General features: G+C 62.9%; 13 non-coding genes and 4 pseudogenes across 13 annotated transcripts; all 17 read right to left on the bottom strand.

The window, feature by feature from the left end:
• Nucleotides 1-1,633: 1,633 nt before the first annotated feature.
• LOC142868967 (5S ribosomal RNA) lies at nt 1,634-1,752 on the bottom strand. The gene has a single exon (XR_012917822.1). It is a non-coding gene; the product is annotated as a 5S ribosomal RNA (ribosomal RNA).
• A 3,787-nt stretch (nt 1,753-5,539) lies between these two features.
• On the bottom strand, nt 5,540-5,658 carry LOC142868968 (5S ribosomal RNA). Its single transcript, XR_012917823.1, has one exon. It is a non-coding gene; the product is annotated as a 5S ribosomal RNA (ribosomal RNA).
• Nucleotides 5,659-9,445: 3,787 nt separating this feature from the next.
• LOC142868942 (5S ribosomal RNA) lies at nt 9,446-9,564 on the bottom strand. The gene has a single exon (XR_012917801.1). It is a non-coding gene; the product is annotated as a 5S ribosomal RNA (ribosomal RNA).
• Nucleotides 9,565-13,351: 3,787 nt separating this feature from the next.
• Nucleotides 13,352-13,470, bottom strand: LOC142868943 (5S ribosomal RNA). The gene has a single exon (XR_012917802.1). It is a non-coding gene; the product is annotated as a 5S ribosomal RNA (ribosomal RNA).
• A 3,798-nt stretch (nt 13,471-17,268) lies between these two features.
• Nucleotides 17,269-17,387, bottom strand: LOC142868962 (uncharacterized; annotated as a pseudogene).
• A 3,764-nt stretch (nt 17,388-21,151) lies between these two features.
• Nucleotides 21,152-21,270, bottom strand: LOC142868944 (5S ribosomal RNA). The gene has a single exon (XR_012917803.1). It is a non-coding gene; the product is annotated as a 5S ribosomal RNA (ribosomal RNA).
• Nucleotides 21,271-25,060: 3,790 nt separating this feature from the next.
• On the bottom strand, nt 25,061-25,179 carry LOC142868945 (5S ribosomal RNA). Its single transcript, XR_012917804.1, has one exon. It is a non-coding gene; the product is annotated as a 5S ribosomal RNA (ribosomal RNA).
• A 3,784-nt stretch (nt 25,180-28,963) lies between these two features.
• Nucleotides 28,964-29,082, bottom strand: LOC142868946 (5S ribosomal RNA). The gene has a single exon (XR_012917805.1). It is a non-coding gene; the product is annotated as a 5S ribosomal RNA (ribosomal RNA).
• Nucleotides 29,083-32,877: 3,795 nt separating this feature from the next.
• On the bottom strand, nt 32,878-32,996 carry LOC142868964 (uncharacterized; annotated as a pseudogene).
• Nucleotides 32,997-36,752: 3,756 nt separating this feature from the next.
• LOC142868947 (5S ribosomal RNA) lies at nt 36,753-36,871 on the bottom strand. Its single transcript, XR_012917806.1, has one exon. It is a non-coding gene; the product is annotated as a 5S ribosomal RNA (ribosomal RNA).
• A 3,795-nt stretch (nt 36,872-40,666) lies between these two features.
• LOC142868965 (uncharacterized) lies at nt 40,667-40,785 on the bottom strand (annotated as a pseudogene).
• A 3,765-nt stretch (nt 40,786-44,550) lies between these two features.
• Nucleotides 44,551-44,669, bottom strand: LOC142868966 (uncharacterized; annotated as a pseudogene).
• Nucleotides 44,670-48,425: 3,756 nt separating this feature from the next.
• Nucleotides 48,426-48,544, bottom strand: LOC142868948 (5S ribosomal RNA). The gene has a single exon (XR_012917807.1). It is a non-coding gene; the product is annotated as a 5S ribosomal RNA (ribosomal RNA).
• A 3,787-nt stretch (nt 48,545-52,331) lies between these two features.
• Nucleotides 52,332-52,450, bottom strand: LOC142868949 (5S ribosomal RNA). Its single transcript, XR_012917808.1, has one exon. It is a non-coding gene; the product is annotated as a 5S ribosomal RNA (ribosomal RNA).
• A 3,786-nt stretch (nt 52,451-56,236) lies between these two features.
• On the bottom strand, nt 56,237-56,355 carry LOC142868950 (5S ribosomal RNA). The gene has a single exon (XR_012917809.1). It is a non-coding gene; the product is annotated as a 5S ribosomal RNA (ribosomal RNA).
• A 3,787-nt stretch (nt 56,356-60,142) lies between these two features.
• On the bottom strand, nt 60,143-60,261 carry LOC142868951 (5S ribosomal RNA). The gene has a single exon (XR_012917810.1). It is a non-coding gene; the product is annotated as a 5S ribosomal RNA (ribosomal RNA).
• Nucleotides 60,262-64,048: 3,787 nt separating this feature from the next.
• Nucleotides 64,049-64,167, bottom strand: LOC142868953 (5S ribosomal RNA). The gene has a single exon (XR_012917812.1). It is a non-coding gene; the product is annotated as a 5S ribosomal RNA (ribosomal RNA).
• Nucleotides 64,168-67,204: the final 3,037 nt, after the last annotated feature.

A 67,204-nucleotide genomic window follows, 5' to 3' on the forward strand; every position in this document is an offset into this window, starting at 1 on the left:
CTTGGAAGGCCCAGGCGACGGAGGAGCCGGTCAGGCAGGGGCCGAGGACGGTGAGAGGCCGGGCGGGCGGGAAGGAGCATGTCAGGCAGGGGCAGAGGACGGTGACCGGCCGGGCGGGGAGGAGCCGGTCAGGCGGGGGCCCAGGACAGTGACGGGCCTGGCCGGGGAGGAGTGCGTCAGGCAGGGGCAGAGGAGACGGGCTGGGTAAGGGTTAGGGTTACAGTTAGGGCACAATTCACAATCGCAAAGACGTGGAAGCGACCCGAGTGCCCATCCATCCAGGAGTGCATCAATAAAATGTGGCGCGTGGACACCACGGAGTGCCATTCGGCTGTGAGGAGCAGCGGTGAGAGGGCGCCTCTCGTGTTCTCCTGGCCAGAGCTGGAACCCGTTCCAGTAAGCCAAGTATCCCAAGAATGGACACACGAGCACCACGTGAGCGCGCTCACCAGCAAATTGGTACGAACGGATGGACACCTAAGTGGACGGAGAGGAATCACCTTCATCGGGTGGGTGTCGGGCGGGTGGGGGGAGGGGAGGGGCATACACATCCATTAGGCATGGGGTGGGTGCGCACCGACTGGGGGATGGGCGCACTTGAAGCTCTGACCCGAGGGGGGAGGCTTGGAGAGGGCAAGGCACCCGACCTTAACATTGGTATCCCCACAATACGCTGGAACAACATGAGAGGTATATGAATAAGAACACAGGGGGGGGCCGGGCGCGGTGGCTCACGCCTGTAATCCTAGCTCTCTGGGAGGCCGAGGCGGGCGGATTGCTCCAGGTCAGGAGTTCGAAACCAGCCTGAGCAAGAGCGAGACCCCGTCTCTACTAAAAATAGAAAGAAATTAATTGGCCAACTAATATATATAGAAAAACACAGCCGGGCGTGGTGGTGCATGCCTGTAGTCCCAACTACTCGGGAGGCTGAGGCAGCAGGATTGCTTGAGCCCGGAGATTGAGGTTGCTGTGAGCTAGGCTGACGCCATGGCACTCACTCTAGCCTGGGCAGCAAAACGAGACTCTGTCTCAAAAAAAAAAAAAAAAAAAAAAGAACACAGGGGGGAGGGGGGCACGGGCAACACATGTCACCTGAATACTTGTACTCCCATCATCTGCTTGAAAAGAGAGAGAAAAGAAAATGCAATCTTAGAGGTAAGAGACACTTTTTAAACATAATGAATCCGAAGAGAAAAGTAAAAGGAGGCCTGTGGAGCAGGTCTGGGTGTGACTCCGGATCCCCCAACATCAGGTGCCACCACCAAAGATTCCTGCGTGTAGCCCATAGAACCCCAAAAGCAACGGGACGAGTTCTGGTCACGTACTCCCTCAAAATGACATCCTGGCCTTCTTCTGGAACTCCCTCCCCTCTCAGACTCTCAAGGTTTCCTCCAGCGTGTCGGTTCCCACAGAGCAGACCTTTGGTCTGAGACCTGACAGTCCAGATGCCACGCATGCTGCCGCGTGGCGGCGGTGTCGCGGCTTGGGACAAGAGGAGGCCCCACGGTGCGGGCTGGGGCGCCAGGCACCGCGCGGGCGCTGAGGGTGGGGGTGACCCCCACCCCGGGCCGCCGCCGCGCTCCCAGAAAGGGGACAGAACAAGAGGCAAAAAAAAAAAAAAAAAAAAAGCAGCAGCCTGTGGCACCCGGTATTCCCAGGCGGTCTCCCATCCAAGTACTAACCAGGCCCGACCCTGCTTAGCTTCCGAGACCAGACGAGATCGGGGGCGTTCAGGGTGGTGTGGCCCTAGACGGCGGCGGAGGGCGCCCCTGCCCCGCTCAAGAAGCCGAGCCTCTCTGGGCTTCCCCGCCGCCGCCTCCCGCCCCAGGCCCCGCGCCGGGCCGGGCCGGTTGAGTTCTCCGGCCGGCCGGGTCCCGCGGGCTCCCAGGGACGGGGGTGATGGGCGGGGCGGGGCGGGGGGCTGTCTCTCTATACACACACACACACACTCACACTCACTCACACTCACACAAGATGCGCCTCCACGGCTGGACTCGCCAAGGTGGAGCCCTCCCAGCCCCCCTCGTCTCCTCGCCCGGCCTCCTTCACCTACCCGCTGCCCACCCCCAGCGCGTCGCTGCCTGCCGCTGACTGCGCACGCGCGGGACGCTCGCCCTTTGACCCCAGCCAGGGGCCGCCCTCCCCCACAACCCCTTTCAGCTGCGCCCCCCCCCCTCGCCCTGTGGGTGGGCTGCCGCCTATTCCCCCGGGCCAGGGCTGGGGCACAGCCAGTGTATGGGGCGTCTCTCTCTGGGGATGTGTCCCATGGGTGGGGTGGGGTGGCGTGGTTTGGGGGGCGCTGAAGAAATCAGTCCCCTCCATCTCCTACCTCTGGAAAACGCCCAAGCCCGTGGAGAACTGCCGGCACCGCTTCGTGGGGGCCGGGACCCTCCTCCGTGTCCTCCGGTGGCCCAGTCCAAGGGGCCTGGGCCTGGCCGGGGCTGCATTGGACCCCGACCACCCTGGCGTGTGGACTCGCTAAAAATCGGCCATTAGATATTGGATTCCAGCTTCCTGGAGGTCATTTCACTAATGAGTGCACCGGAAAGAGTTTCCTAATCCATCTGTGAGGGTGGCAACTGAAAGAGAATTTTAAAGCTGACAGAATAGGCGAGGGAAGGCATAGGAGATTTCCACACCCAGCAAGGAAGCCTTTCCCGAAATGGAAGAAAGAAACGAGCAAACAGAGACACCGGTAGCCCGCCCGGAAAAGAGTCTGCCCCTTAGAGAAAGCACCCTGACCAGGTTCACCCGTGGGTGGGTGGCGAGCTAGCGGCATTCAGAAGAGCGAGGCCCGCAGTCTGTGCGGAAGACACCTGCGCTCGGGTGTGTGTGGCGGCGCGATTCACAAGCAGCTCTAGATGTTAAACCAAGGAGAAGCCAGGGAGTTCCCAACGCCCCAGGTGTCCTCAGCCCACGACTGGCTGCTGTGGGAATGCGAAGCCCGGCTCCTTGTCTCAGAGCGGGGTTCCCAGGAGGATCAGGCTGAAGCTGGGACTTGGCCTCAAAGTGTCCCCTCGCATGGCCACCCCCTTCCCCTTCCTGCTCCTCTACTCCTGGTGCCCCTCCATCCAGGGGCCAGACCTTAAAGAGTCACCGCAAGAGAATCCTGGTCCCAAAGGAGCCTTCTGGGGGACCGGTGCTGAGAGAGGTTGTGGGCATGGCCCGCTGGGGCTCTGCCCGACCCAGGGCTGAGAGATGCCACCTCCCAGCTCTGGGTCCCTGCAGGAAGTGTTGGCAAGCACAGGGCCGGTCCTCCAAAGGCCCAGGTGCAGGGAGCCCAGGCCAAGCAGCCTGTGGAAGAAGCCACTTGCCGTGCCACCCCGGGAACAGGACTGCAGGCCCCGGCCCTTCCCACCTCCTCCTCCTCCTCCTCCTCCTCCTCCCCCCCGCCCCCCCCCCACAGGGCACAGGGCTCAGAGACACCTCAGACTCTTGCTACCCAAAGTGCAAAGGGCATCAGTTGCTCCTCCAACCCCCCTCCCCCCGCCCAGCAGACCACGTTGTCCAGCCAGCCCCCGGGCCTCCCTGGGGTGCCCAGCACAAAAGTGCAGACACCCACCGGACCCTCAATCTCAGTTTTCGGATGTTTTTGCCACTCTAAGGACCCGCAGGCCAGCTGGGCCTTCGGGCAGGACAGAGAGCCCCGGAATCCGACGTGGAGAGCTGCGTGTACGTCCCCATCAGGAGGCGGTCCCCACCTCCGCGGCTCTCCCCTTGCGGGGAGCGGCAGCCCAGCCGGCAGCCCCAGGGCCTCAGGGAAGACACCAGGCTGGGCCCCCCCGCGGCACAGCGGGGGCACGTCCCCCGCACTCACGCGACTTAGGGACGGCTGCTGGAGACTGCTGCGGCCACCCTGCTGCCGGGTTTCTGGAGGGCTTCCTGGAAGCAGCGTCCACACCAAGCCCTTGGAAGGCCCAGGCGACGGAGGAGCCGGTCAGGCAGGGGCCGAGGACGGTGAGAGGCCGGGCGGGCGGGAAGGAGCATGTCAGGCAGGGGCAGAGGACGGTGACCGGCCGGGCGGGGAGGAGCCGGTCAGGCGGGGGCCCAGGACAGTGACGGGCCTGGCCGGGGAGGAGTGCGTCAGGCAGGGGCAGAGGAGACGGGCTGGGTAAGGGTTAGGGTTACAGTTAGGGCACAATTCACAATCGCAAAGACGTGGAAGCGACCCGAGTGCCCATCCATCCAGGAGTGCATCAATAAAATGTGGCGCGTGGACACCACGGAGTGCCATTCGGCTGTGAGGAGCAGCGGTGAGAGGGCGCCTCTCGTGTTCTCCTGGCCAGAGCTGGAACCCGTTCCAGTAAGCCAAGTATCCCAAGAATGGACACACGAGCACCACGTGAGCGCGCTCACCAGCAAATTGGTACGAACGGATGGACACCTAAGTGGACGGAGAGGAATCACCTTCATCGGGTGGGTGTCGGGCGGGTGGGGGGAGGGGAGGGGCATACACATCCATTAGGCATGGGGTGGGTGCGCACCGACTGGGGGATGGGCGCACTTGAAGCTCTGACCCGAGGGGGGAGGCTTGGAGAGGGCAAGGCACCCGACCTTAACATTGGTATCCCCACAATACGCTGGAACAACATGAGAGGTATATGAATAAGAACACGGGGGGGGCCGGGCGCGGTGGCTCACGCCTGTAATCCTAGCTCTCTGGGAGGCCGAGGCGGGCGGATTGCTCCAGGTCAGGAGTTCGAAACCAGCCTGAGCAAGAGCGAGACCCCGTCTCTACTAAAAATAGAAAGAAATTAATTGGCCAACTAATATATATAGAAAAACACAGCCGGGCGTGGTGGTGCATGCCTGTAGTCCCAACTACTCGGGAGGCTGAGGCAGCAGGATTGCTTGAGCCCGGAGATTGAGGTTGCTGTGAGCTAGGCTGACGCCATGGCACTCACTCTAGCCTGGGCAGCAAAACGAGACTCTGTCTCAAAAAAAAAAAAAAAAAAAAAAGAACACAGGGGGGAGGGGGGCACGGGCAACACATGTCACCTGAATACTTGTACTCCCATCATCTGCTTGAAAAGAGAGAGAAAAGAAAATGCAATCTTAGAGGTAAGAGACACTTTTTAAACATAATGAATCCGAAGAGAAAAGTAAAAGGAGGCCTGTGGAGCAGGTCTGGGTGTGACTCCGGATCCCCCAACATCAGGTGCCACCACCAAAGATTCCTGCGTGTAGCCCATAGAACCCCAAAAGCAACGGGACGAGTTCTGGTCACGTACTCCCTCAAAATGACATCCTGGCCTTCTTCTGGAACTCCCTCCCCTCTCAGACTCTCAAGGTTTCCTCCAGCGTGTCGGTTCCCACAGAGCAGACCTTTGGTCTGAGACCTGACAGTCCAGATGCCACGCATGCTGCCGCGTGGCGGCGGTGTCGCGGCTTGGGACAAGAGGAGGCCCCACGGTGCGGGCTGGGGCGCCAGGCACCGCGCGGGCGCTGAGGGTGGGGGTGACCCCCACCCCGGGCCGCCGCCGCGCTCCCAGAAAGGGGACAGAACAAGAGGCAAAAAAAAAAAAAAAAAAAAAGCAGCAGCCTGTGGCACCCGGTATTCCCAGGCGGTCTCCCATCCAAGTACTAACCAGGCCCGACCCTGCTTAGCTTCCGAGACCAGACGAGATCGGGGGCGTTCAGGGTGGTGTGGCCCTAGACGGCGGCGGAGGGCGCCCCTGCCCCGCTCAAGAAGCCGAGCCTCTCTGGGCTTCCCCGCCGCCGCCTCCCGCCCCAGGCCCCGCGCCGGGCCGGGCCGGTTGAGTTCTCCGGCCGGCCGGGTCCCGCGGGCTCCCAGGGACGGGGGTGATGGGCGGGGCGGGGCGGGGGGCTGTCTCTCTATACACACACACACACACTCACACTCACTCACACTCACACAAGATGCGCCTCCACGGCTGGACTCGCCAAGGTGGAGCCCTCCCAGCCCCCCTCGTCTCCTCGCCCGGCCTCCTTCACCTACCCGCTGCCCACCCCCAGCGCGTCGCTGCCTGCCGCTGACTGCGCACGCGCGGGACGCTCGCCCTTTGACCCCAGCCAGGGGCCGCCCTCCCCCACAACCCCTTTCAGCTGCGCCCCCCCCCCTCGCCCTGTGGGTGGGCTGCCGCCTATTCCCCCGGGCCAGGGCTGGGGCACAGCCAGTGTATGGGGCGTCTCTCTCTGGGGATGTGTCCCATGGGTGGGGTGGGGTGGCGTGGTTTGGGGGGCGCTGAAGAAATCAGTCCCCTCCATCTCCTACCTCTGGAAAACGCCCAAGCCCGTGGAGAACTGCCGGCACCGCTTCGTGGGGGCCGGGACCCTCCTCCGTGTCCTCCGGTGGCCCAGTCCAAGGGGCCTGGGCCTGGCCGGGGCTGCATTGGACCCCGACCACCCTGGCGTGTGGACTCGCTAAAAATCGGCCATTAGATATTGGATTCCAGCTTCCTGGAGGTCATTTCACTAATGAGTGCACCGGAAAGAGTTTCCTAATCCATCTGTGAGGGTGGCAACTGAAAGAGAATTTTAAAGCTGACAGAATAGGCGAGGGAAGGCATAGGAGATTTCCACACCCAGCAAGGAAGCCTTTCCCGAAATGGAAGAAAGAAACGAGCAAACAGAGACACCGGTAGCCCGCCCGGAAAAGAGTCTGCCCCTTAGAGAAAGCACCCTGACCAGGTTCACCCGTGGGTGGGTGGCGAGCTAGCGGCATTCAGAAGAGCGAGGCCCGCAGTCTGTGCGGAAGACACCTGCGCTCGGGTGTGTGTGGCGGCGCGATTCACAAGCAGCTCTAGATGTTAAACCAAGGAGAAGCCAGGGAGTTCCCAACGCCCCAGGTGTCCTCAGCCCACGACTGGCTGCTGTGGGAATGCGAAGCCCGGCTCCTTGTCTCAGAGTGGGGTTCCCAGGAGGATCAGGCTGAAGCTGGGACTTGGCCTCAAAGTGTCCCCTCGCATGGCCACCCCCTTCCCCTTCCTGCTCCTCTACTCCTGGTGCCCCTCCATCCAGGGGCCAGACCTTAAAGAGTCACCGCAAGAGAATCCTGGTCCCAAAGGAGCCTTCTGGGGGACCGGTGCTGAGAGAGGTTGTGGGCATGGCCCGCTGGGGCTCTGCCCGACCCAGGGCTGAGAGATGCCACCTCCCAGCTCTGGGTCCCTGCAGGAAGTGTTGGCAAGCACAGGGCCGGTCCTCCAAAGGCCCAGGTGCAGGGAGCCCAGGCCAAGCAGCCTGTGGAAGAAGCCACTTGCCGTGCCACCCCGGGAACAGGACTGCAGGCCCCGGCCCTTCCCACCTCCTCCTCCTCCTCCTCCTCCTCCTCCCCCCCGCCCCCCCCCCACAGGGCACAGGGCTCAGAGACACCTCAGACTCTTGCTACCCAAAGTGCAAAGGGCATCAGTTGCTCCTCCAACCCCCCTCCCCCCGCCCAGCAGACCACGTTGTCCAGCCAGCCCCCGGGCCTCCCTGGGGTGCCCAGCACAAAAGTGCAGACACCCACCGGACCCTCAATCTCAGTTTTCGGATGTTTTTGCCACTCTAAGGACCCGCAGGCCAGCTGGGCCTTCGGGCAGGACAGAGAGCCCCGGAATCCGACGTGGAGAGCTGCGTGTACGTCCCCATCAGGAGGCGGTCCCCACCTCCGCGGCTCTCCCCTTGCGGGGAGCGGCAGCCCAGCCGGCAGCCCCAGGGCCTCAGGGAAGACACCAGGCTGGGCCCCCCCGCGGCACAGCGGGGGCACGTCCCCCGCACTCACGCGACTTAGGGACGGCTGCTGGAGACTGCTGCGGCCACCCTGCTGCCGGGTTTCTGGAGGGCTTCCTGGAAGCAGCGTCCACACCAAGCCCTTGGAAGGCCCAGGCGACGGAGGAGCCGGTCAGGCAGGGGCCGAGGACGGTGAGAGGCCGGGCGGGCGGGAAGGAGCATGTCAGGCAGGGGCAGAGGACGGTGACCGGCCGGGCGGGGAGGAGCCGGTCAGGCGGGGGCCCAGGACAGTGACGGGCCTGGCCGGGGAGGAGTGCGTCAGGCAGGGGCAGAGGAGACGGGCTGGGTAAGGGTTAGGGTTACAGTTAGGGCACAATTCACAATCGCAAAGACGTGGAAGCGACCCGAGTGCCCATCCATCCAGGAGTGCATCAATAAAATGTGGCGCGTGGACACCACGGAGTGCCATTCGGCTGTGAGGAGCAGCGGTGAGAGGGCGCCTCTCGTGTTCTCCTGGCCAGAGCTGGAACCCGTTCCAGTAAGCCAAGTATCCCAAGAATGGACACACGAGCACCACGTGAGCGCGCTCACCAGCAAATTGGTACGAACGGATGGACACCTAAGTGGACGGAGAGGAATCACCTTCATCGGGTGGGTGTCGGGCGGGTGGGGGGAGGGGAGGGGCATACACATCCATTAGGCATGGGGTGGGTGCGCACCGACTGGGGGATGGGCGCACTTGAAGCTCTGACCCGAGGGGGGAGGCTTGGAGAGGGCAAGGCACCCGACCTTAACATTGGTATCCCCACAATACGCTGGAACAACATGAGAGGTATATGAATAAGAACACAGGGGGGGGCCGGGCGCGGTGGCTCACGCCTGTAATCCTAGCTCTCTGGGAGGCCGAGGCGGGCGGATTGCTCCAGGTCAGGAGTTCGAAACCAGCCTGAGCAAGAGCGAGACCCCGTCTCTACTAAAAATAGAAAGAAATTAATTGGCCAACTAATATATATAGAAAAACACAGCCGGGCGTGGTGGTGCATGCCTGTAGTCCCAACTACTCGGGAGGCTGAGGCAGCAGGATTGCTTGAGCCCGGAGATTGAGGTTGCTGTGAGCTAGGCTGACGCCATGGCACTCACTCTAGCCTGGGCAGCAAAACGAGACTCTGTCTCAAAAAAAAAAAAAAAAAAAAAGAACACAGGGGGGAGGGGGGCACGGGCAACACATGTCACCTGAATACTTGTACTCCCATCATCTGCTTGAAAAGAGAGAGAAAAGAAAATGCAATCTTAGAGGTAAGAGACACTTTTTAAACATAATGAATCCGAAGAGAAAAGTAAAAGGAGGCCTGTGGAGCAGGTCTGGGTGTGACTCCGGATCCCCCAACATCAGGTGCCACCACCAAAGATTCCTGCGTGTAGCCCATAGAACCCCAAAAGCAACGGGACGAGTTCTGGTCACGTACTCCCTCAAAATGACATCCTGGCCTTCTTCTGGAACTCCCTCCCCTCTCAGACTCTCAAGGTTTCCTCCAGCGTGTCGGTTCCCACAGAGCAGACCTTTGGTCTGAGACCTGACAGTCCAGATGCCACGCATGCTGCCGCGTGGCGGCGGTGTCGCGGCTTGGGACAAGAGGAGGCCCCACGGTGCGGGCTGGGGCGCCAGGCACCGCGCGGGCGCTGAGGGTGGGGGTGACCCCCACCCCGGGCCGCCGCCGCGCTCCCAGAAAGGGGACAGAACAAGAGGCAAAAAAAAAAAAAAAAAAAAAGCAGCAGCCTGTGGCACCCGGTATTCCCAGGCGGTCTCCCATCCAAGTACTAACCAGGCCCGACCCTGCTTAGCTTCCGAGACCAGACGAGATCGGGGGCGTTCAGGGTGGTGTGGCCCTAGACGGCGGCGGAGGGCGCCCCTGCCCCGCTCAAGAAGCCGAGCCTCTCTGGGCTTCCCCGCCGCCGCCTCCCGCCCCAGGCCCCGCGCCGGGCCGGGCCGGTTGAGTTCTCCGGCCGGCCGGGTCCCGCGGGCTCCCAGGGACGGGGGTGATGGGCGGGGCGGGGCGGGGGGCTGTCTCTCTATACACACACACACACACTCACACTCACTCACACTCACACAAGATGCGCCTCCACGGCTGGACTCGCCAAGGTGGAGCCCTCCCAGCCCCCCTCGTCTCCTCGCCCGGCCTCCTTCACCTACCCGCTGCCCACCCCCAGCGCGTCGCTGCCTGCCGCTGACTGCGCACGCGCGGGACGCTCGCCCTTTGACCCCAGCCAGGGGCCGCCCTCCCCCACAACCCCTTTCAGCTGCGCCCCCCCCCCTCGCCCTGTGGGTGGGCTGCCGCCTATTCCCCCGGGCCAGGGCTGGGGCACAGCCAGTGTATGGGGCGTCTCTCTCTGGGGATGTGTCCCATGGGTGGGGTGGGGTGGCGTGGTTTGGGGGGCGCTGAAGAAATCAGTCCCCTCCATCTCCTACCTCTGGAAAACGCCCAAGCCCGTGGAGAACTGCCGGCACCGCTTCGTGGGGGCCGGGACCCTCCTCCGTGTCCTCCGGTGGCCCAGTCCAAGGGGCCTGGGCCTGGCCGGGGCTGCATTGGACCCCGACCACCCTGGCGTGTGGACTCGCTAAAAATCGGCCATTAGATATTGGATTCCAGCTTCCTGGAGGTCATTTCACTAATGAGTGCACCGGAAAGAGTTTCCTAATCCATCTGTGAGGGTGGCAACTGAAAGAGAATTTTAAAGCTGACAGAATAGGCGAGGGAAGGCATAGGAGATTTCCACACCCAGCAAGGAAGCCTTTCCCGAAATGGAAGAAAGAAACGAGCAAACAGAGACACCGGTAGCCCGCCCGGAAAAGAGTCTGCCCCTTAGAGAAAGCACCCTGACCAGGTTCACCCGTGGGTGGGTGGCGAGCTAGCGGCATTCAGAAGAGCGAGGCCCGCAGTCTGTGCGGAAGACACCTGCGCTCGGGTGTGTGTGGCGGCGCGATTCACAAGCAGCTCTAGATGTTAAACCAAGGAGAAGCCAGGGAGTTCCCAACGCCCCAGGTGTCCTCAGCCCACGACTGGCTGCTGTGGGAATGCGAAGCCCGGCTCCTTGTCTCAGAGCGGGGTTCCCAGGAGGATCAGGCTGAAGCTGGGACTTGGCCTCAAAGTGTCCCCTCGCATGGCCACCCCCTTCCCCTTCCTGCTCCTCTACTCCTGGTGCCCCTCCATCCAGGGGCCAGACCTTAAAGAGTCACCGCAAGAGAATCCTGGTCCCAAAGGAGCCTTCTGGGGGACCGGTGCTGAGAGAGGTTGTGGGCATGGCCCGCTGGGGCTCTGCCCGACCCAGGGCTGAGAGATGCCACCTCCCAGCTCTGGGTCCCTGCAGGAAGTGTTGGCAAGCACAGGGCCGGTCCTCCAAAGGCCCAGGTGCAGGGAGCCCAGGCCAAGCAGCCTGTGGAAGAAGCCACTTGCCGTGCCACCCCGGGAACAGGACTGCAGGCCCCGGCCCTTCCCACCTCCTCCTCCTCCTCCTCCTCCTCCTCCCCCCCGCCCCCCCCCCACAGGGCACAGGGCTCAGAGACACCTCAGACTCTTGCTACCCAAAGTGCAAAGGGCATCAGTTGCTCCTCCAACCCCCCTCCCCCCGCCCAGCAGACCACGTTGTCCAGCCAGCCCCCGGGCCTCCCTGGGGTGCCCAGCACAAAAGTGCAGACACCCACCGGACCCTCAATCTCAGTTTTCGGATGTTTTTGCCACTCTAAGGACCCGCAGGCCAGCTGGGCCTTCGGGCAGGACAGAGAGCCCCGGAATCCGACGTGGAGAGCTGCGTGTACGTCCCCATCAGGAGGCGGTCCCCACCTCCGCGGCTCTCCCCTTGCGGGGAGCGGCAGCCCAGCCGGCAGCCCCAGGGCCTCAGGGAAGACACCAGGCTGGGCCCCCCCGCGGCACAGCGGGGGCACGTCCCCCGCACTCACGCGACTTAGGGACGGCTGCTGGAGACTGCTGCGGCCACCCTGCTGCCGGGTTTCTGGAGGGCTTCCTGGAAGCAGCGTCCACACCAAGCCCTTGGAAGGCCCAGGCGACGGAGGAGCCGGTCAGGCAGGGGCCGAGGACGGTGAGAGGCCGGGCGGGCGGGAAGGAGCATGTCAGGCAGGGGCAGAGGACGGTGACCGGCCGGGCGGGGAGGAGCCGGTCAGGCGGGGGCCCAGGACAGTGACGGGCCTGGCCGGGGAGGAGTGCGTCAGGCAGGGGCAGAGGAGACGGGCTGGGTAAGGGTTAGGGTTACAGTTAGGGCACAATTCACAATCGCAAAGACGTGGAAGCGACCCGAGTGCCCATCCATCCAGGAGTGCATCAATAAAATGTGGCGCGTGGACACCACGGAGTGCCATTCGGCTGTGAGGAGCAGCGGTGAGAGGGCGCCTCTCGTGTTCTCCTGGCCAGAGCTGGAACCCGTTCCAGTAAGCCAAGTATCCCAAGAATGGACACACGAGCACCACGTGAGCGCGCTCACCAGCAAATTGGTACGAACGGATGGACACCTAAGTGGACGGAGAGGAATCACCTTCATCGGGTGGGTGTCGGGCGGGTGGGGGGAGGGGAGGGGCATACACATCCATTAGGCATGGGGTGGGTGCGCACCGACTGGGGGATGGGCGCACTTGAAGCTCTGACCCGAGGGGGGAGGCTTGGAGAGGGCAAGGCACCCGACCTTAACATTGGTATCCCCACAATACGCTGGAACAACATGAGAGGTATATGAATAAGAACACAGGGGGGGGCCGGGCGCGGTGGCTCACGCCTGTAATCCTAGCTCTCTGGGAGGCCGAGGCGGGCGGATTGCTCCAGGTCAGGAGTTCGAAACCAGCCTGAGCAAGAGCGAGACCCCGTCTCTACTAAAAATAGAAAGAAATTAATTGGCCAACTAATATATATAGAAAAACACAGCCGGGCGTGGTGGTGCATGCCTGTAGTCCCAACTACTCGGGAGGCTGAGGCAGCAGGATTGCTTGAGCCCGGAGATTGAGGTTGCTGTGAGCTAGGCTGACGCCATGGCACTCACTCTAGCCTGGGCAGCAAAACGAGACTCTGTCTCAAAAAAAAAAAAAAAAAAAAAGAACACAGGGGGGAGGGGGGCACGGGCAACACATGTCACCTGAATACTTGTACTCCCATCATCTGCTTGAAAAGAGAGAGAAAAGAAAATGCAATCTTAGAGGTAAGAGACACTTTTTAAACATAATGAATCCGAAGAGAAAAGTAAAAGGAGGCCTGTGGAGCAGGTCTGGGTGTGACTCCGGATCCCCCAACATCAGGTGCCACCACCAAAGATTCCTGCGTGTAGCCCATAGAACCCCAAAAGCAACGGGACGAGTTCTGGTCACGTACTCCCTCAAAATGACATCCTGGCCTTCTTCTGGAACTCCCTCCCCTCTCAGACTCTCAAGGTTTCCTCCAGCGTGTCGGTTCCCACAGAGCAGACCTTTGGTCTGAGACCTGACAGTCCAGATGCCACGCATGCTGCCGCGTGGCGGCGGTGTCGCGGCTTGGGACAAGAGGAGGCCCCACGGTGCGGGCTGGGGCGCCAGGCACCGCGCGGGCGCTGAGGGTGGGGGTGACCCCCACCCCGGGCCGCCGCCGCGCTCCCAGAAAGGGGACAGAACAAGAGGCAAAAAAAAAAAAAAAAAAAAAGCAGCAGCCTGTGGCACCCGGTATTCCCAGGCGGTCTCCCATCCAAGTACTAACCAGGCCCGACCCTGCTTAGCTTCCGAGACCAGACGAGATCGGGGGCGTTCAGGGTGGTGTGGCCCTAGACGGCGGCGGAGGGCGCCCCTGCCCCGCTCAAGAAGCCGAGCCTCTCTGGGCTTCCCCGCCGCCGCCTCCCGCCCCAGGCCCCGCGCCGGGCCGGGCCGGTTGAGTTCTCCGGCCGGCCGGGTCCCGCGGGCTCCCAGGGACGGGGGTGATGGGCGGGGCGGGGCGGGGGGCTGTCTCTCTATACACACACACACACACACTCACACTCACTCACACTCACACAAGATGCGCCTCCACGGCTGGACTCGCCAAGGTGGAGCCCTCCCAGCCCCCCTCGTCTCCTCGCCCGGCCTCCTTCACCTACCCGCTGCCCACCCCCAGCGCGTCGCTGCCTGCCGCTGACTGCGCACGCGCGGGACGCTCGCCCTTTGACCCCAGCCAGGGGCCGCCCTCCCCCACAACCCCTTTCAGCTGCGCCCCCCCCCCTCGCCCTGTGGGTGGGCTGCCGCCTATTCCCCCGGGCCAGGGCTGGGGCACAGCCAGTGTATGGGGCGTCTCTCTCTGGGGATGTGTCCCATGGGTGGGGTGGGGTGGCGTGGTTTGGGGGGCGCTGAAGAAATCAGTCCCCTCCATCTCCTACCTCTGGAAAACGCCCAAGCCCGTGGAGAACTGCCGGCACCGCTTCGTGGGGGCCGGGACCCTCCTCCGTGTCCTCCGGTGGCCCAGTCCAAGGGGCCTGGGCCTGGCCGGGGCTGCATTGGACCCCGACCACCCTGGCGTGTGGACTCGCTAAAAATCGGCCATTAGATATTGGATTCCAGCTTCCTGGAGGTCATTTCACTAATGAGTGCACCGGAAAGAGTTTCCTAATCCATCTGTGAGGGTGGCAACTGAAAGAGAATTTTAAAGCTGACAGAATAGGCGAGGGAAGGCATAGGAGATTTCCACACCCAGCAAGGAAGCCTTTCCCGAAATGGAAGAAAGAAACGAGCAAACAGAGACACCGGTAGCCCGCCCGGAAAAGAGTCTGCCCCTTAGAGAAAGCACCCTGACCAGGTTCACCCGTGGGTGGGTGGCGAGCTAGCGGCATTCAGAAGAGCGAGGCCCGCAGTCTGTGCGGAAGACACCTGCGCTCGGGTGTGTGTGGCGGCGCGATTCACAAGCAGCTCTAGATGTTAAACCAAGGAGAAGCCAGGGAGTTCCCAACGCCCCAGGTGTCCTCAGCCCACGACTGGCTGCTGTGGGAATGCGAAGCCCGGCTCCTTGTCTCAGAGCGGGGTTCCCAGGAGGATCAGGCTGAAGCTGGGACTTGGCCTCAAAGTGTCCCCTCGCATGGCCACCCCCTTCCCCTTCCTGCTCCTCTACTCCTGGTGCCCCTCCATCCAGGGGCCAGACCTTAAAGAGTCACCGCAAGAGAATCCTGGTCCCAAAGGAGCCTTCTGGGGGACCGGTGCTGAGAGAGGTTGTGGGCATGGCCCGCTGGGGCTCTGCCCGACCCAGGGCTGAGAGATGCCACCTCCCAGCTCTGGGTCCCTGCAGGAAGTGTTGGCAAGCACAGGGCCGGTCCTCCAAAGGCCCAGGTGCAGGGAGCCCAGGCCAAGCAGCCTGTGGAAGAAGCCACTTGCCGTGCCACCCCGGGAACAGGACTGCAGGCCCCGGCCCTTCCCACCTCCTCCTCCTCCTCCTCCTCCTCCTCCCCCCCGCCCCCCCCCCACAGGGCACAGGGCTCAGAGACACCTCAGACTCTTGCTACCCAAAGTGCAAAGGGCATCAGTTGCTCCTCCAACCCCCCTCCCCCCGCCCAGCAGACCACGTTGTCCAGCCAGCCCCCGGGCCTCCCTGGGGTGCCCAGCACAAAAGTGCAGACACCCACCGGACCCTCAATCTCAGTTTTCGGATGTTTTTGCCACTCTAAGGACCCGCAGGCCAGCTGGGCCTTCGGGCAGGACAGAGAGCCCCGGAATCCGACGTGGAGAGCTGCGTGTACGTCCCCATCAGGAGGCGGTCCCCACCTCCGCGGCTCTCCCCTTGCGGGGAGCGGCAGCCCAGCCGGCAGCCCCAGGGCCTCAGGGAAGACACCAGGCTGGGCCCCCCCGCGGCACAGCGGGGGCACGTCCCCCGCACTCACGCGACTTAGGGACGGCTGCTGGAGACTGCTGCGGCCACCCTGCTGCCGGGTTTCTGGAGGGCTTCCTGGAAGCAGCGTCCACACCAAGCCCTTGGAAGGCCCAGGCGACGGAGGAGCCGGTCAGGCAGGGGCCGAGGACGGTGAGAGGCCGGGCGGGCGGGAAGGAGCATGTCAGGCAGGGGCAGAGGACGGTGACCGGCCGGGCGGGGAGGAGCCGGTCAGGCGGGGGCCCAGGACAGTGACGGGCCTGGCCGGGGAGGAGTGCGTCAGGCAGGGGCAGAGGAGACGGGCTGGGTAAGGGTTAGGGTTACAGTTAGGGCACAATTCACAATCGCAAAGACGTGGAAGCGACCCGAGTGCCCATCCATCCAGGAGTGCATCAATAAAATGTGGCGCGTGGACACCACGGAGTGCCATTCGGCTGTGAGGAGCAGCGGTGAGAGGGCGCCTCTCGTGTTCTCCTGGCCAGAGCTGGAACCCGTTCCAGTAAGCCAAGTATCCCAAGAATGGACACACGAGCACCACGTGAGCGCGCTCACCAGCAAATTGGTACGAACGGATGGACACCTAAGTGGACGGAGAGGAATCACCTTCATCGGGTGGGTGTCGGGCGGGTGGGGGGAGGGGAGGGGCATACACATCCATTAGGCATGGGGTGGGTGCGCACCGACTGGGGGATGGGCGCACTTGAAGCTCTGACCCGAGGGGGGAGGCTTGGAGAGGGCAAGGCACCCGACCTTAACATTGGTATCCCCACAATACGCTGGAACAACATGAGAGGTATATGAATAAGAACACAGGGGGGGGCCGGGCGCGGTGGCTCACGCCTGTAATCCTAGCTCTCTGGGAGGCCGAGGCGGGCGGATTGCTCCAGGTCAGGAGTTCGAAACCAGCCTGAGCAAGAGCGAGACCCCGTCTCTACTAAAAATAGAAAGAAATTAATTGGCCAACTAATATATATAGAAAAACACAGCCGGGCGTGGTGGTGCATGCCTGTAGTCCCAACTACTCGGGAGGCTGAGGCAGCAGGATTGCTTGAGCCCGGAGATTGAGGTTGCTGTGAGCTAGGCTGACGCCATGGCACTCACTCTAGCCTGGGCAGCAAAACGAGACTCTGTCTCAAAAAAAAAAAAAAAAAAAAAAGAACACAGGGGGGAGGGGGGCACGGGCAACACATGTCACCTGAATACTTGTACTCCCATCATCTGCTTGAAAAGAGAGAGAAAAGAAAATGCAATCTTAGAGGTAAGAGACACTTTTTAAACATAATGAATCCGAAGAGAAAAGTAAAAGGAGGCCTGTGGAGCAGGTCTGGGTGTGACTCCGGATCCCCCAACATCAGGTGCCACCACCAAAGATTCCTGCGTGTAGCCCATAGAACCCCAAAAGCAACGGGACGAGTTCTGGTCACATACTCCCTCAAATTGACATCCTGGCCTTCTTCTGGAACTCCCTCCCCTCTCAGACTCTCAAGGTTTCCTCCAGCGTGTCGGTTCCCACAGAGCAGACCTTTGGTCTGAGACCTGACAGTCCAGATGCCACGCATGCTGCCGCGTGGCGGCGGTGTCGCGGCTTGGGACAAGAGGAGGCCCCACGGTGCGGGCTGGGGCGCCAGGCACCGCGGGCGGGCGCTGAGGGTGGGGGTGACCCCCACCCCCGGCCGCCGCCGCGCTCCCAGAAAGGGGACAGAACAAGAGGCAAAAAAAAAAAAAAAAAAAAAAAAAAAGCAGCAGCCTGTGGCACCCGGTATTCCCAGGCGGTCTCCCATCCAAGAACTAACCAGGCCCGACCCTGCTTAGCTTCCGAGACCAGACGAGATCGGGGGCGTTCAGGGTGGTGTGGCCCTAGACGGCGGCGGAGGGCGCCCCTGCCCCGCTCGAGAAGCCGAGCCTCTCTGGGCTTCCCCGCCGCCGCCTCCCGCCCCAGGCCCCGCGCCGGGCCGGGCCGGTTGAGTTCGCCGGGACGGGGGTGATGGGCGGGGCGGGGCGGGGCGGGGCGGGGGGCTGTCTCTCTATACACACACACACACACTCACACTCACTCACACTCACACAAGATGCGCCTCCACGGCTGGACTCGCCAAGGTGGAGCCCTCCCAGCCCCCCTCGTCTCCTCGCCCGGCCTCCTTCACCTACCCGCTGCCCACCCCCAGCGCGTCGCTGCCTGCTGCTGACTGCGCACGCGCGGGACGCTCGCCCTTTGACCCTAGCCAGGGGCCGCCCTCCCCCACAACCCCTTTCAGCTGCGCCCCCCCCTCGCCCTGTGGGTGGGCTGCCGCCTATTCCCCCGGGCCAGGGCTGGGGCACAGCCAGTGTATGGGGCGTCTCTCTCTGGGGATGTGTCCCATGGGTGGGGTGGGGTGGCGTGGTTTGGGGGGCGCTGAAGAAATCAGTCCCCTCCATCTCCTACCTCTGGAAAACGCCCAAGCCCGTGGAGAACTGCCGGCACCGCTTCGTGGGGGACGGGACCCTCCTCCGTGTCCTCCTGTGGCCCAGTCCAAGGGGCCTGGGCCTGGCCGGGGCTGCATTGGACCCCGACCACCCTGGCGTGTGGACTGGCTAAAAATCGGCCATTAGATATTGGATTCCAGCTTCCTGGAGGTCATTTCACTAATGAGTGCACCGGAAAGAGTTTCCTAATCCATCTGTGAGGGTGGCAACTGAAAGAGAATTTTAAAGCTGACAGAATAGGCGAGGGAAGGCATAGGAGATTTCCACACCCAGCAAGGAAGACTTTCCCGAAATGGAAGGAAGAAACGAGCAAACAGAGACACCGGTAGCCCGCCCGGAAAAGAGTCTGCCCCCGAGAGAAAGCACCCTGACCAGGTTCACCCGTGGGTGGGTGGCGAGCTAGCGGCATTCAGAAGAGCGAGGCCCGCAGTCTGTGCGGAAGACACCTGCGCTCGGGTGTGTGTGGCGGCGCGATTCACAAGCAGCTCTAGACGTTAAACCAAGGAGAAGCCAGGGAGTTCCCAACGCCCCAGGTGTCCTCAGCCCACGACTGGCTGCTGTGGGAATGCGAAGCCCGGCTCCTTGTCTCAGAGCGGGGTTCCCAGGAGGATCAGGCTGAAGCTGGGACTTGGCCTCAAAGTGTCCCCTCGCATGGCCACCCCCTTCCCCTTCCTGCTCCTCTACTCCTGGTGCCCCTCCATCCAGGGGCCAGACCTTAAAGAGTCACCGCAAGAGAATCCTGGTCCCAAAGGAGCCTTCTGGGGGACCGGTGCTGAGAGAGGTTGTGGGCATGGCCCGCTGGGGCTCTGCCCGACCCAGGGCTGAGAGATGCCACCTCCCAGCTCTGGGTCCCTGCAGGAAGTGTTGGCAAGCACAGGGCCGGTCCTCCAAAGGCCCAGGTGCAGGGAGCCCAGGCCAAGCAGCCTGTGGAAGAAGCCACTTGCCGTGCCACCCCGGGAACAGGACTGCAGGCCCCGGCCCTTCCCACCTCCTCCTCCTCCTCCTCCTCCTCCTCCTCCCCCCCGGCCCCCCCCCACAGGGCACAGGGCTCAGAGACACCTCAGACTCTTGCTACCCAAAGTGCAAAGGGCATCAGTTGCTCCTCCAACCCCCCCGCCCAGCAGACCACGTTGTCCAGCCAGCCCCCGGGCCTCCCTGGGGTGCCCAGCACAAAAGTGCAGACACCCACCGGACCCTCAATCTCAGTTTTCGGATGTTTTTGCCACTCTAAGGACCCGCAGGCCAGCTGGGCCTTCGGGCAGGACAGAGAGCCCCGGAATCCGACGTGGAGAGCTGCGTGTACGTCCCCATCAGGAGGCGGTCCCCACCTCCGCGGCTCTCCCCTTGCGGGGAGCGGCAGCCCAGCCGGCAGCCCCAGGGCCTCAGGGAAGACACCAGGCTGGGCCCCCGCGGCACAGCGGGGGCACGTCCCCCGCACTCACGCGACTTAGGGACGGCTGCTGGAGACTGCTGCGGCCACCCTGCTGCCGGGTTTCTGGAGGGCTTCCTGGAAGCAGCGTCCACACCAAGCCCTTGGAAGGCCCAGGCGACGGAGGAGCCGGTCAGGCAGGGACCGAGGACGGTGAGAGGCCGGGCGGGCGGGAAGGAGCATGTCAGGCAGGGGCAGAGGACGGTGACCGGCCGGGCGGGGAGGAGCCGGTCAGGCGGGGGCCCAGGACAGTGACGGGCCTGGCCGGGGAGGAGTGCGTCAGGCAGGGGCAGAGGAGACGGGCTGGGTAAGGGTTAGGGTTACAGTTAGGGCACAATTCACAATCGCAAAGACGTGGAAGCGACCCGAGTGCCCATCCATCCAGGAGTGCATCAATAAAATGTGGCGCGTGGACACCACGGAGTGCCATTCGGCTGTGAGGAGCAGCGGTGAGAGGGCGCCTCTCGTGTTCTCCTGGCCAGAGCTGGAACCCGTTCCAGTAAGCCAAGTATCCCAAGAATGGACACACGAGCACCACGTGAGCGCGCTCACCAGCAAATTGGTACGAACGGATGGACACCTAAGTGGACGGAGAGGAATCACCTTCATCGGGTGGGTGTCGGGCGGGTGGGGGGAGGGGAGGGGCATACACATCCATTAGGCATGGGGTGGGTGCGCACCGACTGGGGGATGGGCGCACTTGAAGCTCTGACCCGAGGGGGGAGGCTTGGAGAGGGCAAGGCACCCGACCTTAACATTGGTACCCCCACAATACGCTGGAACAACATGAGAGGTATATGAATAAGAACACAGGGGGGGCCGGGCGCGGTGGCTCACGCCTGTAATCCTAGCTCTCTGGGAGGCCGAGGCGGGCGGATTGCTCCAGGTCAGGAGTTCGAAACCAGCCTGAGCAAGAGCGAGACCCCGTCTCTACTAAAAATAGAAAGAAATTAATTGGCCAACTAATATATATAGAAAAACACAGCCGGGCGTGGTGGTGCATGCCTGTAGTCCCAACTACTCGGGAGGCTGAGGCAGCAGGATTGCTTGAGCCCGGAGATTGAGGTTGCTGTGAGCTAGGCTGACGCCATGGCACTCACTCTAGCCTGGGCAGCAAAACGAGACTCTGTCTCAAAAAAAAAAAAAAAAAAAAAAGAACACAGGGGGGAGGGGGGCACGGGCAACACATGTCACCTGAATACTTGTACTCCCATCATCTGCTTGAAAAGAGAGAGAAAAGAAAATGCAATCTTAGAGGTAAGAGACACTTTTTAAACATAATGAATCCGAAGAGAAAAGTAAAAGGAGGCCTGTGGAGCAGGTCTGGGTGTGACTCCGGATCCCCCAACATCAGGTGCCACCACCAAAGATTCCTGCGTGTAGCCCATAGAACCCCAAAAGCAACGGGACGAGTTCTGGTCACGTACTCCCTCAAAATGACATCCTGGCCTTCTTCTGGAACTCCCTCCCCTCTCAGACTCTCAAGGTTTCCTCCAGCGTGTCGGTTCCCACAGAGCAGACCTTTGGTCTGAGACCTGACAGTCCAGATGCCACGCATGCTGCCGCGTGGCGGCGGTGTCGCGGCTTGGGACAAGAGGAGGCCCCACGGTGCGGGCTGGGGCGCCAGGCACCGCGCGGGCGCTGAGGGTGGGGGTGACCCCCACCCCGGGCCGCCGCCGCGCTCCCAGAAAGGGGACAGAACAAGAGGCAAAAAAAAAAAAAAAAAAAAAGCAGCAGCCTGTGGCACCCGGTATTCCCAGGCGGTCTCCCATCCAAGTACTAACCAGGCCCGACCCTGCTTAGCTTCCGAGACCAGACGAGATCGGGGGCGTTCAGGGTGGTGTGGCCCTAGACGGCGGCGGAGGGCGCCCCTGCCCCGCTCAAGAAGCCGAGCCTCTCTGGGCTTCCCCGCCGCCGCCTCCCGCCCCAGGCCCCGCGCCGGGCCGGGCCGGTTGAGTTCTCCGGCCGGCCGGGTCCCGCGGGCTCCCAGGGACGGGGGTGATGGGCGGGGCGGGGCGGGGGGCTGTCTCTCTATACACACACACACACACACTCACACTCACTCACACTCACACAAGATGCGCCTCCACGGCTGGACTCGCCAAGGTGGAGCCCTCCCAGCCCCCCTCGTCTCCTCGCCCGGCCTCCTTCACCTACCCGCTGCCCACCCCCAGCGCGTCGCTGCCTGCCGCTGACTGCGCACGCGCGGGACGCTCGCCCTTTGACCCCAGCCAGGGGCCGCCCTCCCCCACAACCCCTTTCAGCTGCGCCCCCCCCCCTCGCCCTGTGGGTGGGCTGCCGCCTATTCCCCCGGGCCAGGGCTGGGGCACAGCCAGTGTATGGGGCGTCTCTCTCTGGGGATGTGTCCCATGGGTGGGGTGGGGTGGCGTGGTTTGGGGGGCGCTGAAGAAATCAGTCCCCTCCATCTCCTACCTCTGGAAAACGCCCAAGCCCGTGGAGAACTGCCGGCACCGCTTCGTGGGGGCCGGGACCCTCCTCCGTGTCCTCCGGTGGCCCAGTCCAAGGGGCCTGGGCCTGGCCGGGGCTGCATTGGACCCCGACCACCCTGGCGTGTGGACTCGCTAAAAATCGGCCATTAGATATTGGATTCCAGCTTCCTGGAGGTCATTTCACTAATGAGTGCACCGGAAAGAGTTTCCTAATCCATCTGTGAGGGTGGCAACTGAAAGAGAATTTTAAAGCTGACAGAATAGGCGAGGGAAGGCATAGGAGATTTCCACACCCAGCAAGGAAGCCTTTCCCGAAATGGAAGAAAGAAACGAGCAAACAGAGACACCGGTAGCCCGCCCGGAAAAGAGTCTGCCCCTTAGAGAAAGCACCCTGACCAGGTTCACCCGTGGGTGGGTGGCGAGCTAGCGGCATTCAGAAGAGCGAGGCCCGCAGTCTGTGCGGAAGACACCTGCGCTCGGGTGTGTGTGGCGGCGCGATTCACAAGCAGCTCTAGATGTTAAACCAAGGAGAAGCCAGGGAGTTCCCAACGCCCCAGGTGTCCTCAGCCCACGACTGGCTGCTGTGGGAATGCGAAGCCCGGCTCCTTGTCTCAGAGCGGGGTTCCCAGGAGGATCAGGCTGAAGCTGGGACTTGGCCTCAAAGTGTCCCCTCGCATGGCCACCCCCTTCCCCTTCCTGCTCCTCTACTCCTGGTGCCCCTCCATCCAGGGGCCAGACCTTAAAGAGTCACCGCAAGAGAATCCTGGTCCCAAAGGAGCCTTCTGGGGGACCGGTGCTGAGAGAGGTTGTGGGCATGGCCCGCTGGGGCTCTGCCCGACCCAGGGCTGAGAGATGCCACCTCCCAGCTCTGGGTCCCTGCAGGAAGTGTTGGCAAGCACAGGGCCGGTCCTCCAAAGGCCCAGGTGCAGGGAGCCCAGGCCAAGCAGCCTGTGGAAGAAGCCACTTGCCGTGCCACCCCGGGAACAGGACTGCAGGCCCCGGCCCTTCCCACCTCCTCCTCCTCCTCCTCCTCCTCCTCCCCCCCGCCCCCCCCCCACAGGGCACAGGGCTCAGAGACACCTCAGACTCTTGCTACCCAAAGTGCAAAGGGCATCAGTTGCTCCTCCAACCCCCCTCCCCCCGCCCAGCAGACCACGTTGTCCAGCCAGCCCCCGGGCCTCCCTGGGGTGCCCAGCACAAAAGTGCAGACACCCACCGGACCCTCAATCTCAGTTTTCGGATGTTTTTGCCACTCTAAGGACCCGCAGGCCAGCTGGGCCTTCGGGCAGGACAGAGAGCCCCGGAATCCGACGTGGAGAGCTGCGTGTACGTCCCCATCAGGAGGCGGTCCCCACCTCCGCGGCTCTCCCCTTGCGGGGAGCGGCAGCCCAGCCGGCAGCCCCAGGGCCTCAGGGAAGACACCAGGCTGGGCCCCCCCGCGGCACAGCGGGGGCACGTCCCCCGCACTCACGCGACTTAGGGACGGCTGCTGGAGACTGCTGCGGCCACCCTGCTGCCGGGTTTCTGGAGGGCTTCCTGGAAGCAGCGTCCACACCAAGCCCTTGGAAGGCCCAGGCGACGGAGGAGCCGGTCAGGCAGGGGCCGAGGACGGTGAGAGGCCGGGCGGGCGGGAAGGAGCATGTCAGGCAGGGGCAGAGGACGGTGACCGGCCGGGCGGGGAGGAGCCGGTCAGGCGGGGGCCCAGGACAGTGACGGGCCTGGCCGGGGAGGAGTGCGTCAGGCAGGGGCAGAGGAGACGGGCTGGGTAAGGGTTAGGGTGACAGTTAGGGCACAATTCACAATCGCAAAGACGTGGAAGCGACCCGAGTGCCCATCCATCCAGGAGTGCATCAATAAAATGTGGCGCGTGGACACCACGGAGTGCCATTCGGCTGTGAGGAGCAGCGGTGAGAGGGCGCCTCTCGTGTTCTCCTGGCCAGAGCTGGAACCCGTTCCAGTAAGCCAAGTATCCCAAGAATGGACACACGAGCACCACGTGAGCGCGCTCACCAGCAAATTGGTACGAACGGATGGACGCCTAAGTGGACGGAGAGGAATCACCTTCATCGGGTGGGTGTCGGGCGGGTGGGGGGAGGGGAGGGGCATACACATCCATTAGGCATGGGGTGGGTGCGCACCGACTGGGGGATGGGCGCACTTGAAGCTCTGACCCGAGGGGGGAGGCTTGGAGAGGGCAAGGCACCCGACCTTAACATTGGTATCCCCACAATACGCTGGAACAACATGAGAGGTATATGAATAAGAACACAGGGGGGGGCCGGGCGCGGTGGCTCACGCCTGTAATCCTAGCTCTCTGGGAGGCCGAGGCGGGCGGATTGCTCCAGGTCAGGAGTTCGAAACCAGCCTGAGCAAGAGCGAGACCCCGTCTCTACTAAAAATAGAGAGAAATTAATTGGCCAACTAATATATATAGAAAAACACAGCCGGGCGTGGTGGTGCATGCCTGTAGTCCCAACTACTCGGGAGGCTGAGGCAGCAGGATTGCTTGAGCCCGGAGATTGAGGTTGCTGTGAGCTGGGCTGACGCCATGGCACTCACTCTAGCCTGGGCAGCAAAACGAGACTCTGTCTCAAAAAAAAAAAAAAAAAAAAAAGAACACAGGGGGGAGGGGGGCACGGGCAACACATGTCACCTGAATACTTGTACTCCCATCATCTGCTTGAAGAGAGAGAGAAAAGAAAATGCAATCTTAGAGGTAAGAGACACTTTTTAAACATAATGAATCCGAAGAGAAAAGTAAAAGGAGGCCTGTGGAGCAGGTCTGGGTGTGACTCCGGATCCCCCAACATCAGGTGCCACCACCAAAGATTCCTGCGTGTAGCCCATAGAACCCCAAAAGCAACGGGACGAGTTCTGGTCACGTACTCCCTCAAAATGACATCCTGGCCTTCTTCTGGAACTCCCTCCCCTCTCAGACTCTCAAGGTTTCCTCCAGCGTGTCGGTTCCCACAGAGCAGACCTTTGGTCTGAGACCTGACAGTCCAGATGCCACGCATGCTGCCGCGTGGCGGCGGTGTCGCGGCTTGGGACAAGAGGAGGCCCCACGGTGCGGGCTGGGGCGCCAGGCACCGCGCGGGCGCTGAGGGTGGGGGTGACCCCCACCCCGGGCCGCCGCCGCGCTCCCAGAAAGGGGACAGAACAAGAGGCAAAAAAAAAAAAAAAAAAAAAGCAGCAGCCTGTGGCACCCGGTATTCCCAGGCGGTCTCCCATCCAAGTACTAACCAGGCCCGACCCTGCTTAGCTTCCGAGACCAGACGAGATCGGGGGCGTTCAGGGTGGTGTGGCCCTAGACGGCGGCGGAGGGCGCCCCTGCCCCGCTCAAGAAGCCGAGCCTCTCTGGGCTTCCCCGCCGCCGCCTCCCGCCCCAGGCCCCGCGCCGGGCCGGGCCGGTTGAGTTCTCCGGCCGGCCGGGTCCCGCGGGCTCCCAGGGACGGGGGTGATGGGCGGGGCGGGGCGGGGGGCTGTCTCTCTATACACACACACACACACTCACACTCACTCACACTCACACAAGATGCGCCTCCACGGCTGGACTCGCCAAGGTGGAGCCCTCCCAGCCCCCCTCGTCTCCTCGCCCGGCCTCCTTCACCTACCCGCTGCCCACCCCCAGCGCGTCGCTGCCTGCCGCTGACTGCGCACGCGCGGGACGCTCGCCCTTTGACCCTAGCCAGGGGCCGCCCTCCCCCACAACCCCTTTCAGCTGCGCCCCCCCCTCGCCCTGTGGGTGGGCTGCCGCCTATTCCCCCGGGCCAGGGCTGGGGCACAGCCAGTGTATGGGGCGTCTCTCTCTGGGGATGTGTCCCATGGGTGGGGTGGGGTGGCGTGGTTTGGGGGGCGCTGAAGAAATCAGTCCCCTCCATCTCCTACCTCTGGAAAACGCCCAAGCCCGTGGAGAACTGCCGGCACCGCTTCGTGGGGGACGGGACCCTCCTCCGTGTCCTCCTGTGGCCCAGTCCAAGGGGCCTGGGCCTGGCCGGGGCTGCATTGGACCCCGACCACCCTGGCGTGTGGACTGGCTAAAAATCGGCCATTAGATATTGGATTCCAGCTTCCTGGAGGTCATTTCACTAATGAGTGCACCGGAAAGAGTTTCCTAATCCATCTGTGAGGGTGGCAACTGAAAGAGAATTTTAAAGCTGACAGAATAGGCGAGGGAAGGCATAGGAGATTTCCACACCCAGCAAGGAAGACTTTCCCGAAATGGAAGGAAGAAACGAGCAAACAGAGACACCGGTAGCCCGCCCGGAAAAGAGTCTGCCCCCGAGAGAAAGCACCCTGACCAGGTTCACCCGTGGGTGGGTGGCGAGCTAGCGGCATTCAGAAGAGCGAGGCCCGCAGTCTGTGCGGAAGACACCTGCGCTCGGGTGTGTGTGGCGGCGCGATTCACAAGCAGCTCTAGACGTTAAACCAAGGAGAAGCCAGGGAGTTCCCAACGCCCCAGGTGTCCTCAGCCCACGACTGGCTGCTGTGGGAATGCGAAGCCCGGCTCCTTGTCTCAGAGCGGGGTTCCCAGGAGGATCAGGCTGAAGCTGGGACTTGGCCTCAAAGTGTCCCCTCGCACGGCCACGCCCTTCCCCTTCCTGCTCCTCTACTCCTGGTGCCCCTCCATCCAGGGGCCAGACCTTAAAGAGTCACCGCAAGAGAATCCTGGTCCCAAAGGAGCCTTCTGGGGGACCGGTGCTGAGAGAGGTTGTGGGCATGGCCCGCTGGGGCTCTGCCCGACCCAGGGCTGAGAGATGCCACCTCCCAGCTCTGGGTCCCTGCAGGAAGTGTTGGCAAGCACAGGGCCGGTCCTCCAAAGGCCCAGGTGCAGGGAGCCCAGGCCAAGCAGCCTGTGGAAGAAGCCACTTGCCGTGCCACCCCGGGAACAGGACTGCAGGCCCCGGCCCTTCCCACCTCCTCCTCCTCCTCCTCCTCCTCCTCCTCCCCCCCGGCCCCCCCCCACAGGGCACAGGGCTCAGAGACACCTCAGACTCTTGCTACCCAAAGTGCAAAGGGCATCAGTTGCTCCTCCAACCCCCCCGCCCAGCAGACCACGTTGTCCAGCCAGCCCCCGGGCCTCCCTGGGGTGCCCAGCACAAAAGTGCAGACACCCACCGGACCCTCAATCTCAGTTTTCGGATGTTTTTGCCACTCTAAGGACCCGCAGGCCAGCTGGGCCTTCGGGCAGGACAGAGAGCCCCGGAATCCGACGTGGAGAGCTGCGTGTACGTCCCCATCAGGAGGCGGTCCCCACCTCCGCGGCTCTCCCCTTGCGGGGAGCGGCAGCCCAGCCGGCAGCCCCAGGGCCTCAGGGAAGACACCAGGCTGGGCCCCCCCGCGGCACAGCGGGGGCACGTCCCCCGCACTCACGCGACTTAGGGACGGCTGCTGGAGACTGCTGCGGCCACCCTGCTGCCGGGTTTCTGGAGGGCTTCCTGGAAGCAGCGTCCACACCAAGCCCTTGGAAGGCCCAGGCGACGGAGGAGCCGGTCAGGCAGGGGCCGAGGACGGTGAGAGGCCGGGCGGGCGGGAAGGAGCATGTCAGGCAGGGGCAGAGGACGGTGACCGGCCGGGCGGGGAGGAGCCGGTCAGGCGGGGGCCCAGGACAGTGACGGGCCTGGCCGGGGAGGAGTGCGTCAGGCAGGGGCAGAGGAGACGGGCTGGGTAAGGGTTAGGGTTACAGTTAGGGCACAATTCACAATCGCAAAGACGTGGAAGCGACCCGAGTGCCCATCCATCCAGGAGTGCATCAATAAAATGTGGCGCGTGGACACCACGGAGTGCCATTCGGCTGTGAGGAGCAGCGGTGAGGGGGCGCCTCTCGTGTTCTCCTGGCCAGAGCTGGAACCCGTTCCAGTAAGCCAAGTATCCCAAGAATGGACACACGAGCACCACGTGAGCGCGCTCACCAGCAAATTGGTACGAACGGATGGACGCCTAAGTGGACGGAGAGGAATCACCTTCATCGGGTGGGTGTCGGGCGGGTGGGGGGAGGGGAGGGGCATACACATCCATTAGGCATGGGGTGGGTGCGCACCGACTGGGGGATGGGCGCACTTGAAGCTCTGACCCGAGGGGGGAGGCTTGGAGAGGGCAAGGCACCCGACCTTAACATTGGTATCCCCACAATACGCTGGAACAACATGAGAGGTATATGAATAAGAACACAGGGGGGGGCCGGGCGCGGTGGCTCACGCCTGTAATCCTAGCTCTCTGGGAGGCCGAGGCGGGCGGATTGCTCCAGGTCAGGAGTTCGAAACCAGCCTGAGCAAGAGCGAGACCCCGTCTCTACTAAAAATAGAGAGAAATTAATTGGCCAACTAATATATATAGAAAAACACAGCCGGGCGTGGTGGTGCATGCCTGTAGTCCCAACTACTCGGGAGGCTGAGGCAGCAGGATTGCTTGAGCCCGGAGATTGAGGTTGCTGTGAGCTGGGCTGACGCCATGGCACTCACTCTAGCCTGGGCAGCAAAACGAGACTCTGTCTCAAAAAAAAAAAAAAAAAAAAAAAGAACACAGGGGGGAGGGGGGCACGGGCAACACATGTCACCTGAATACTTGTACTCCCATCATCTGCTTGAAGAGAGAGAGAAAAGAAAATGCAATCTTAGAGGTAAGAGACACTTTTTAAACATAATGAATCCGAAGAGAAAAGTAAAAGGAGGCCTGTGGAGCAGGTCTGGGTGTGACTCCGGATCCCCCAACATCAGGTGCCACCACCAAAGATTCCTGCGTGTAGCCCATAGAACCCCAAAAGCAACGGGACGAGTTCTGGTCACGTACTCCCTCAAAATGACATCCTGGCCTTCTTCTGGAACTCCCTCCCCTCTCAGACTCTCAAGGTTTCCTCCAGCGTGTCGGTTCCCACAGAGCAGACCTTTGGTCTGAGACCTGACAGTCCAGATGCCACGCATGCTGCCGCGTGGCGGCGGTGTCGCGGCTTGGGACAAGAGGAGGCCCCACGGTGCGGGCTGGGGCGCCAGGCACCGCGCGGGCGCTGAGGGTGGGGGTGACCCCCACCCCGGGCCGCCGCCGCGCTCCCAGAAAGGGGACAGAACAAGAGGCAAAAAAAAAAAAAAAAAAAAAGCAGCAGCCTGTGGCACCCGGTATTCCCAGGCGGTCTCCCATCCAAGTACTAACCAGGCCCGACCCTGCTTAGCTTCCGAGACCAGACGAGATCGGGGGCGTTCAGGGTGGTGTGGCCCTAGACGGCGGCGGAGGGCGCCCCTGCCCCGCTCAAGAAGCCGAGCCTCTCTGGGCTTCCCCGCCGCCGCCTCCCGCCCCAGGCCCCGCGCCGGGCCGGGCCGGTTGAGTTCTCCGGCCGGCCGGGTCCCGCGGGCTCCCAGGGACGGGGGTGATGGGCGGGGCGGGGCGGGGGGCTGTCTCTCTATACACACACACACACACTCACACTCACTCACACTCACACAAGATGCGCCTCCACGGCTGGACTCGCCAAGGTGGAGCCCTCCCAGCCCCCCTCGTCTCCTCGCCCGGCCTCCTTCACCTACCCGCTGCCCACCCCCAGCGCGTCGCTGCCTGCCGCTGACTGCGCACGCGCGGGACGCTCGCCCTTTGACCCCAGCCAGGGGCCGCCCTCCCCCACAACCCCTTTCAGCTGCGCCCCCCCCCCTCGCCCTGTGGGTGGGCTGCCGCCTATTCCCCCGGGCCAGGGCTGGGGCACAGCCAGTGTATGGGGCGTCTCTCTCTGGGGATGTGTCCCATGGGTGGGGTGGGGTGGCGTGGTTTGGGGGGCGCTGAAGAAATCAGTCCCCTCCATCTCCTACCTCTGGAAAACGCCCAAGCCCGTGGAGAACTGCCGGCACCGCTTCGTGGGGGCCGGGACCCTCCTCCGTGTCCTCCGGTGGCCCAGTCCAAGGGGCCTGGGCCTGGCCGGGGCTGCATTGGACCCCGACCACCCTGGCGTGTGGACTCGCTAAAAATCGGCCATTAGATATTGGATTCCAGCTTCCTGGAGGTCATTTCACTAATGAGTGCACCGGAAAGAGTTTCCTAATCCATCTGTGAGGGTGGCAACTGAAAGAGAATTTTAAAGCTGACAGAATAGGCGAGGGAAGGCATAGGAGATTTCCACACCCAGCAAGGAAGCCTTTCCCGAAATGGAAGAAAGAAACGAGCAAACAGAGACACCGGTAGCCCGCCCGGAAAAGAGTCTGCCCCTTAGAGAAAGCACCCTGACCAGGTTCACCCGTGGGTGGGTGGCGAGCTAGCGGCATTCAGAAGAGCGAGGCCCGCAGTCTGTGCGGAAGACACCTGCGCTCGGGTGTGTGTGGCGGCGCGATTCACAAGCAGCTCTAGATGTTAAACCAAGGAGAAGCCAGGGAGTTCCCAACGCCCCAGGTGTCCTCAGCCCACGACTGGCTGCTGTGGGAATGCGAAGCCCGGCTCCTTGTCTCAGAGCGGGGTTCCCAGGAGGATCAGGCTGAAGCTGGGACTTGGCCTCAAAGTGTCCCCTCGCATGGCCACCCCCTTCCCCTTCCTGCTCCTCTACTCCTGGTGCCCCTCCATCCAGGGGCCAGACCTTAAAGAGTCACCGCAAGAGAATCCTGGTCCCAAAGGAGCCTTCTGGGGGACCGGTGCTGAGAGAGGTTGTGGGCATGGCCCGCTGGGGCTCTGCCCGACCCAGGGCTGAGAGATGCCACCTCCCAGCTCTGGGTCCCTGCAGGAAGTGTTGGCAAGCACAGGGCCGGTCCTCCAAAGGCCCAGGTGCAGGGAGCCCAGGCCAAGCAGCCTGTGGAAGAAGCCACTTGCCGTGCCACCCCGGGAACAGGACTGCAGGCCCCGGCCCTTCCCACCTCCTCCTCCTCCTCCTCCTCCTCCTCCCCCCCGCCCCCCCCCCACAGGGCACAGGGCTCAGAGACACCTCAGACTCTTGCTACCCAAAGTGCAAAGGGCATCAGTTGCTCCTCCAACCCCCCTCCCCCCGCCCAGCAGACCACGTTGTCCAGCCAGCCCCCGGGCCTCCCTGGGGTGCCCAGCACAAAAGTGCAGACACCCACCGGACCCTCAATCTCAGTTTTCGGATGTTTTTGCCACTCTAAGGACCCGCAGGCCAGCTGGGCCTTCGGGCAGGACAGAGAGCCCCGGAATCCGACGTGGAGAGCTGCGTGTACGTCCCCATCAGGAGGCGGTCCCCACCTCCGCGGCTCTCCCCTTGCGGGGAGCGGCAGCCCAGCCGGCAGCCGCAGGGCCTCAGGGAAGACACCAGGCTGGGCCCCCGCGGCACAGCGGGGGCACGTCCCCCGCACTCACGCGACTTAGGGACGGCTGCTGGAGACTGCTGCGGCCACCCTGCTGCCGGGTTTCTGGAGGGCTTCCTGGAAGCAGCGTCCACACCAAGCCCTTGGAAGGCCCAGGCGACGGAGGAGCCGGTCAGGCAGGGGCCGAGGACGGTGAGAGGCCGGGCGGGCGGGAAGGAGCATGTCAGGCAGGGGCAGAGGACGGTGACAGGCCGGGCGGGGAGGAGCCGGTCAGGCGGGGGCCCAGGACAGTGACGGGCCTGGCCGGGGAGGAGTGCGTCAGGCAGGGGCAGAGGAGACGGGGGCTGGGTAAGGGTTAGGGTGACAGTTAGGGCACAATTCACAATCGCAAAGACGTGGAAGCGACCCGAGTGCCCATCCATCCAGGAGTGCATCAATAAAATGTGGCGCGTGGACACCACGGAGTGCCATTCGGCTGTGAGGAGCAGCGGTGAGGGGGCGCCTCTCGTGTTCTCCTGGCCAGAGCTGGAACCCGTTCCAGTAAGCCAGGTAGCCCAAGAATGGACACACGAGCACCACGTGAGCGCGCTCACCAGCAAATTGGTACGAACGGATGGACGCCTAAGTGGACAGAGAGGAATCACCTTCATCGGGTGGGTGTCGGGCGGGTGGGGGGAGGGGAGGGGCATACACATCCATTAGGCATGGGGTGGGTGCGCACCGACTGGGGGATGGGCGCACTTGAAGCTCTGACCCGAGGGGGGAGGCTTGGAGAGGGCAAGGCACCCGACCTTAACATTGGTACCCCCACAATACGCTGGAACAACATGAGAGGTATATGAATAAGAACACAGGGGGGGCCGGGCGCGGTGGCTCACGCCTGTAATCCTAGCTCTCTGGGAGGCCGAGGCGGGCGGATTGCTCCAGGTCAGGAGTTCGAAACCAGCCTGAGCAAGAGCGAGACCCCGTCTCCACTAAAAATAGAGAGAAATTAATTGGCCAACTAATATATATAGAAAAACACAGCCGGGCGTGGTGGTGCATGCCTGTAGTCCCAACTACTCGGGAGGCTGAGGCAGCAGGATTGCTTGAGCCCGGAGATTGAGGTTGCTGTGAGCTAGGCTGACGAAATGGCACTCACTCTAGCCTGGGCAGCAAAACGAGACTCTGTCTCAAAAAAAAAAAAAAAAAAAAAGAACACAGGGGGGAGGGGGGCACGGGCAACACATGTCACCTGAATACTTGTACTCCCATCATCTGCTTGAAGAGAGAGAGAAAAGAAAATGCAATCCTAGAGGTAAGAGACACTTTTTAAAAATAATGAATCCGAAGAGAAAAGTAAAAGGAGGCCTGTGGAGCAGGTCTGGGTGTGACTCCGGATCCCCCAACATCAGGTGCCACCACCAAAGATTCCTGCGTGTAGCCCATAGAACCCCAAAAGCAACGGGACGAGTTCTGGTCACATACTCCCTCAAAATGACATCCTGGCCTTCTTCTGGAACTCCCTCCCCTCTCAGACTCTCAAGGTTTCCTCCAGCGTGTCGGTTCCCACAGAGCAGACCTTTGGTCTGAGACCTGACAGTCCAGATGCCACGCATGCTGCCGCGTGGCGGCGGTGTCTCAGCTTGGGACAAGAGGAGGCCCCACGGTGCGGGCTGGGGCGCCAGGCACCGCGGGCGGGCGCTGAGGGTGGGGGTGACCCCCACCCCCGGCCGCCGCCGCGCTCCCAGAAAGGGGACAGAACAAGAGGCAAAAAAAAAAAAAAAAAAAAAAAAAAAAGCAGCAGCCTGTGGCACCCGGTATTCCCAGGCGGTCTCCCATCCAAGAACTAACCAGGCCCGACCCTGCTTAGCTTCCGAGACCAGACGAGATCGGGGGCGTTCAGGGTGGTGTGGCCCTAGACGGCGGCGGAGGGCGCCCCTGCCCCGCTCGAGAAGCCGAGCCTCTCTGGGCTTCCCCGCCGCCGCCTCCCGCCCCAGGCCCCGCGCCGGGCCGGGCCGGTTGAGTTCGCCGGGACGGGGGTGATGGGCGGGGCGGGGCGGGGCGGGGCGGGGGGCTGTCTCTCTATACACACACACACACACTCACACTCACTCACACTCACACAAGATGCGCCTCCACGGCTGGACTCGCCAAGGTGGAGCCCTCCCAGCCCCCCTCGTCTCCTCGCCCGGCCTCCTTCACCTACCCGCTGCCCACCCCCAGCGCGTCGCTGCCTGCTGCTGACTGCGCACGCGCGGGACGCTCGCCCTTTGACCCTAGCCAGGGGCCGCCCTCCCCCACAACCCCTTTCAGCTGCGCCCCCCCCTCGCCCTGTGGGTGGGCTGCCGCCTATTCCCCCGGGCCAGGGCTGGGGCACAGCCAGTGTATGGGGCGTCTCTCTCTGGGGATGTGTCCCATGGGTGGGGTGGGGTGGCGTGGTTTGGGGGGCGCTGAAGAAATCAGTCCCCTCCATCTCCTACCTCTGGAAAACGCCCAAGCCCGTGGAGAACTGCCGGCACCGCTTCGTGGGGGACGGGACCCTCCTCCGTGTCCTCCTGTGGCCCAGTCCAAGGGGCCTGGGCCTGGCCGGGGCTGCATTGGACCCCGACCACCCTGGCGTGTGGACTGGCTAAAAATCGGCCATTAGATATTGGATTCCAGCTTCCTGGAGGTCATTTCACTAATGAGTGCACCGGAAAGAGTTTCCTAATCCATCTGTGAGGGTGGCAACTGAAAGAGAATTTTAAAGCTGACAGAATAGGCGAGGGAAGGCATAGGAGATTTCCACACCCAGCAAGGAAGACTTTCCCGAAATGGAAGGAAGAAACGAGCAAACAGAGACACCGGTAGCCCGCCCGGAAAAGAGTCTGCCCCCGAGAGAAAGCACCCTGACCAGGTTCACCCGTGGGTGGGTGGCGAGCTAGCGGCATTCAGAAGAGCGAGGCCCGCAGTCTGTGCGGAAGACACCTGCGCTCGGGTGTGTGTGGCGGCGCGATTCACAAGCAGCTCTAGACGTTAAACCAAGGAGAAGCCAGGGAGTTCCCAACGCCCCAGGTGTCCTCAGCCCACGACTGGCTGCTGTGGGAATGCGAAGCCCGGCTCCTTGTCTCAGAGCGGGGTTCCCAGGAGGATCAGGCTGAAGCTGGGACTTGGCCTCAAAGTGTCCCCTCGCACGGCCACGCCCTTCCCCTTCCTGCTCCTCTACTCCTGGTGCCCCTCCATCCAGGGGCCAGACCTTAAAGAGTCACCGCAAGAGAATCCTGGTCCCAAAGGAGCCTTCTGGGGGACCGGTGCTGAGAGAGGTTGTGGGCATGGCCCGCTGGGGCTCTGCCCGACCCAGGGCTGAGAGATGCCACCTCCCAGCTCTGGGTCCCTGCAGGAAGTGTTGGCAAGCACAGGGCCGGTCCTCCAAAGGCCCAGGTGCAGGGAGCCCAGGCCAAGCAGCCTGTGGAAGAAGCCACTTGCCGTGCCACCCCGGGAACAGGACTGCAGGCCCCGGCCCTTCCCACCTCCTCCTCCTCCTCCTCCTCCCCCCCGGCCCCCCCCCACAGGGCACAGGGCTCAGAGACACCTCAGACTCTTGCTACCCAAAGTGCAAAGGGCATCAGTTGCTCCTCCAACCCCCCCGCCCAGCAGACCACGTTGTCCAGCCAGCCCCCGGGCCTCCCTGGGGTGCCCAGCACAAAAGTGCAGACACCCACCGGACCCTCAATCTCAGTTTTCGGATGTTTTTGCCACTCTAAGGACCCGCAGGCCAGCTGGGCCTTCGGGCAGGACAGAGAGCCCCGGAATCCGACGTGGAGAGCTGCGTGTACGTCCCCATCAGGAGGCGGTCCCCACCTCCGCGGCTCTCCCCTTGCGGGGAGCGGCAGCCCAGCCGGCAGCCGCAGGGCCTCAGGGAAGACACCAGGCTGGGCCCCCGCGGCACAGCGGGGGCACGTCCCCCGCACTCACGCGACTTAGGGACGGCTGCTGGAGACTGCTGCGGCCACCCTGCTGCCGGGTTTCTGGAGGGCTTCCTGGAAGCAGCGTCCACACCAAGCCCTTGGAAGGCCCAGGCGACGGAGGAGCCGGTCAGGCAGGGGCCGAGGACGGTGAGAGGCCGGGCGGGCGGGAAGGAGCATGTCAGGCAGGGGCAGAGGACGGTGACAGGCCGGGCGGGGAGGAGCCGGTCAGGCGGGGGCCCAGGACAGTGACGGGCCTGGCCGGGGAGGAGTGCGTCAGGCAGGGGCAGAGGAGACGGGGGCTGGGTAAGGGTTAGGGTGACAGTTAGGGCACAATTCACAATCGCAAAGACGTGGAAGCGACCCGAGTGCCCATCCATCCAGGAGTGCATCAATAAAATGTGGCGCGTGGACACCACGGAGTGCCATTCGGCTGTGAGGAGCAGCGGTGAGGGGGCGCCTCTCGTGTTCTCCTGGCCAGAGCTGGAACCCGTTCCAGTAAGCCAGGTAGCCCAAGAATGGACACACGAGCACCACGTGAGCGCGCTCACCAGCAAATTGGTACGAACGGATGGACGCCTAAGTGGACAGAGAGGAATCACCTTCATCGGGTGGGTGTCGGGCGGGTGGGGGGAGGGGAGGGGCATACACATCCATTAGGCATGGGGTGGGTGCGCACCGACTGGGGGATGGGCGCACTTGAAGCTCTGACCCGAGGGGGGGAGGCTTGGAGAGGGCAAGGCACCCGACCTTAACATTGGTACCCCCACAATACGCTGGAACAACATGAGAGGTATATGAATAAGAACACAGGGGGGGCCGGGCGCGGTGGCTCACGCCTGTAATCCTAGCTCTCTGGGAGGCCGAGGCGGGCGGATTGCTCCAGGTCAGGAGTTCGAAACCAGCCTGAGCAAGAGCGAGACCCCGTCTCCACTAAAAATAGAGAGAAATTAATTGGCCAACTAATATATATAGAAAAACACAGCCGGGCGTGGTGGTGCATGCCTGTAGTCCCAACTACTCGGGAGGCTGAGGCAGCAGGATTGCTTGAGCCCGGAGATTGAGGTTGCTGTGAGCTGGGCTGACGCCATGGCACTCACTCTAGCCTGGGCAGCAAAACGAGACTCTGTCTCAAAAAAAAAAAAAAAAAAAAGAACACAGGCGGGAGGGGGTCATGGGCAACACATGTCACCTGAATACTTGTACTCCCATCATCTGCTTGAAGAGAGAGAGAAAAGAAAATGCAATCCTAGAGGTAAGAGACACTTTTTAAAAATAATGAATCCGAAGAGAAAAGTAAAAGGAGGCCTGTGGAGCAGGTCTGGGTGTGACTCCGGATCCCCCAACATCAGGTGCCACCACCAAAGATTCCTGCGTGTAGCCCATAGAACCCCAAAAGCAACGGGACGAGTTCTGGTCACGTACTCCCTCAAAATGACATCCTGGCCTTCTTCTGGAACTCCCTCCCCTCTCAGACTCTCAAGGTTTCCTCCAGCGTGTCGGTTCCCACAGAGCAGACCTTTGGTCTGAGACCTGACAGTCCAGATGCCACGCATGCTGCCGCGTGGCGGCGGTGTCGCGGCTTGGGACAAGAGGAGGCCCCACGGTGCGGGCTGGGGCGCCAGGCACCGCGCGGGCGCTGAGGGTGGGGGTGACCCCCACCCCGGGCCGCCGCCGCGCTCCCAGAAAGGGGACAGAACAAGAGGCAAAAAAAAAAAAAAAAAAAAAGCAGCAGCCTGTGGCACCCGGTATTCCCAGGCGGTCTCCCATCCAAGTACTAACCAGGCCCGACCCTGCTTAGCTTCCGAGACCAGACGAGATCGGGGGCGTTCAGGGTGGTGTGGCCCTAGACGGCGGCGGAGGGCGCCCCTGCCCCGCTCAAGAAGCCGAGCCTCTCTGGGCTTCCCCGCCGCCGCCTCCCGCCCCAGGCCCCGCGCCGGGCCGGGCCGGTTGAGTTCTCCGGCCGGCCGGGTCCCGCGGGCTCCCAGGGACGGGGGTGATGGGCGGGGCGGGGCGGGGGGCTGTCTCTCTATACACACACACACACACTCACACTCACTCACACTCACACAAGATGCGCCTCCACGGCTGGACTCGCCAAGGTGGAGCCCTCCCAGCCCCCCTCGTCTCCTCGCCCGGCCTCCTTCACCTACCCGCTGCCCACCCCCAGCGCGTCGCTGCCTGCCGCTGACTGCGCACGCGCGGGACGCTCGCCCTTTGACCCCAGCCAGGGGCCGCCCTCCCCCACAACCCCTTTCAGCTGCGCCCCCCCCCCTCGCCCTGTGGGTGGGCTGCCGCCTATTCCCCCGGGCCAGGGCTGGGGCACAGCCAGTGTATGGGGCGTCTCTCTCTGGGGATGTGTCCCATGGGTGGGGTGGGGTGGCGTGGTTTGGGGGGCGCTGAAGAAATCAGTCCCCTCCATCTCCTACCTCTGGAAAACGCCCAAGCCCGTGGAGAACTGCCGGCACCGCTTCGTGGGGGCCGGGACCCTCCTCCGTGTCCTCCGGTGGCCCAGTCCAAGGGGCCTGGGCCTGGCCGGGGCTGCATTGGACCCCGACCACCCTGGCGTGTGGACTCGCTAAAAATCGGCCATTAGATATTGGATTCCAGCTTCCTGGAGGTCATTTCACTAATGAGTGCACCGGAAAGAGTTTCCTAATCCATCTGTGAGGGTGGCAACTGAAAGAGAATTTTAAAGCTGACAGAATAGGCGAGGGAAGGCATAGGAGATTTCCACACCCAGCAAGGAAGCCTTTCCCGAAATGGAAGAAAGAAACGAGCAAACAGAGACACCGGTAGCCCGCCCGGAAAAGAGTCTGCCCCTTAGAGAAAGCACCCTGACCAGGTTCACCCGTGGGTGGGTGGCGAGCTAGCGGCATTCAGAAGAGCGAGGCCCGCAGTCTGTGCGGAAGACACCTGCGCTCGGGTGTGTGTGGCGGCGCGATTCACAAGCAGCTCTAGATGTTAAACCAAGGAGAAGCCAGGGAGTTCCCAACGCCCCAGGTGTCCTCAGCCCACGACTGGCTGCTGTGGGAATGCGAAGCCCGGCTCCTTGTCTCAGAGCGGGGTTCCCAGGAGGATCAGGCTGAAGCTGGGACTTGGCCTCAAAGTGTCCCCTCGCATGGCCACCCCCTTCCCCTTCCTGCTCCTCTACTCCTGGTGCCCCTCCATCCAGGGGCCAGACCTTAAAGAGTCACCGCAAGAGAATCCTGGTCCCAAAGGAGCCTTCTGGGGGACCGGTGCTGAGAGAGGTTGTGGGCATGGCCCGCTGGGGCTCTGCCCGACCCAGGGCTGAGAGATGCCACCTCCCAGCTCTGGGTCCCTGCAGGAAGTGTTGGCAAGCACAGGGCCGGTCCTCCAAAGGCCCAGGTGCAGGGAGCCCAGGCCAAGCAGCCTGTGGAAGAAGCCACTTGCCGTGCCACCCCGGGAACAGGACTGCAGGCCCCGGCCCTTCCCACCTCCTCCTCCTCCTCCTCCTCCTCCTCCCCCCCGCCCCCCCCCCACAGGGCACAGGGCTCAGAGACACCTCAGACTCTTGCTACCCAAAGTGCAAAGGGCATCAGTTGCTCCTCCAACCCCCCTCCCCCCGCCCAGCAGACCACGTTGTCCAGCCAGCCCCCGGGCCTCCCTGGGGTGCCCAGCACAAAAGTGCAGACACCCACCGGACCCTCAATCTCAGTTTTCGGATGTTTTTGCCACTCTAAGGACCCGCAGGCCAGCTGGGCCTTCGGGCAGGACAGAGAGCCCCGGAATCCGACGTGGAGAGCTGCGTGTACGTCCCCATCAGGAGGCGGTCCCCACCTCCGCGGCTCTCCCCTTGCGGGGAGCGGCAGCCCAGCCGGCAGCCGCAGGGCCTCAGGGAAGACACCAGGCTGGGCCCCCGCGGCACAGCGGGGGCACGTCCCCCGCACTCACGCGACTTAGGGACGGCTGCTGGAGACTGCTGCGGCCACCCTGCTGCCGGGTTTCTGGAGGGCTTCCTGGAAGCAGCGTCCACACCAAGCCCTTGGAAGGCCCAGGCGACGGAGGAGCCGGTCAGGCAGGGGCCGAGGACGGTGAGAGGCCGGGCGGGCGGGAAGGAGCATGTCAGGCAGGGGCAGAGGACGGTGACAGGCCGGGCGGGGAGGAGCCGGTCAGGCGGGGGCCCAGGACAGTGACGGGCCTGGCCGGGGAGGAGTGCGTCAGGCAGGGGCAGAGGAGACGGGGGCTGGGTAAGGGTTAGGGTGACAGTTAGGGCACAATTCACAATCGCAAAGACGTGGAAGCGACCCGAGTGCCCATCCATCCAGGAGTGCATCAATAAAATGTGGCGCGTGGACACCACGGAGTGCCATTCGGCTGTGAGGAGCAGCGGTGAGGGGGCGCCTCTCGTGTTCTCCTGGCCAGAGCTGGAACCCGTTCCAGTAAGCCAGGTAGCCCAAGAATGGACACACGAGCACCACGTGAGCGCGCTCACCAGCAAATTGGTACGAACGGATGGACGCCTAAGTGGACAGAGAGGAATCACCTTCATCGGGTGGGTGTCGGGCGGGTGGGGGGAGGGGAGGGGCATACACATCCATTAGGCATGGGGTGGGTGCGCACCGACTGGGGGATGGGCGCACTTGAAGCTCTGACCCGAGGGGGGAGGCTTGGAGAGGGCAAGGCACCCGACCTTAACATTGGTACCCCCACAATACGCTGGAACAACATGAGAGGTATATGAATAAGAACACAGGGGGGGCCGGGCGCGGTGGCTCACGCCTGTAATCCTAGCTCTCTGGGAGGCCGAGGCGGGCGGATTGCTCCAGGTCAGGAGTTCGAAACCAGCCTGAGCAAGAGCGAGACCCCGTCTCCACTAAAAATAGAGAGAAATTAATTGGCCAACTAATATATATAGAAAAACACAGCCGGGCGTGGTGGTGCATGCCTGTAGTCCCAACTACTCGGGAGGCTGAGGCAGCAGGATTGCTTGAGCCCGGAGATTGAGGTTGCTGTGAGCTAGGCTGACGAAATGGCACTCACTCTAGCCTGGGCAGCAAAACGAGACTCTGTCTCAAAAAAAAAAAAAAAAAAAAAGAACACAGGGGGGAGGGGGGCACGGGCAACACATGTCACCTGAATACTTGTACTCCCATCATCTGCTTGAAGAGAGAGAGAAAAGAAAATGCAATCCTAGAGGTAAGAGACACTTTTTAAAAATAATGAATCCGAAGAGAAAAGTAAAAGGAGGCCTGTGGAGCAGGTCTGGGTGTGACTCCGGATCCCCCAACATCAGGTGCCACCACCAAAGATTCCTGCGTGTAGCCCATAGAACCCCAAAAGCAACGGGACGAGTTCTGGTCACATACTCCCTCAAAATGACATCCTGGCCTTCTTCTGGAACTCCCTCCCCTCTCAGACTCTCAAGGTTTCCTCCAGCGTGTCGGTTCCCACAGAGCAGACCTTTGGTCTGAGACCTGACAGTCCAGATGCCACGCATGCTGCCGCGTGGCGGCGGTGTCTCAGCTTGGGACAAGAGGAGGCCCCACGGTGCGGGCTGGGGCGCCAGGCACCGCGGGCGGGCGCTGAGGGTGGGGGTGACCCCCACCCCCGGCCGCCGCCGCGCTCCCAGAAAGGGGACAGAACAAGAGGCAAAAAAAAAAAAAAAAAAAAAAAAAAAAGCAGCAGCCTGTGGCACCCGGTATTCCCAGGCGGTCTCCCATCCAAGAACTAACCAGGCCCGACCCTGCTTAGCTTCCGAGACCAGACGAGATCGGGGGCGTTCAGGGTGGTGTGGCCCTAGACGGCGGCGGAGGGCGCCCCTGCCCCGCTCGAGAAGCCGAGCCTCTCTGGGCTTCCCCGCCGCCGCCTCCCGCCCCAGGCCCCGCGCCGGGCCGGGCCGGTTGAGTTCGCCGGGACGGGGGTGATGGGCGGGGCGGGGCGGGGCGGGGCGGGGGGCTGTCTCTCTATACACACACACACACACTCACACTCACTCACACTCACACAAGATGCGCCTCCACGGCTGGACTCGCCAAGGTGGAGCCCTCCCAGCCCCCCTCGTCTCCTCGCCCGGCCTCCTTCACCTACCCGCTGCCCACCCCCAGCGCGTCGCTGCCTGCTGCTGACTGCGCACGCGCGGGACGCTCGCCCTTTGACCCTAGCCAGGGGCCGCCCTCCCCCACAACCCCTTTCAGCTGCGCCCCCCCCTCGCCCTGTGGGTGGGCTGCCGCCTATTCCCCCGGGCCAGGGCTGGGGCACAGCCAGTGTATGGGGCGTCTCTCTCTGGGGATGTGTCCCATGGGTGGGGTGGGGTGGCGTGGTTTGGGGGGCGCTGAAGAAATCAGTCCCCTCCATCTCCTACCTCTGGAAAACGCCCAAGCCCGTGGAGAACTGCCGGCACCGCTTCGTGGGGGACGGGACCCTCCTCCGTGTCCTCCTGTGGCCCAGTCCAAGGGGCCTGGGCCTGGCCGGGGCTGCATTGGACCCCGACCACCCTGGCGTGTGGACTGGCTAAAAATCGGCCATTAGATATTGGATTCCAGCTTCCTGGAGGTCATTTCACTAATGAGTGCACCGGAAAGAGTTTCCTAATCCATCTGTGAGGGTGGCAACTGAAAGAGAATTTTAAAGCTGACAGAATAGGCGAGGGAAGGCATAGGAGATTTCCACACCCAGCAAGGAAGACTTTCCCGAAATGGAAGGAAGAAACGAGCAAACAGAGACACCGGTAGCCCGCCCGGAAAAGAGTCTGCCCCCGAGAGAAAGCACCCTGACCAGGTTCACCCGTGGGTGGGTGGCGAGCTAGCGGCATTCAGAAGAGCGAGGCCCGCAGTCTGTGCGGAAGACACCTGCGCTCGGGTGTGTGTGGCGGCGCGATTCACAAGCAGCTCTAGACGTTAAACCAAGGAGAAGCCAGGGAGTTCCCAACGCCCCAGGTGTCCTCAGCCCACGACTGGCTGCTGTGGGAATGCGAAGCCCGGCTCCTTGTCTCAGAGCGGGGTTCCCAGGAGGATCAGGCTGAAGCTGGGACTTGGCCTCAAAGTGTCCCCTCGCACGGCCACGCCCTTCCCCTTCCTGCTCCTCTACTCCTGGTGCCCCTCCATCCAGGGGCCAGACCTTAAAGAGTCACCGCAAGAGAATCCTGGTCCCAAAGGAGCCTTCTGGGGGACCGGTGCTGAGAGAGGTTGTGGGCATGGCCCGCTGGGGCTCTGCCCGACCCAGGGCTGAGAGATGCCACCTCCCAGCTCTGGGTCCCTGCAGGAAGTGTTGGCAAGCACAGGGCCGGTCCTCCAAAGGCCCAGGTGCAGGGAGCCCAGGCCAAGCAGCCTGTGGAAGAAGCCACTTGCCGTGCCACCCCGGGAACAGGACTGCAGGCCCCGGCCCTTCCCACCTCCTCCTCCTCCTCCTCCTCCCCCCCGGCCCCCCCCCACAGGGCACAGGGCTCAGAGACACCTCAGACTCTTGCTACCCAAAGTGCAAAGGGCATCAGTTGCTCCTCCAACCCCCCCGCCCAGCAGACCACGTTGTCCAGCCAGCCCCCGGGCCTCCCTGGGGTGCCCAGCACAAAAGTGCAGACACCCACCGGACCCTCAATCTCAGTTTTCGGATGTTTTTGCCACTCTAAGGACCCGCAGGCCAGCTGGGCCTTCGGGCAGGACAGAGAGCCCCGGAATCCGACGTGGAGAGCTGCGTGTACGTCCCCATCAGGAGGCGGTCCCCACCTCCGCGGCTCTCCCCTTGCGGGGAGCGGCAGCCCAGCCGGCAGCCGCAGGGCCTCAGGGAAGACACCAGGCTGGGCCCCCGCGGCACAGCGGGGGCACGTCCCCCGCACTCACGCGACTTAGGGACGGCTGCTGGAGACTGCTGCGGCCACCCTGCTGCCGGGTTTCTGGAGGGCTTCCTGGAAGCAGCGTCCACACCAAGCCCTTGGAAGGCCCAGGCGACGGAGGAGCCGGTCAGGCAGGGGCCGAGGACGGTGAGAGGCCGGGCGGGCGGGAAGGAGCATGTCAGGCAGGGGCAGAGGACGGTGACAGGCCGGGCGGGGAGGAGCCGGTCAGGCGGGGGCCCAGGACAGTGACGGGCCTGGCCGGGGAGGAGTGCGTCAGGCAGGGGCAGAGGAGACGGGGGCTGGGTAAGGGTTAGGGTGACAGTTAGGGCACAATTCACAATCGCAAAGACGTGGAAGCGACCCGAGTGCCCATCCATCCAGGAGTGCATCAATAAAATGTGGCGCGTGGACACCACGGAGTGCCATTCGGCTGTGAGGAGCAGCGGTGAGGGGGCGCCTCTCGTGTTCTCCTGGCCAGAGCTGGAACCCGTTCCAGTAAGCCAGGTAGCCCAAGAATGGACACACGAGCACCACGTGAGCGCGCTCACCAGCAAATTGGTACGAACGGATGGACGCCTAAGTGGACAGAGAGGAATCACCTTCATCGGGTGGGTGTCGGGCGGGTGGGGGGAGGGGAGGGGCATACACATCCATTAGGCATGGGGTGGGTGCGCACCGACTGGGGGATGGGCGCACTTGAAGCTCTGACCCGAGGGGGGAGGCTTGGAGAGGGCAAGGCACCCGACCTTAACATTGGTACCCCCACAATACGCTGGAACAACATGAGAGGTATATGAATAAGAACACAGGGGGGGCCGGGCGCGGTGGCTCACGCCTGTAATCCTAGCTCTCTGGGAGGCCGAGGCGGGCGGATTGCTCCAGGTCAGGAGTTCGAAACCAGCCTGAGCAAGAGCGAGACCCCGTCTCCACTAAAAATAGAGAGAAATTAATTGGCCAACTAATATATATAGAAAAACACAGCCGGGCGTGGTGGTGCATGCCTGTAGTCCCAACTACTCGGGAGGCTGAGGCAGCAGGATTGCTTGAGCCCGGAGATTGAGGTTGCTGTGAGCTAGGCTGACGCCATGGCACTCACTCTAGCCTGGGCAGCAAAACGAGACTCTGTCTCAAAAAAAAAAAAAAAAAAAAAGAACACAGGGGGGAGGGGGGCACGGGCAACACATGTCACCTGAATACTTGTACTCCCATCATCTGCTTGAAGAGAGAGAGAAAAGAAAATGCAATCCTAGAGGTAAGAGACACTTTTTAAAAATAATGAATCCGAAGAGAAAAGTAAAAGGAGGCCTGTGGAGCAGGTCTGGGTGTGACTCCGGATCCCCCAACATCAGGTGCCACCACCAAAGATTCCTGCGTGTAGCCCATAGAACCCCAAAAGCAACGGGACGAGTTCTGGTCACATACTCCCTCAAAATGACATCCTGGCCTTCTTCTGGAACTCCCTCCCCTCTCAGACTCTCAAGGTTTCCTCCAGCGTGTCGGTTCCCACAGAGCAGACCTTTGGTCTGAGACCTGACAGTCCAGATGCCACGCATGCTGCCGCGTGGCGGCGGTGTCTCAGCTTGGGACAAGAGGAGGCCCCACGGTGCGGGCTGGGGCGCCAGGCACCGCGGGCGGGCGCTGAGGGTGGGGGTGACCCCCACCCCCGGCCGCCGCCGCGCTCCCAGAAAGGGGACAGAACAAGAGGCAAAAAAAAAAAAAAAAAAAAAAAAAAAAGCAGCAGCCTGTGGCACCCGGTATTCCCAGGCGGTCTCCCATCCAAGAACTAACCAGGCCCGACCCTGCTTAGCTTCCGAGACCAGACGAGATCGGGGGCGTTCAGGGTGGTGTGGCCCTAGACGGCGGCGGAGGGCGCCCCTGCCCCGCTCGAGAAGCCGAGCCTCTCTGGGCTTCCCCGCCGCCGCCTCCCGCCCCAGGCCCCGCGCCGGGCCGGGCCGGTTGAGTTCGCCGGGACGGGGGTGATGGGCGGGGCGGGGCGGGGCGGGGCGGGGGGCTGTCTCTCTATACACACACACACACACTCACACTCACTCACACTCACACAAGATGCGCCTCCACGGCTGGACTCGCCAAGGTGGAGCCCTCCCAGCCCCCCTCGTCTCCTCGCCCGGCCTCCTTCACCTACCCGCTGCCCACCCCCAGCGCGTCGCTGCCTGCTGCTGACTGCGCACGCGCGGGACGCTCGCCCTTTGACCCTAGCCAGGGGCCGCCCTCCCCCACAACCCCTTTCAGCTGCGCCCCCCCCTCGCCCTGTGGGTGGGCTGCCGCCTATTCCCCCGGGCCAGGGCTGGGGCACAGCCAGTGTATGGGGCGTCTCTCTCTGGGGATGTGTCCCATGGGTGGGGTGGGGTGGCGTGGTTTGGGGGGCGCTGAAGAAATCAGTCCCCTCCATCTCCTACCTCTGGAAAACGCCCAAGCCCGTGGAGAACTGCCGGCACCGCTTCGTGGGGGACGGGACCCTCCTCCGTGTCCTCCTGTGGCCCAGTCCAAGGGGCCTGGGCCTGGCCGGGGCTGCATTGGACCCCGACCACCCTGGCGTGTGGACTGGCTAAAAATCGGCCATTAGATATTGGATTCCAGCTTCCTGGAGGTCATTTCACTAATGAGTGCACCGGAAAGAGTTTCCTAATCCATCTGTGAGGGTGGCAACTGAAAGAGAATTTTAAAGCTGACAGAATAGGCGAGGGAAGGCATAGGAGATTTCCACACCCAGCAAGGAAGACTTTCCCGAAATGGAAGGAAGAAACGAGCAAACAGAGACACCGGTAGCCCGCCCGGAAAAGAGTCTGCCCCCGAGAGAAAGCACCCTGACCAGGTTCACCCGTGGGTGGGTGGCGAGCTAGCGGCATTCAGAAGAGCGAGGCCCGCAGTCTGTGCGGAAGACACCTGCGCTCGGGTGTGTGTGGCGGCGCGATTCACAAGCAGCTCTAGACGTTAAACCAAGGAGAAGCCAGGGAGTTCCCAACGCCCCAGGTGTCCTCAGCCCACGACTGGCTGCTGTGGGAATGCGAAGCCCGGCTCCTTGTCTCAGAGCGGGGTTCCCAGGAGGATCAGGCTGAAGCTGGGACTTGGCCTCAAAGTGTCCCCTCGCACGGCCACGCCCTTCCCCTTCCTGCTCCTCTACTCCTGGTGCCCCTCCATCCAGGGGCCAGACCTTAAAGAGTCACCGCAAGAGAATCCTGGTCCCAAAGGAGCCTTCTGGGGGACCGGTGCTGAGAGAGGTTGTGGGCATGGCCCGCTGGGGCTCTGCCCGACCCAGGGCTGAGAGATGCCACCTCCCAGCTCTGGGTCCCTGCAGGAAGTGTTGGCAAGCACAGGGCCGGTCCTCCAAAGGCCCAGGTGCAGGGAGCCCAGGCCAAGCAGCCTGTGGAAGAAGCCACTTGCCGTGCCACCCCGGGAACAGGACTGCAGGCCCCGGCCCTTCCCACCTCCTCCTCCTCCTCCTCCTCCCCCCCGGCCCCCCCCCACAGGGCACAGGGCTCAGAGACACCTCAGACTCTTGCTACCCAAAGTGCAAAGGGCATCAGTTGCTCCTCCAACCCCCCCGCCCAGCAGACCACGTTGTCCAGCCAGCCCCCGGGCCTCCCTGGGGTGCCCAGCACAAAAGTGCAGACACCCACCGGACCCTCAATCTCAGTTTTCGGATGTTTTTGCCACTCTAAGGACCCGCAGGCCAGCTGGGCCTTCGGGCAGGACAGAGAGCCCCGGAATCCGACGTGGAGAGCTGCGTGTACGTCCCCATCAGGAGGCGGTCCCCACCTCCGCGGCTCTCCCCTTGCGGGGAGCGGCAGCCCAGCCGGCAGCCGCAGGGCCTCAGGGAAGACACCAGGCTGGGCCCCCGCGGCACAGCGGGGGCACGTCCCCCGCACTCACGCGACTTAGGGACGGCTGCTGGAGACTGCTGCGGCCACCCTGCTGCCGGGTTTCTGGAGGGCTTCCTGGAAGCAGCGTCCACACCAAGCCCTTGGAAGGCCCAGGCGACGGAGGAGCCGGTCAGGCAGGGGCCGAGGACGGTGAGAGGCCGGGCGGGCGGGAAGGAGCATGTCAGGCAGGGGCAGAGGACGGTGACAGGCCGGGCGGGGAGGAGCCGGTCAGGCGGGGGCCCAGGACAGTGACGGGCCTGGCCGGGGAGGAGTGCGTCAGGCAGGGGCAGAGGAGACGGGGGCTGGGTAAGGGTTAGGGTGACAGTTAGGGCACAATTCACAATCGCAAAGACGTGGAAGCGACCCGAGTGCCCATCCATCCAGGAGTGCATCAATAAAATGTGGCGCGTGGACACCACGGAGTGCCATTCGGCTGTGAGGAGCAGCGGTGAGGGGGCGCCTCTCGTGTTCTCCTGGCCAGAGCTGGAACCCGTTCCAGTAAGCCAGGTAGCCCAAGAATGGACACACGAGCACCACGTGAGCGCGCTCACCAGCAAATTGGTACGAACGGATGGACGCCTAAGTGGACAGAGAGGAATCACCTTCATCGGGTGGGTGTCGGGCGGGTGGGGGGAGGGGAGGGGCATACACATCCATTAGGCATGGGGTGGGTGCGCACCGACTGGGGGATGGGCGCACTTGAAGCTCTGACCCGAGGGGGGGAGGCTTGGAGAGGGCAAGGCACCCGACCTTAACATTGGTACCCCCACAATACGCTGGAACAACATGAGAGGTATATGAATAAGAACACAGGGGGGGCCGGGCGCGGTGGCTCACGCCTGTAATCCTAGCTCTCTGGGAGGCCGAGGCGGGCGGATTGCTCCAGGTCAGGAGTTCGAAACCAGCCTGAGCAAGAGCGAGACCCCGTCTCCACTAAAAATAGAGAGAAATTAATTGGCCAACTAATATATATAGAAAAACACAGCCGGGCGTGGTGGTGCATGCCTGTAGTCCCAACTACTCGGGAGGCTGAGGCAGCAGGATTGCTTGAGCCCGGAGATTGAGGTTGCTGTGAGCTGGGCTGACGCCATGGCACTCACTCTAGCCTGGGCAGCAAAACGAGACTCTGTCTCAAAAAAAAAAAAAAAAAAAAGAACACAGGCGGGAGGGGGTCATGGGCAACACATGTCACCTGAATACTTGTACTCCCATCATCTGCTTGAAGAGAGAGAGAAAAGAAAATGCAATCCTAGAGGTAAGAGACACTTTTTAAAAATAATGAATCCGAAGAGAAAAGTAAAAGGAGGCCTGTGGAGCAGGTCTGGGTGTGACTCCGGATCCCCCAACATCAGGTGCCACCACCAAAGATTCCTGCGTGTAGCCCATAGAACCCCAAAAGCAACGGGACGAGTTCTGGTCACGTACTCCCTCAAAATGACATCCTGGCCTTCTTCTGGAACTCCCTCCCCTCTCAGACTCTCAAGGTTTCCTCCAGCGTGTCGGTTCCCACAGAGCAGACCTTTGGTCTGAGACCTGACAGTCCAGATGCCACGCATGCTGCCGCGTGGCGGCGGTGTCGCGGCTTGGGACAAGAGGAGGCCCCACGGTGCGGGCTGGGGCGCCAGGCACCGCGCGGGCGCTGAGGGTGGGGGTGACCCCCACCCCGGGCCGCCGCCGCGCTCCCAGAAAGGGGACAGAACAAGAGGCAAAAAAAAAAAAAAAAAAAAAGCAGCAGCCTGTGGCACCCGGTATTCCCAGGCGGTCTCCCATCCAAGTACTAACCAGGCCCGACCCTGCTTAGCTTCCGAGACCAGACGAGATCGGGGGCGTTCAGGGTGGTGTGGCCCTAGACGGCGGCGGAGGGCGCCCCTGCCCCGCTCAAGAAGCCGAGCCTCTCTGGGCTTCCCCGCCGCCGCCTCCCGCCCCAGGCCCCGCGCCGGGCCGGGCCGGTTGAGTTCTCCGGCCGGCCGGGTCCCGCGGGCTCCCAGGGACGGGGGTGATGGGCGGGGCGGGGCGGGGGGCTGTCTCTCTATACACACACACACACACTCACACTCACTCACACTCACACAAGATGCGCCTCCACGGCTGGACTCGCCAAGGTGGAGCCCTCCCAGCCCCCCTCGTCTCCTCGCCCGGCCTCCTTCACCTACCCGCTGCCCACCCCCAGCGCGTCGCTGCCTGCCGCTGACTGCGCACGCGCGGGACGCTCGCCCTTTGACCCCAGCCAGGGGCCGCCCTCCCCCACAACCCCTTTCAGCTGCGCCCCCCCCCCTCGCCCTGTGGGTGGGCTGCCGCCTATTCCCCCGGGCCAGGGCTGGGGCACAGCCAGTGTATGGGGCGTCTCTCTCTGGGGATGTGTCCCATGGGTGGGGTGGGGTGGCGTGGTTTGGGGGGCGCTGAAGAAATCAGTCCCCTCCATCTCCTACCTCTGGAAAACGCCCAAGCCCGTGGAGAACTGCCGGCACCGCTTCGTGGGGGCCGGGACCCTCCTCCGTGTCCTCCGGTGGCCCAGTCCAAGGGGCCTGGGCCTGGCCGGGGCTGCATTGGACCCCGACCACCCTGGCGTGTGGACTCGCTAAAAATCGGCCATTAGATATTGGATTCCAGCTTCCTGGAGGTCATTTCACTAATGAGTGCACCGGAAAGAGTTTCCTAATCCATCTGTGAGGGTGGCAACTGAAAGAGAATTTTAAAGCTGACAGAATAGGCGAGGGAAGGCATAGGAGATTTCCACACCCAGCAAGGAAGCCTTTCCCGAAATGGAAGAAAGAAACGAGCAAACAGAGACACCGGTAGCCCGCCCGGAAAAGAGTCTGCCCCTTAGAGAAAGCACCCTGACCAGGTTCACCCGTGGGTGGGTGGCGAGCTAGCGGCATTCAGAAGAGCGAGGCCCGCAGTCTGTGCGGAAGACACCTGCGCTCGGGTGTGTGTGGCGGCGCGATTCACAAGCAGCTCTAGATGTTAAACCAAGGAGAAGCCAGGGAGTTCCCAACGCCCCAGGTGTCCTCAGCCCACGACTGGCTGCTGTGGGAATGCGAAGCCCGGCTCCTTGTCTCAGAGCGGGGTTCCCAGGAGGATCAGGCTGAAGCTGGGACTTGGCCTCAAAGTGTCCCCTCGCATGGCCACCCCCTTCCCCTTCCTGCTCCTCTACTCCTGGTGCCCCTCCATCCAGGGGCCAGACCTTAAAGAGTCACCGCAAGAGAATCCTGGTCCCAAAGGAGCCTTCTGGGGGACCGGTGCTGAGAGAGGTTGTGGGCATGGCCCGCTGGGGCTCTGCCCGACCCAGGGCTGAGAGATGCCACCTCCCAGCTCTGGGTCCCTGCAGGAAGTGTTGGCAAGCACAGGGCCGGTCCTCCAAAGGCCCAGGTGCAGGGAGCCCAGGCCAAGCAGCCTGTGGAAGAAGCCACTTGCCGTGCCACCCCGGGAACAGGACTGCAGGCCCCGGCCCTTCCCACCTCCTCCTCCTCCTCCTCCTCCTCCTCCCCCCCGCCCCCCCCCCACAGGGCACAGGGCTCAGAGACACCTCAGACTCTTGCTACCCAAAGTGCAAAGGGCATCAGTTGCTCCTCCAACCCCCCTCCCCCCGCCCAGCAGACCACGTTGTCCAGCCAGCCCCCGGGCCTCCCTGGGGTGCCCAGCACAAAAGTGCAGACACCCACCGGACCCTCAATCTCAGTTTTCGGATGTTTTTGCCACTCTAAGGACCCGCAGGCCAGCTGGGCCTTCGGGCAGGACAGAGAGCCCCGGAATCCGACGTGGAGAGCTGCGTGTACGTCCCCATCAGGAGGCGGTCCCCACCTCCGCGGCTCTCCCCTTGCGGGGAGCGGCAGCCCAGCCGGCAGCCCCAGGGCCTCAGGGAAGACACCAGGCTGGGCCCCCCCGCGGCACAGCGGGGGCACGTCCCCCGCACTCACGCGACTTAGGGACGGCTGCTGGAGACTGCTGCGGCCACCCTGCTGCCGGGTTTCTGGAGGGCTTCCTGGAAGCAGCGTCCACACCAAGCCCTTGGAAGGCCCAGGCGACGGAGGAGCCGGTCAGGCAGGGGCCGAGGACGGTGAGAGGCCGGGCGGGCGGGAAGGAGCATGTCAGGCAGGGGCAGAGGACGGTGACCGGCCGGGCGGGGAGGAGCCGGTCAGGCGGGGGCCCAGGACAGTGACGGGCCTGGCCGGGGAGGAGTGCGTCAGGCAGGGGCAGAGGAGACGGGCTGGGTAAGGGTTAGGGTTACAGTTAGGGCACAATTCACAATCGCAAAGACGTGGAAGCGACCCGAGTGCCCATCCATCCAGGAGTGCATCAATAAAATGTGGCGCGTGGACACCACGGAGTGCCATTCGGCTGTGAGGAGCAGCGGTGAGAGGGCGCCTCTCGTGTTCTCCTGGCCAGAGCTGGAACCCGTTCCAGTAAGCCAAGTATCCCAAGAATGGACACACGAGCACCACGTGAGCGCGCTCACCAGCAAATTGGTACGAACGGATGGACACCTAAGTGGACGGAGAGGAATCACCTTCATCGGGTGGGTGTCGGGCGGGTGGGGGGAGGGGAGGGGCATACACATCCATTAGGCATGGGGTGGGTGCGCACCGACTGGGGGATGGGCGCACTTGAAGCTCTGACCCGAGGGGGGAGGCTTGGAGAGGGCAAGGCACCCGACCTTAACATTGGTACCCCCACAATACGCTGGAACAACATGAGAGGTATATGAATAAGAACACAGGGGGGGGCCGGGCGCGGTGGCTCACGCCTGTAATCCTAGCTCTCTGGGAGGCCGAGGCGGGCGGATTGCTCCAGGTCAGGAGTTCGAAACCAGCCTGAGCAAGAGCGAGACCCCGTCTCTACTAAAAATAGAAAGAAATTAATTGGCCAACTAATATATATAGAAAAACACAGCCGGGCGTGGTGGTGCATGCCTGTAGTCCCAACTACTCGGGAGGCTGAGGCAGCAGGATTGCTTGAGCCCGGAGATTGAGGTTGCTGTGAGCTAGGCTGACGCCATGGCACTCACTCTAGCCTGGGCAGCAAAACGAGACTCTGTCTCAAAAAAAAAAAAAAAAAAAAAAGAACACAGGGGGGAGGGGGGCACGGGCAACACATGTCACCTGAATACTTGTACTCCCATCATCTGCTTGAAAAGAGAGAGAAAAGAAAATGCAATCTTAGAGGTAAGAGACACTTTTTAAACATAATGAATCCGAAGAGAAAAGTAAAAGGAGGCCTGTGGAGCAGGTCTGGGTGTGACTCCGGATCCCCCAACATCAGGTGCCACCACCAAAGATTCCTGCGTGTAGCCCATAGAACCCCAAAAGCAACGGGACGAGTTCTGGTCACGTACTCCCTCAAAATGACATCCTGGCCTTCTTCTGGAACTCCCTCCCCTCTCAGACTCTCAAGGTTTCCTCCAGCGTGTCGGTTCCCACAGAGCAGACCTTTGGTCTGAGACCTGACAGTCCAGATGCCACGCATGCTGCCGCGTGGCGGCGGTGTCGCGGCTTGGGACAAGAGGAGGCCCCACGGTGCGGGCTGGGGCGCCAGGCACCGCGCGGGCGCTGAGGGTGGGGGTGACCCCCACCCCGGGCCGCCGCCGCGCTCCCAGAAAGGGGACAGAACAAGAGGCAAAAAAAAAAAAAAAAAAAAGCAGCAGCCTGTGGCACCCGGTATTCCCAGGCGGTCTCCCATCCAAGTACTAACCAGGCCCGACCCTGCTTAGCTTCCGAGACCAGACGAGATCGGGGGCGTTCAGGGTGGTGTGGCCCTAGACGGCGGCGGAGGGCGCCCCTGCCCCGCTCAAGAAGCCGAGCCTCTCTGGGCTTCCCCGCCGCCGCCTCCCGCCCCAGGCCCCGCGCCGGGCCGGGCCGGTTGAGTTCTCCGGCCGGCCGGGTCCCGCGGGCTCCCAGGGACGGGGGTGATGGGCGGGGCGGGGCGGGGGGCTGTCTCTCTATACACACACACACACACTCACACTCACTCACACTCACACAAGATGCGCCTCCACGGCTGGACTCGCCAAGGTGGAGCCCTCCCAGCCCCCCTCGTCTCCTCGCCCGGCCTCCTTCACCTACCCGCTGCCCACCCCCAGCGCGTCGCTGCCTGCCGCTGACTGCGCACGCGCGGGACGCTCGCCCTTTGACCCCAGCCAGGGGCCGCCCTCCCCCACAACCCCTTTCAGCTGCGCCCCCCCCCCTCGCCCTGTGGGTGGGCTGCCGCCTATTCCCCCGGGCCAGGGCTGGGGCACAGCCAGTGTATGGGGCGTCTCTCTCTGGGGATGTGTCCCATGGGTGGGGTGGGGTGGCGTGGTTTGGGGGGCGCTGAAGAAATCAGTCCCCTCCATCTCCTACCTCTGGAAAACGCCCAAGCCCGTGGAGAACTGCCGGCACCGCTTCGTGGGGGCCGGGACCCTCCTCCGTGTCCTCCGGTGGCCCAGTCCAAGGGGCCTGGGCCTGGCCGGGGCTGCATTGGACCCCGACCACCCTGGCGTGTGGACTCGCTAAAAATCGGCCATTAGATATTGGATTCCAGCTTCCTGGAGGTCATTTCACTAATGAGTGCACCGGAAAGAGTTTCCTAATCCATCTGTGAGGGTGGCAACTGAAAGAGAATTTTAAAGCTGACAGAATAGGCGAGGGAAGGCATAGGAGATTTCCACACCCAGCAAGGAAGCCTTTCCCGAAATGGAAGAAAGAAACGAGCAAACAGAGACACCGGTAGCCCGCCCGGAAAAGAGTCTGCCCCTTAGAGAAAGCACCCTGACCAGGTTCACCCGTGGGTGGGTGGCGAGCTAGCGGCATTCAGAAGAGCGAGGCCCGCAGTCTGTGCGGAAGACACCTGCGCTCGGGTGTGTGTGGCGGCGCGATTCACAAGCAGCTCTAGATGTTAAACCAAGGAGAAGCCAGGGAGTTCCCAACGCCCCAGGTGTCCTCAGCCCACGACTGGCTGCTGTGGGAATGCGAAGCCCGGCTCCTTGTCTCAGAGCGGGGTTCCCAGGAGGATCAGGCTGAAGCTGGGACTTGGCCTCAAAGTGTCCCCTCGCATGGCCACCCCCTTCCCCTTCCTGCTCCTCTACTCCTGGTGCCCCTCCATCCAGGGGCCAGACCTTAAAGAGTCACCGCAAGAGAATCCTGGTCCCAAAGGAGCCTTCTGGGGGACCGGTGCTGAGAGAGGTTGTGGGCATGGCCCGCTGGGGCTCTGCCCGACCCAGGGCTGAGAGATGCCACCTCCCAGCTCTGGGTCCCTGCAGGAAGTGTTGGCAAGCACAGGGCCGGTCCTCCAAAGGCCCAGGTGCAGGGAGCCCAGGCCAAGCAGCCTGTGGAAGAAGCCACTTGCCGTGCCACCCCGGGAACAGGACTGCAGGCCCCGGCCCTTCCCACCTCCTCCTCCTCCTCCTCCTCCTCCTCCCCCCCGCCCCCCCCCACAGGGCACAGGGCTCAGAGACACCTCAGACTCTTGCTACCCAAAGTGCAAAGGGCATCAGTTGCTCCTCCAACCCCCCTCCCCCCGCCCAGCAGACCACGTTGTCCAGCCAGCCCCCGGGCCTCCCTGGGGTGCCCAGCACAAAAGTGCAGACACCCACCGGACCCTCAATCTCAGTTTTCGGATGTTTTTGCCACTCTAAGGACCCGCAGGCCAGCTGGGCCTTCGGGCAGGACAGAGAGCCCCGGAATCCGACGTGGAGAGCTGCGTGTACGTCCCCATCAGGAGGCGGTCCCCACCTCCGCGGCTCTCCCCTTGCGGGGAGCGGCAGCCCAGCCGGCAGCCCCAGGGCCTCAGGGAAGACACCAGGCTGGGCCCCCCCGCGGCACAGCGGGGGCACGTCCCCCGCACTCACGCGACTTAGGGACGGCTGCTGGAGACTGCTGCGGCCACCCTGCTGCCGGGTTTCTGGAGGGCTTCCTGGAAGCAGCGTCCACACCAAGCCCTTGGAAGGCCCAGGCGACGGAGGAGCCGGTCAGGCAGGGGCCGAGGACGGTGAGAGGCCGGGCGGGCGGGAAGGAGCATGTCAGGCAGGGGCAGAGGACGGTGACCGGCCGGGCGGGGAGGAGCCGGTCAGGCGGGGGCCCAGGACAGTGACGGGCCTGGCCGGGGAGGAGTGCGTCAGGCAGGGGCAGAGGAGACGGGCTGGGTAAGGGTTAGGGTTACAGTTAGGGCACAATTCACAATCGCAAAGACGTGGAAGCGACCCGAGTGCCCATCCATCCAGGAGTGCATCAATAAAATGTGGCGCGTGGACACCACGGAGTGCCATTCGGCTGTGAGGAGCAGCGGTGAGAGGGCGCCTCTCGTGTTCTCCTGGCCAGAGCTGGAACCCGTTCCAGTAAGCCAAGTATCCCAAGAATGGACACACGAGCACCACGTGAGCGCGCTCACCAGCAAATTGGTACGAACGGATGGACGCCTAAGTGGACGGAGAGGAATCACCTTCATCGGGTGGGTGTCGGGCGGGTGGGGGGAGGGGAGGGGCATACACATCCATTAGGCATGGGGTGGGTGCGCACCGACTGGGGGATGGGCGCACTTGAAGCTCTGACCCGAGGGGGGAGGCTTGGAGAGGGCAAGGCACCCGACCTTAACATTGGTATCCCCACAATACGCTGGAACAACATGAGAGGTATATGAATAAGAACACAGGGGGGGGCCGGGCGCGGTGGCTCACGCCTGTAATCCTAGCTCTCTGGGAGGCCGAGGCGGGCGGATTGCTCCAGGTCAGGAGTTCGAAACCAGCCTGAGCAAGAGCGAGACCCCGTCTCTACTAAAAATAGAGAGAAATTAATTGGCCAACTAATATATATAGAAAAACACAGCCGGGCGTGGTGGTGCATGCCTGTAGTCCCAACTACTCGGGAGGCTGAGGCAGCAGGATTGCTTGAGCCCGGAGATTGAGGTTGCTGTGAGCTAGGCTGACGCCATGGCACTCACTCTAGCCTGGGCAGCAAAACGAGACTCTGTCTCAAAAAAAAAAAAAAAAAAAAAGAACACAGGGGGGAGGGGGGCACGGGCAACACATGTCACCTGAATACTTGTACTCCCATCATCTGCTTGAAAAGAGAGAGAAAAGAAAATGCAATCTTAGAGGTAAGAGACACTTTTTAAACATAATGAATCCGAAGAGAAAAGTAAAAGGAGGCCTGTGGAGCAGGTCTGGGTGTGACTCCGGATCCCCCAACATCAGGTGCCACCACCAAAGATTCCTGCGTGTAGCCCATAGAACCCCAAAAGCAACGGGACGAGTTCTGGTCACGTACTCCCTCAAAATGACATCCTGGCCTTCTTCTGGAACTCCCTCCCCTCTCAGACTCTCAAGGTTTCCTCCAGCGTGTCGGTTCCCACAGAGCAGACCTTTGGTCTGAGACCTGACAGTCCAGATGCCACGCATGCTGCCGCGTGGCGGCGGTGTCGCGGCTTGGGACAAGAGGAGGCCCCACGGTGCGGGCTGGGGCGCCAGGCACCGCGCGGGCGCTGAGGGTGGGGGTGACCCCCACCCCGGGCCGCCGCCGCGCTCCCAGAAAGGGGACAGAACAAGAGGCAAAAAAAAAAAAAAAAAAAAAGCAGCAGCCTGTGGCACCCGGTATTCCCAGGCGGTCTCCCATCCAAGTACTAACCAGGCCCGACCCTGCTTAGCTTCCGAGACCAGACGAGATCGGGGGCGTTCAGGGTGGTGTGGCCCTAGACGGCGGCGGAGGGCGCCCCTGCCCCGCTCAAGAAGCCGAGCCTCTCTGGGCTTCCCCGCCGCCGCCTCCCGCCCCAGGCCCCGCGCCGGGCCGGGCCGGTTGAGTTCTCCGGCCGGCCGGGTCCCGCGGGCTCCCAGGGACGGGGGTGATGGGCGGGGCGGGGCGGGGGGCTGTCTCTCTATACACACACACACACACTCACACTCACTCACACTCACACAAGATGCGCCTCCACGGCTGGACTCGCCAAGGTGGAGCCCTCCCAGCCCCCCTCGTCTCCTCGCCCGGCCTCCTTCACCTACCCGCTGCCCACCCCCAGCGCGTCGCTGCCTGCCGCTGACTGCGCACGCGCGGGACGCTCGCCCTTTGACCCCAGCCAGGGGCCGCCCTCCCCCACAACCCCTTTCAGCTGCGCCCCCCCCCCTCGCCCTGTGGGTGGGCTGCCGCCTATTCCCCCGGGCCAGGGCTGGGGCACAGCCAGTGTATGGGGCGTCTCTCTCTGGGGATGTGTCCCATGGGTGGGGTGGGGTGGCGTGGTTTGGGGGGCGCTGAAGAAATCAGTCCCCTCCATCTCCTACCTCTGGAAAACGCCCAAGCCCGTGGAGAACTGCCGGCACCGCTTCGTGGGGGCCGGGACCCTCCTCCGTGTCCTCCGGTGGCCCAGTCCAAGGGGCCTGGGCCTGGCCGGGGCTGCATTGGACCCCGACCACCCTGGCGTGTGGACTCGCTAAAAATCGGCCATTAGATATTGGATTCCAGCTTCCTGGAGGTCATTTCACTAATGAGTGCACCGGAAAGAGTTTCCTAATCCATCTGTGAGGGTGGCAACTGAAAGAGAATTTTAAAGCTGACAGAATAGGCGAGGGAAGGCATAGGAGATTTCCACACCCAGCAAGGAAGCCTTTCCCGAAATGGAAGAAAGAAACGAGCAAACAGAGACACCGGTAGCCCGCCCGGAAAAGAGTCTGCCCCTTAGAGAAAGCACCCTGACCAGGTTCACCCGTGGGTGGGTGGCGAGCTAGCGGCATTCAGAAGAGCGAGGCCCGCAGTCTGTGCGGAAGACACCTGCGCTCGGGTGTGTGTGGCGGCGCGATTCACAAGCAGCTCTAGATGTTAAACCAAGGAGAAGCCAGGGAGTTCCCAACGCCCCAGGTGTCCTCAGCCCACGACTGGCTGCTGTGGGAATGCGAAGCCCGGCTCCTTGTCTCAGAGCGGGGTTCCCAGGAGGATCAGGCTGAAGCTGGGACTTGGCCTCAAAGTGTCCCCTCGCATGGCCACCCCCTTCCCCTTCCTGCTCCTCTACTCCTGGTGCCCCTCCATCCAGGGGCCAGACCTTAAAGAGTCACCGCAAGAGAATCCTGGTCCCAAAGGAGCCTTCTGGGGGACCGGTGCTGAGAGAGGTTGTGGGCATGGCCCGCTGGGGCTCTGCCCGACCCAGGGCTGAGAGATGCCACCTCCCAGCTCTGGGTCCCTGCAGGAAGTGTTGGCAAGCACAGGGCCGGTCCTCCAAAGGCCCAGGTGCAGGGAGCCCAGGCCAAGCAGCCTGTGGAAGAAGCCACTTGCCGTGCCACCCCGGGAACAGGACTGCAGGCCCCGGCCCTTCCCACCTCCTCCTCCTCCTCCTCCTCCTCCTCCCCCCCGCCCCCCCCCCACAGGGCACAGGGCTCAGAGACACCTCAGACTCTTGCTACCCAAAGTGCAAAGGGCATCAGTTGCTCCTCCAACCCCCCTCCCCCCGCCCAGCAGACCACGTTGTCCAGCCAGCCCCCGGGCCTCCCTGGGGTGCCCAGCACAAAAGTGCAGACACCCACCGGACCCTCAATCTCAGTTTTCGGATGTTTTTGCCACTCTAAGGACCCGCAGGCCAGCTGGGCCTTCGGGCAGGACAGAGAGCCCCGGAATCCGACGTGGAGAGCTGCGTGTACGTCCCCATCAGGAGGCGGTCCCCACCTCCGCGGCTCTCCCCTTGCGGGGAGCGGCAGCCCAGCCGGCAGCCCCAGGGCCTCAGGGAAGACACCAGGCTGGGCCCCCCCGCGGCACAGCGGGGGCACGTCCCCCGCACTCACGCGACTTAGGGACGGCTGCTGGAGACTGCTGCGGCCACCCTGCTGCCGGGTTTCTGGAGGGCTTCCTGGAAGCAGCGTCCACACCAAGCCCTTGGAAGGCCCAGGCGACGGAGGAGCCGGTCAGGCAGGGGCCGAGGACGGTGAGAGGCCGGGCGGGCGGGAAGGAGCATGTCAGGCAGGGGCAGAGGACGGTGACCGGCCGGGCGGGGAGGAGCCGGTCAGGCGGGGGCCCAGGACAGTGACGGGCCTGGCCGGGGAGGAGTGCGTCAGGCAGGGGCAGAGGAGACGGGCTGGGTAAGGGTTAGGGTTACAGTTAGGGCACAATTCACAATCGCAAAGACGTGGAAGCGACCCGAGTGCCCATCCATCCAGGAGTGCATCAATAAAATGTGGCGCGTGGACACCACGGAGTGCCATTCGGCTGTGAGGAGCAGCGGTGAGAGGGCGCCTCTCGTGTTCTCCTGGCCAGAGCTGGAACCCGTTCCAGTAAGCCAAGTATCCCAAGAATGGACACACGAGCACCACGTGAGCGCGCTCACCAGCAAATTGGTACGAACGGATGGACACCTAAGTGGACGGAGAGGAATCACCTTCATCGGGTGGGTGTCGGGCGGGTGGGGGGAGGGGAGGGGCATACACATCCATTAGGCATGGGGTGGGTGCGCACCGACTGGGGGATGGGCGCACTTGAAGCTCTGACCCGAGGGGGGAGGCTTGGAGAGGGCAAGGCACCCGACCTTAACATTGGTATCCCCACAATACGCTGGAACAACATGAGAGGTATATGAATAAGAACACAGGGGGGGGCCGGGCGCGGTGGCTCACGCCTGTAATCCTAGCTCTCTGGGAGGCCGAGGCGGGCGGATTGCTCCAGGTCAGGAGTTCGAAACCAGCCTGAGCAAGAGCGAGACCCCGTCTCTACTAAAAATAGAAAGAAATTAATTGGCCAACTAATATATATAGAAAAACACAGCCGGGCGTGGTGGTGCATGCCTGTAGTCCCAACTACTCGGGAGGCTGAGGCAGCAGGATTGCTTGAGCCCGGAGATTGAGGTTGCTGTGAGCTAGGCTGACGCCATGGCACTCACTCTAGCCTGGGCAGCAAAACGAGACTCTGTCTCAAAAAAAAAAAAAAAAAAAAAGAACACAGGGGGGAGGGGGGCACGGGCAACACATGTCACCTGAATACTTGTACTCCCATCATCTGCTTGAAAAGAGAGAGAAAAGAAAATGCAATCTTAGAGGTAAGAGACACTTTTTAAACATAATGAATCCGAAGAGAAAAGTAAAAGGAGGCCTGTGGAGCAGGTCTGGGTGTGACTCCGGATCCCCCAACATCAGGTGCCACCACCAAAGATTCCTGCGTGTAGCCCATAGAACCCCAAAAGCAACGGGACGAGTTCTGGTCACGTACTCCCTCAAAATGACATCCTGGCCTTCTTCTGGAACTCCCTCCCCTCTCAGACTCTCAAGGTTTCCTCCAGCGTGTCGGTTCCCACAGAGCAGACCTTTGGTCTGAGACCTGACAGTCCAGATGCCACGCATGCTGCCGCGTGGCGGCGGTGTCGCGGCTTGGGACAAGAGGAGGCCCCACGGTGCGGGCTGGGGCGCCAGGCACCGCGCGGGCGCTGAGGGTGGGGGTGACCCCCACCCCGGGCCGCCGCCGCGCTCCCAGAAAGGGGACAGAACAAGAGGCAAAAAAAAAAAAAAAAAAAAAGCAGCAGCCTGTGGCACCCGGTATTCCCAGGCGGTCTCCCATCCAAGTACTAACCAGGCCCGACCCTGCTTAGCTTCCGAGACCAGACGAGATCGGGGGCGTTCAGGGTGGTGTGGCCCTAGACGGCGGCGGAGGGCGCCCCTGCCCCGCTCAAGAAGCCGAGCCTCTCTGGGCTTCCCCGCCGCCGCCTCCCGCCCCAGGCCCCGCGCCGGGCCGGGCCGGTTGAGTTCTCCGGCCGGCCGGGTCCCGCGGGCTCCCAGGGACGGGGGTGATGGGCGGGGCGGGGCGGGGGGCTGTCTCTCTATACACACACACACACACTCACACTCACTCACACTCACACAAGATGCGCCTCCACGGCTGGACTCGCCAAGGTGGAGCCCTCCCAGCCCCCCTCGTCTCCTCGCCCGGCCTCCTTCACCTACCCGCTGCCCACCCCCAGCGCGTCGCTGCCTGCCGCTGACTGCGCACGCGCGGGACGCTCGCCCTTTGACCCCAGCCAGGGGCCGCCCTCCCCCACAACCCCTTTCAGCTGCGCCCCCCCCCCTCGCCCTGTGGGTGGGCTGCCGCCTATTCCCCCGGGCCAGGGCTGGGGCACAGCCAGTGTATGGGGCGTCTCTCTCTGGGGATGTGTCCCATGGGTGGGGTGGGGTGGCGTGGTTTGGGGGGCGCTGAAGAAATCAGTCCCCTCCATCTCCTACCTCTGGAAAACGCCCAAGCCCGTGGAGAACTGCCGGCACCGCTTCGTGGGGGCCGGGACCCTCCTCCGTGTCCTCCGGTGGCCCAGTCCAAGGGGCCTGGGCCTGGCCGGGGCTGCATTGGACCCCGACCACCCTGGCGTGTGGACTCGCTAAAAATCGGCCATTAGATATTGGATTCCAGCTTCCTGGAGGTCATTTCACTAATGAGTGCACCGGAAAGAGTTTCCTAATCCATCTGTGAGGGTGGCAACTGAAAGAGAATTTTAAAGCTGACAGAATAGGCGAGGGAAGGCATAGGAGATTTCCACACCCAGCAAGGAAGCCTTTCCCGAAATGGAAGAAAGAAACGAGCAAACAGAGACACCGGTAGCCCGCCCGGAAAAGAGTCTGCCCCTTAGAGAAAGCACCCTGACCAGGTTCACCCGTGGGTGGGTGGCGAGCTAGCGGCATTCAGAAGAGCGAGGCCCGCAGTCTGTGCGGAAGACACCTGCGCTCGGGTGTGTGTGGCGGCGCGATTCACAAGCAGCTCTAGATGTTAAACCAAGGAGAAGCCAGGGAGTTCCCAACGCCCCAGGTGTCCTCAGCCCACGACTGGCTGCTGTGGGAATGCGAAGCCCGGCTCCTTGTCTCAGAGCGGGGTTCCCAGGAGGATCAGGCTGAAGCTGGGACTTGGCCTCAAAGTGTCCCCTCGCATGGCCACCCCCTTCCCCTTCCTGCTCCTCTACTCCTGGTGCCCCTCCATCCAGGGGCCAGACCTTAAAGAGTCACCGCAAGAGAATCCTGGTCCCAAAGGAGCCTTCTGGGGGACCGGTGCTGAGAGAGGTTGTGGGCATGGCCCGCTGGGGCTCTGCCCGACCCAGGGCTGAGAGATGCCACCTCCCAGCTCTGGGTCCCTGCAGGAAGTGTTGGCAAGCACAGGGCCGGTCCTCCAAAGGCCCAGGTGCAGGGAGCCCAGGCCAAGCAGCCTGTGGAAGAAGCCACTTGCCGTGCCACCCCGGGAACAGGACTGCAGGCCCCGGCCCTTCCCACCTCCTCCTCCTCCTCCTCCTCCTCCTCCCCCCCGCCCCCCCCCCACAGGGCACAGGGCTCAGAGACACCTCAGACTCTTGCTACCCAAAGTGCAAAGGGCATCAGTTGCTCCTCCAACCCCCCTCCCCCCGCCCAGCAGACCACGTTGTCCAGCCAGCCCCCGGGCCTCCCTGGGGTGCCCAGCACAAAAGTGCAGACACCCACCGGACCCTCAATCTCAGTTTTCGGATGTTTTTGCCACTCTAAGGACCCGCAGGCCAGCTGGGCCTTCGGGCAGGACAGAGAGCCCCGGAATCCGACGTGGAGAGCTGCGTGTACGTCCCCATCAGGAGGCGGTCCCCACCTCCGCGGCTCTCCCCTTGCGGGGAGCGGCAGCCCAGCCGGCAGCCCCAGGGCCTCAGGGAAGACACCAGGCTGGGCCCCCCCGCGGCACAGCGGGGGCACGTCCCCCGCACTCACGCGACTTAGGGACGGCTGCTGGAGACTGCTGCGGCCACCCTGCTGCCGGGTTTCTGGAGGGCTTCCTGGAAGCAGCGTCCACACCAAGCCCTTGGAAGGCCCAGGCGACGGAGGAGCCGGTCAGGCAGGGGCCGAGGACGGTGAGAGGCCGGGCGGGCGGGAAGGAGCATGTCAGGCAGGGGCAGAGGACGGTGACCGGCCGGGCGGGGAGGAGCCGGTCAGGCGGGGGCCCAGGACAGTGACGGGCCTGGCCGGGGAGGAGTGCGTCAGGCAGGGGCAGAGGAGACGGGCTGGGTAAGGGTTAGGGTTACAGTTAGGGCACAATTCACAATCGCAAAGACGTGGAAGCGACCCGAGTGCCCATCCATCCAGGAGTGCATCAATAAAATGTGGCGCGTGGACACCACGGAGTGCCATTCGGCTGTGAGGAGCAGCGGTGAGAGGGCGCCTCTCGTGTTCTCCTGGCCAGAGCTGGAACCCGTTCCAGTAAGCCAAGTATCCCAAGAATGGACACACGAGCACCACGTGAGCGCGCTCACCAGCAAATTGGTACGAACGGATGGACACCTAAGTGGACGGAGAGGAATCACCTTCATCGGGTGGGTGTCGGGCGGGTGGGGGGAGGGGAGGGGCATACACATCCATTAGGCATGGGGTGGGTGCGCACCGACTGGGGGATGGGCGCACTTGAAGCTCTGACCCGAGGGGGGAGGCTTGGAGAGGGCAAGGCACCCGACCTTAACATTGGTATCCCCACAATACGCTGGAACAACATGAGAGGTATATGAATAAGAACACAGGGGGGGGCCGGGCGCGGTGGCTCACGCCTGTAATCCTAGCTCTCTGGGAGGCCGAGGCGGGCGGATTGCTCCAGGTCAGGAGTTCGAAACCAGCCTGAGCAAGAGCGAGACCCCGTCTCTACTAAAAATAGAAAGAAATTAATTGGCCAACTAATATATATAGAAAAACACAGCCGGGCGTGGTGGTGCATGCCTGTAGTCCCAACTACTCGGGAGGCTGAGGCAGCAGGATTGCTTGAGCCCGGAGATTGAGGTTGCTGTGAGCTAGGCTGACGCCATGGCACTCACTCTAGCCTGGGCAGCAAAACGAGACTCTGTCTCAAAAAAAAAAAAAAAAAAAAAGAACACAGGGGGGAGGGGGGCACGGGCAACACATGTCACCTGAATACTTGTACTCCCATCATCTGCTTGAAAAGAGAGAGAAAAGAAAATGCAATCTTAGAGGTAAGAGACACTTTTTAAACATAATGAATCCGAAGAGAAAAGTAAAAGGAGGCCTGTGGAGCAGGTCTGGGTGTGACTCCGGATCCCCCAACATCAGGTGCCACCACCAAAGATTCCTGCGTGTAGCCCATAGAACCCCAAAAGCAACGGGACGAGTTCTGGTCACGTACTCCCTCAAAATGACATCCTGGCCTTCTTCTGGAACTCCCTCCCCTCTCAGACTCTCAAGGTTTCCTCCAGCGTGTCGGTTCCCACAGAGCAGACCTTTGGTCTGAGACCTGACAGTCCAGATGCCACGCATGCTGCCGCGTGGCGGCGGTGTCGCGGCTTGGGACAAGAGGAGGCCCCACGGTGCGGGCTGGGGCGCCAGGCACCGCGCGGGCGCTGAGGGTGGGGGTGACCCCCACCCCGGGCCGCCGCCGCGCTCCCAGAAAGGGGACAGAACAAGAGGCAAAAAAAAAAAAAAAAAAAAAGCAGCAGCCTGTGGCACCCGGTATTCCCAGGCGGTCTCCCATCCAAGTACTAACCAGGCCCGACCCTGCTTAGCTTCCGAGACCAGACGAGATCGGGGGCGTTCAGGGTGGTGTGGCCCTAGACGGCGGCGGAGGGCGCCCCTGCCCCGCTCAAGAAGCCGAGCCTCTCTGGGCTTCCCCGCCGCCGCCTCCCGCCCCAGGCCCCGCGCCGGGCCGGGCCGGTTGAGTTCTCCGGCCGGCCGGGTCCCGCGGGCTCCCAGGGACGGGGGTGATGGGCGGGGCGGGGCGGGGGGCTGTCTCTCTATACACACACACACACACTCACACTCACTCACACTCACACAAGATGCGCCTCCACGGCTGGACTCGCCAAGGTGGAGCCCTCCCAGCCCCCCTCGTCTCCTCGCCCGGCCTCCTTCACCTACCCGCTGCCCACCCCCAGCGCGTCGCTGCCTGCCGCTGACTGCGCACGCGCGGGACGCTCGCCCTTTGACCCCAGCCAGGGGCCGCCCTCCCCCACAACCCCTTTCAGCTGCGCCCCCCCCCCTCGCCCTGTGGGTGGGCTGCCGCCTATTCCCCCGGGCCAGGGCTGGGGCACAGCCAGTGTATGGGGCGTCTCTCTCTGGGGATGTGTCCCATGGGTGGGGTGGGGTGGCGTGGTTTGGGGGGCGCTGAAGAAATCAGTCCCCTCCATCTCCTACCTCTGGAAAACGCCCAAGCCCGTGGAGAACTGCCGGCACCGCTTCGTGGGGGCCGGGACCCTCCTCCGTGTCCTCCGGTGGCCCAGTCCAAGGGGCCTGGGCCTGGCCGGGGCTGCATTGGACCCCGACCACCCTGGCGTGTGGACTCGCTAAAAATCGGCCATTAGATATTGGATTCCAGCTTCCTGGAGGTCATTTCACTAATGAGTGCACCGGAAAGAGTTTCCTAATCCATCTGTGAGGGTGGCAACTGAAAGAGAATTTTAAAGCTGACAGAATAGGCGAGGGAAGGCATAGGAGATTTCCACACCCAGCAAGGAAGCCTTTCCCGAAATGGAAGAAAGAAACGAGCAAACAGAGACACCGGTAGCCCGCCCGGAAAAGAGTCTGCCCCTTAGAGAAAGCACCCTGACCAGGTTCACCCGTGGGTGGGTGGCGAGCTAGCGGCATTCAGAAGAGCGAGGCCCGCAGTCTGTGCGGAAGACACCTGCGCTCGGGTGTGTGTGGCGGCGCGATTCACAAGCAGCTCTAGATGTTAAACCAAGGAGAAGCCAGGGAGTTCCCAACGCCCCAGGTGTCCTCAGCCCACGACTGGCTGCTGTGGGAATGCGAAGCCCGGCTCCTTGTCTCAGAGCGGGGTTCCCAGGAGGATCAGGCTGAAGCTGGGACTTGGCCTCAAAGTGTCCCCTCGCATGGCCACCCCCTTCCCCTTCCTGCTCCTCTACTCCTGGTGCCCCTCCATCCAGGGGCCAGACCTTAAAGAGTCACCGCAAGAGAATCCTGGTCCCAAAGGAGCCTTCTGGGGGACCGGTGCTGAGAGAGGTTGTGGGCATGGCCCGCTGGGGCTCTGCCCGACCCAGGGCTGAGAGATGCCACCTCCCAGCTCTGGGTCCCTGCAGGAAGTGTTGGCAAGCACAGGGCCGGTCCTCCAAAGGCCCAGGTGCAGGGAGCCCAGGCCAAGCAGCCTGTGGAAGAAGCCACTTGCCGTGCCACCCCGGGAACAGGACTGCAGGCCCCGGCCCTTCCCACCTCCTCCTCCTCCTCCTCCTCCTCCTCCCCCCCGCCCCCCCCCCACAGGGCACAGGGCTCAGAGACACCTCAGACTCTTGCTACCCAAAGTGCAAAGGGCATCAGTTGCTCCTCCAACCCCCCTCCCCCCGCCCAGCAGACCACGTTGTCCAGCCAGCCCCCGGGCCTCCCTGGGGTGCCCAGCACAAAAGTGCAGACACCCACCGGACCCTCAATCTCAGTTTTCGGATGTTTTTGCCACTCTAAGGACCCGCAGGCCAGCTGGGCCTTCGGGCAGGACAGAGAGCCCCGGAATCCGACGTGGAGAGCTGCGTGTACGTCCCCATCAGGAGGCGGTCCCCACCTCCGCGGCTCTCCCCTTGCGGGGAGCGGCAGCCCAGCCGGCAGCCCCAGGGCCTCAGGGAAGACACCAGGCTGGGCCCCCCCGCGGCACAGCGGGGGCACGTCCCCCGCACTCACGCGACTTAGGGACGGCTGCTGGAGACTGCGCGGCCACCCTGCTGCCGGGTTTCTGGAGGGCTTCCTGGAAGCAGCGTCCACACCAAGCCCTTGGAAGGCCCAGGCGACGGAGGAGGCCGGTCAGGCAGGGGCCGAGGACGGTGAGAGGGCCGGGCGTGCGGGAAGGAGCATGTCAGGCAGGGGCAGAGGACGGAGACCGGCCGGGCGGGAGGAGCCGGTCAGGCGGGGGCCCAGGACAGTGACGGGCCTGGCCGGGGAGGAGTGCGTCAGGCAGGGGCAGAGGAGACGGGCTGGGTAAGGGTTTAGGGTTACAGTTAGGGCACAATTCACAATCGCAAAGACGTGGAAGCGACCCGAGTGCCCATCCATCCAGGAGTGCATCAATAAAGTGGCGCGTGGACACCACGGAGTGCCATTCGGCTGTGAGGAGCAGCGGTGAGAGGGCGCCTCTCGTGTTCTCCTGGCCAGAGCTGGAACCGTTCCAGTAAGCCAAGTATCCCAAGAATGGACACACGAGCACCACGTGAGCGCGCTCACGTGAGCGCGCTCACCAGCAAATTGGTACGAACGGATGGACACCTAAGTGGACGGAGAGGAATCACCTTCATCGGGTGGGTGTCGGGCGGGTGGGGGGAGGGGAGGGGCATACACATCCATTAGGCATGGGGTGGGTGCGCACCGACTGGGGGATGGGCGCACTTGAAGCTCTGACCCGAGGGGGGAGGCTTGGAGAGGGCAAGGCACCCGACCTTAACATTGGTACCCCCACAATACGCTGGAACAACATGAGAGGTATATGAATAAGAACACAGGGGGGGGCCGGGCGCGGTGGCTCACGCCTGTAATCCTAGCTCTCTGGGAGGCCGAGGCGGGCGGATTGCTCCAGGTCAGGAGTTCGAAACCAGCCTGAGCAAGAGCGAGACCCCGTCTCTACTAAAAATAGAAAGAAATTAATTGGCCAACTAATATATA

Source organism: Microcebus murinus, unplaced genomic scaffold (assembly GCF_040939455.1).
Source record: "Microcebus murinus isolate Inina unplaced genomic scaffold, M.murinus_Inina_mat1.0 scaf049_hap2_Mmur4.0, whole genome shotgun sequence".
NCBI classification, from domain to species: Eukaryota; Metazoa; Chordata; class Mammalia; order Primates; family Cheirogaleidae; genus Microcebus; species Microcebus murinus.